At 45.7% G+C, this 67,987-nt stretch overlaps 7 protein-coding genes across 11 annotated transcripts in view; 6 read left to right on the top strand and 1 right to left on the bottom strand.

Annotated features, from left to right (window-relative positions):
* PML (PML nuclear body scaffold) overlaps positions 1–10,975 on the bottom strand; it is a 13,834-nt gene extending 2,859 nt beyond the window's left edge. For 2 of the 4 annotated variants that reach the window (XM_087704027.1, XM_087704030.1), the window contains exons 1-7: positions 10,765–10,975; positions 9,501–9,978; positions 7,646–8,229; positions 7,190–7,245; positions 5,972–6,073; positions 3,651–3,903; positions 1,299–1,363 (exon numbers count right to left, since the gene is read on the bottom strand). In XM_087704027.1, coding sequence (XP_087560153.1) covers positions 1,308–1,363; positions 3,651–3,903; positions 5,972–6,073; positions 7,190–7,245; positions 7,646–8,229; positions 9,501–9,976 — 1,527 coding nt within the window. In that variant the 5' untranslated portion in view covers positions 9,977–9,978; positions 10,765–10,975 and the 3' untranslated portion in view covers positions 1,299–1,307. Of the gene's footprint in view, positions 1–1,273; positions 1,364–3,650; positions 3,904–5,971; positions 6,074–7,189; positions 7,246–7,645; positions 8,230–9,500; positions 9,979–10,748 lie in introns of all 4 variants that reach the window. The other 2 variants (XM_087704028.1, XM_087704029.1) reach the window with 2 other exon arrangements.
* Positions 10,976–12,672: 1,697 nt separating this feature from the next.
* On the top strand, positions 12,673–20,650 carry LOC148048435 (protein PML-like). The gene is made up of 8 exons (XM_087707590.1): positions 12,673–12,832; positions 13,789–14,249; positions 15,246–15,823; positions 16,938–16,981; positions 17,215–17,440; positions 18,117–18,184; positions 18,679–18,811; positions 19,496–20,650. Exons 1-8 carry the CDS (start codon positions 12,791–12,793, stop codon positions 20,209–20,211), a joined length of 2,268 nt encoding a protein of 755 aa, XP_087563716.1. The 5' UTR covers positions 12,673–12,790; the 3' UTR covers positions 20,212–20,650.
* A 2,763-nt stretch (positions 20,651–23,413) lies between these two features.
* On the top strand, positions 23,414–33,462 carry LOC148048434 (protein PML-like). Its single transcript, XM_087704026.1, has 8 exons — positions 23,414–23,488; positions 24,445–24,920; positions 26,413–27,014; positions 28,105–28,142; positions 28,483–28,708; positions 29,368–29,441; positions 30,136–30,268; positions 30,944–33,462. The coding sequence occupies exons 1-8, from the start codon at positions 23,447–23,449 to the stop codon at positions 31,642–31,644; spliced, it is 2,292 nt and encodes a 763-aa protein (XP_087560152.1). The 5' UTR covers positions 23,414–23,446; the 3' UTR covers positions 31,645–33,462.
* Positions 33,463–36,857: 3,395 nt separating this feature from the next.
* On the top strand, positions 36,858–45,513 carry LOC148048433 (protein PML-like). The gene is made up of 8 exons (XM_087707568.1): positions 36,858–37,387; positions 38,362–38,837; positions 40,005–40,651; positions 41,496–41,533; positions 41,651–41,876; positions 42,536–42,603; positions 43,301–43,433; positions 44,117–45,513. Exons 1-8 carry the CDS (start codon positions 37,337–37,339, stop codon positions 44,836–44,838), a joined length of 2,361 nt encoding a protein of 786 aa, XP_087563694.1. The 5' UTR covers positions 36,858–37,336; the 3' UTR covers positions 44,839–45,513.
* A 3,017-nt stretch (positions 45,514–48,530) lies between these two features.
* LOC148048432 (zona pellucida sperm-binding protein 3-like) lies at positions 48,531–55,528 on the top strand. Its single transcript, XM_087704033.1, has 9 exons — positions 48,531–48,962; positions 49,630–49,748; positions 50,512–50,615; positions 51,262–51,439; positions 52,500–52,617; positions 52,725–52,816; positions 53,102–53,238; positions 54,653–54,772; positions 55,326–55,528. The coding sequence occupies exons 1-9, from the start codon at positions 48,531–48,533 to the stop codon at positions 55,442–55,444; spliced, it is 1,419 nt and encodes a 472-aa protein (XP_087560159.1). The 3' UTR covers positions 55,445–55,528.
* Positions 55,529–58,178: 2,650 nt separating this feature from the next.
* On the top strand, positions 58,179–65,016 carry COMMD4 (COMM domain containing 4; the record flags this gene model as incomplete). The annotated part of the gene is made up of 8 exons (XM_087707522.1): positions 58,179–58,223; positions 58,991–59,062; positions 59,403–59,468; positions 60,050–60,089; positions 61,425–61,544; positions 62,499–62,579; positions 63,256–63,432; positions 64,748–65,016. Coding segments are annotated over 8 exons (642 nt in total), but the record flags the coding sequence as incomplete, so codon positions are not given.
* Positions 65,017–67,067: 2,051 nt separating this feature from the next.
* The window catches only part of NEIL1 (nei like DNA glycosylase 1), a 16,489-nt gene continuing 15,569 nt past the window's right edge, over positions 67,068–67,987 (top strand). For both annotated transcript variants that reach the window (XR_015695412.1, XM_087704034.1), the window contains exon 1: positions 67,068–67,207. The gene's annotated coding sequence lies outside the window, so the exon portion shown is untranslated. The remainder of the gene's footprint in view (positions 67,208–67,987) is intronic.

Genomic DNA, 67,987 nt, shown 5'->3' with positions numbered 1-67,987 from the left:
CCGACCTCCGCTCCTTCCGACGCGCCCTAAAAAGTCGGCTTTTTTCAGCAAGCCGGCCTGGCCTGAATCAAAACAAAACAAATGATTGATTACTGTTAATTTTAATTTGAATTCTTTTTTTAAAAAAATGTCATTGTCAATTTTAATTGGGTTTGGGATATCCTATTTAATTTCTTTTTAACTTTTGTATTATGTGTTTCTTTTAATGTTGTACGCCGCCCTGAGTCCTTGGGAGAAGGGCGGCATATAAATCGAATAAACCTAAACCTGACTTTCCCAATATTGTAACTACAACTCCCAAAATTCTAGGTGACTATCACTCCCAGAATCCCAGGTCTGTTGTGACTACAGCTCCCAGAATCCCAGATCTGGTTCCCCGACAACTGACAATTCAAATAGACTGCATTTGAAACATGGAGGCTCTATTTGCCCAAGGCTATCTGTTAACGGTTCTCCTGATTTAAGAATACAATCCTAAATCCTAAGTTTATGGATCTGCTCCTCATAGGAACCAACGGATTCAATGAAATACGTGAATTATTGCAGTAGGGGGCAGAGAGAGAGAGACCTCCCAGCGTTGGGTCAACGGAGATGATGGGAAATGGGAGTCCATCATTATCTAAAGTGGTATTTCTCAACTTGGAAGAGGTGTGGACTTCGACTCCCAGAATTCCCCCGTCTGCATGGAATTCTGGAAGTTGAAGTCCACACCGTGTTCTCCGGTGAAGAGGCGGTATGGAGTTGAACACTGGCTCTCTTTCTCCTGAAGTGTCCCTGGCCAGGGAAGCATGGACCACGAGGGAAGCGTCAGGATGAGAAGACAGTTTCGCCCGAAGTGAAAAATACGGTATAGGGCAGGGGTCTCCAACCTTGGCAACTTTAAGACTTGCGGACTTCAACTCCCAGAATTCCCCCGTTTGCATGGAATTCTGGAAGTTGAAGTCCACACCGTGTTCTCCGGTGAAGAGACGGTATGGAGTTGAACACTGGCTTGACTTCAACTTCCAGAGTTCCTCAGCCAGCTTTGTTGAAGTCAAGTGGAGTTGAGTTCAGCTTTGTTGAAGTCAAGTTGAGTTGAGTTCAGCTTTGTTGAAGTCAAGTTGAGTTGAGTTCAGCTTTGTTGAAGTCAAGTTGAGTTGAAGTCCGCAAGTCTTAAAGTTGCCAAGGTTGGAGACCCCTGGTACATGGGTCTTCAGCACGGGCAGTGGTTGGACTAGAAAATGCCCAAGCCCCCTCCCAACAATGCTGCTGATGATGATAAAGCACTATCCACCTCACAGGTCCTGTACGATACGAACCTTCTCTTCTCACACAGTGTCTTCTTCGCTTTCCTCCGAGCTGCTGATCACAATGCTGGCCGCCTCTGCAGAAAAACACAAGTGTGAATGCCACATGAGGGACCGAGACGCCCTTATTCAGCCCCTTGGGGGGCAGGGAGACGTGGGAGCTGGGTCAGAATAGGCTGCAAGTTGAGAGATTACCTACATCCGTGATAGTGAACCTAATGGCACTCGTACCACAGGTGACACGCAGAGCCATATCTGCCGGCATTTATTTTTTAAAAAGCTTCTTCTTTTTGTTAAGTTGTCTAGAACAATAATAAAGCAGTCTTTCAAAAAACTAAGTCTAATAATTCGAACATTCTATAAGGATTTATAGTTATTGACTTGCCTCCTTGCAGCCAACAGCAAACAGCCTATTTCAGTTTAGCCTGATTAGCACAAGGGGACACAAAAATCTGCTTCTGCCACCCAGCAATTTGCCTCCTTGCAGCAAACAGCAAGTATCGCTTTCAGTTTAAGCGCCTCCCGATCATCAGCTGTTTCAGGCTGCAGAGCCGAGGTGGCGCAGTGGTTAAATGCAGCACTGCAGGCTACTTCAGCTGACTGCAGTTCTGCAGTTTGGCTGTTCAAATCTCACTGGCTCAGGGTTGACTCAGCCTTCCATCCATCCGAGGTGGGTAAAATTAGAACCTGGATTGTTATTGGGGGCAATATGCTGACTCTGTAAACTGCTTAGAGAGGGCTGAAAGCCCTATGAAGCGGTATATAAGTCTAACTGCTATTGCTATTGATTGCTTTAGCCCCCATGATGGTGAACCTATTCTCTGGGCACATGAGGCATTGCCCTGTCAGCTGGCCAGTGTGCATGCGCACGCTGGCCAGCTGACTTCAGCCTTCTTTTGAGGCCGTTTTTCGGCCTCCGTAGGCTTTTTTGAAGCCTCCAGAGCGCAAAAAAACGGCCCTATGGACAAACTGGAAGTTCGGGGACAGATGTCCGGTTTGGCCAGAGAGCCATTTTTCACCCTCCGGAGCCTTCAGGGAAGCCTCTTGAAGGTCCCTGAAGGCTCCGGAGGGCGAAAAACAGACCTACAGGGAGCCGGTGACTTTCAGGTTGCACATAAGTCCGTTTTTCACCTTCCGGAGGCTTCAGGGAAGCTCCTGAGGCATCTGGAGAGCATCCAGGGGGAGCGCTGTTTTCGCCCCCCCCCCCAGGCTCCTAGAAAGCCTCTGGAGCCTGGGGAGGGTGAAAAAAACCATGGCAAAAGCGGGGGCGATCACGCGCACAGCATTATGGGTGTGGCACACCGGCGCATGACACCCCCCCCCCAGTGCTCCCCCCGCTTTTGGCACGGGAGCCAAATAAGGTTCGCCATCACTGCTATAGCCTATTACAGCCTCCACAAGCCCCATTTTCCTCGTTTGCTGCAAGGAGGTAAACTTCTAGGGGCCAGTGGGCAGGTGAGGCTACATTCAGTGTATGGGGGGAGCGCCTTATACTCTGAAAAATATGGTATGTGTAAAAAAAAAACCTTGATTAAAAATGTATGCCGCCATCGCCCTATATAATAAAATGTTGGTCCTCGTCGTTTTGGATTCCCATCTGGGCTACCTCCCAAGGGACACCCGTTTGTCTGCCTTGAGTTGTTTCCGTGACCCGACAAAAGGGCGAACAACAAAACCGCGCCCGACTAAACTGTGTCGCTAAAACCGCGACGTCATCAACGCGCCGACAACAGCGCATCAACAGAAGGGCGATTTACAACAGCGCGTCGGCAGAAGGGCGATTTAAGTTAAGGTAAGGGTTAGGTTTAGGGTTAGGTTTAGGGTTAGCGTTAGCGTTACGTTTAGGGTTAGATTTAGGGTTAGGGTTAGGGTTGGGTTAGCGTTACATTTAGGGTTAGATTTAGGGTTAGGGTTAGGTTTAGGGTTAGCGTTACATTTAGGGTTAGATTTAGGGTTAGGTTTAGGGTTAGCGTTACATTTAGGGTTAGGTTTAGGGTTAGCGTTAGCGTTATGTTTAGGTTAGGTTTAGGGTTAGGGTTAGGTTTAGTTATACAGCGTGCTTCTGTCGTCACACTGTTGTCAGCGCGATTCAGCGCTCATTCATCGGAGCGCTTTAGAACACACGGTTTTGTCACCGCGGTTTAGTCGGGTGCGGTTTTGTGGTTCGCCCTTTTGTCGGTGAACCATTGTTTCAGATGTCAAAGCAACTGAGCTGAGATGCCCCCATGAGAAGGTCTTCTACAGAAAGCCCCCCCCCCTCCACTTTGAAGGGTGCCCTTTCATTCTCTCCCCCTGGAGAAAGTCTTCTTGTCATGCAACTTGTGTTTGTTTACCAAAAAAAAACCTACCTGCTTCTCCTCCTACCTGATTCACAAATCTCAGGAGGGGAATCTTCTCCAATCACCAACAGCTTGGCAGGTCCTCTATGCTGATGTTCTGGGGTCGACTCGCGGAACGGAGGCCGCCGAGACTCGAGGACGTTCTCCTGCTCTTGCTGGTCGGAGACCTCAGAATCGTCGCACCCATGTTCTTCCAACTTCATCATCTTGGGAGAAGCCTGGGTGGACTTGTTCACCTGGATTATCGATCGCTTGGCGGGCGGGCTCATCGACGTGGCCTACAATCCAGAATTGGAGAGTTTGCTAAGAGTTTGATCGAGCCCGTTCTACGTTTTTGTCAGCAAGAGAAACATGCTCTAAACCAGGCTTCCGCCAAAAAGCACAACGCAGATTCCTGGTCCCGACAAAACCCCTTTTATTCAATGGATGTGAATTCCTCTCATTCAGACTCAGCCAAGGCCTGGCAAACAGTCTTTCAAAGGAGTATTTAAGACCACAGACCTTATCTAGCTTGGAAAGCTGCCATGTAAATATTTCCCAAACACAGTGCTGTGCAAGGAAAGGCCGCGCCCAGAGTCTCTGAGATTGGAGGCAATTGAAGATATTGTTTATGTAGTAAGAAAAAATAATTATAAAGATGAAAAAATAATGGAAGAGAATAATTTGGCAGAAAGTGGAAACAAGACTATGAGGTAAAATGGACTATGTAAATGAGAGGAGGAAGAAGAAAAGGCAACTCTTTTGTTTCTATAATAATTAGAATTTGTATTTTTAAAAAACCTTGAATTGGAAAAAAAGCACTGTAAACCAAGGGTAGTCAACCTTTTTATACCTACTGCCCACTTTTGTATCTCTATTAGTAGTAAAATTTTCTAACTGCCCACCAGTTAGCAATAGCAATTAGACTTATATACCGCTTCATAGGGCTTTCAGCCCTCTCTAAGCGGTTTACAGAATCAGCATATCGCCCCCACAGTCTGGGTCCTCATTTCACCCACCTCGGAAGGATGGAAGGCTGAGTCAACCTTGAGCCGGTAAGATTAGAACCGCTGAACTGCAGATAATAGTCAGCTGAAGTGGCCTGCAGTACTGCACCCTAACCACTGCGCCACCTCAGCTCTTGTTCCACAGTAATGTTCCACAGTTCCACAGTAATGGTGATTTATAAAGTAGGGAAGTAACTTTACTTTATAAAATTTATAAAGCAGAGCTGTAAACTATTGATAGGAAGGGTTAGTATCTAAGTGCTATTGCTAAGTGGGAAGGAAGGAAGGAAGGAAGGAAGGAAGGAAGGAAGGAAGGAAGGAAGGAAGGAAGGAAGGAAGGAAGGAAGGAAGGAAGGAAGGAAGGAAGGAAGGAAGGGCCTGGGTGGCACAGTGGTTAAAATACAGTATTGCAGGCAAACTCTGCCGACTGCCATCAGTTCGATCCTGACCAGCTCAAGGTTGACTCAGCCTTTCATCCTTCCAAGGTCAGTAAAATGAGGACCCAGATTGTTGGGGGGCAAGAGGCTGACTCTGTAAACCGCTTAGAGAGGGCTGGAAAAGCACTGTGAAGCGGGATATAAGTCAAAGTACTATTGATAGGATGGAAGGGAGGAAGGGAGGGAGGAAGGAAGGAGAGAAGGGCTGTGGTGGTGCAGTAGTTACACAAGGACGTAAATGAGGACCCAGATGTCTGGGAGCAAGAGGCTGACTCTGTAAACCATTTAAAGAGGGCTGTGAAGCAGCGTTTCATAAGTCTTAAGTACTATTGCACTTTTCCTTCCTTCCTTTCCTTTCCTTTCTCCCTCCCTCCCTCCCAATGGTTAGAACGCAGCACTGCAAGCTAACTCTGCCCTCAGTGAAGTTCGATCCTGATCGGCTCAAGGTTGACTCAGGCATCCTTCCAAGGTGGGTAAAACGAGGACCCAGATTGTTGGGGGCAGGAGGCTGACTCGTAACCTCTTAGAGAGGGTTGTAAAGCACTGGGAAGTGGTTTATAAATCTTAAGTTCTATTGCTACACTATGGGTGGGAAAGAAAGAAAACTGAATAAATTAACATTATTGCAGTCAAACCTACTGAGTGTTTTTTGGGGAGTGGGAAATGAGCAAGAAACTTTTTTCTAGGATCAAATACATGTTAGCTTAACTTAGAAGCAAAACCAAAAAGAAGTAATTTCAGAGTAGAACTGTTTCCACACCTGCTTCAAGGAAAATTCGGTGATTTTTACTGACTTTTTCCTCCGTTGTGATAATACTGGAATCCCGCTCCCCCACCCCCCAAAAAACCCTGAAATTGACCAGCAGAGAAATCTGAACAGGTAAAATAACAAAACAGTTATCTGCAGAAAACCAAAAACTTACAAAGCCCTGTAATGTTTTGGCAACGCTGACGGTGTACGTGGCTCTCTTTTGTTTCATCCCTGGAGATTTGGAGATTTCAGGTTTCTCATTGTGCTGGCTTTCCTGTAGCCAACGGTAACGAAAAACAAGAGATTAAAACAAGCCTTAACGCGGACAGAGATGGAGAGGAGGAACCTGATCTGCGTGATCTTCCCGATAAAAAGATATTTGAGAAATGCTACACGGGAAATCCTCAACTTATAACCTGAGCCTAGAATTACTGTCATTATCTGTGCCAGTCACTAAGGGGGGTCAGCATGGGACCAACCTGATTTTATGACCTTTTTTTTCAACAATTAGCAGGGGGTTGAGACTAGATGACCTCCAAGACCCCTTCCAGCTCTGCTCTGCTCTATTCTCTTATTCTGTTCTATTCTAATTTTCTTTTCTCTTATTCTCTTCTCTTCTATTCCATTCCATTCTATTTTCTGTTCCGTTTCCAGCAAAAAATCATTGTAAATCTTAAAAGGTCCCAAGATTGAGAAACACTGATCCAAAAAGAAAGATCTTTGGGATTGGCCTTCAAAAAGACAACATGTGGGCCAAAATCTCAGCATACTTGAAGGACCATTCAGATGAGAAATGCAAGTTGGAATGGAGAAGATGGATTGACTATATTCAAAACAAATATCGGACTAAGAAATTTCAGTTAGCTTATGAATGAATGAACAAGGAATGTTACAATTTACTTAAAGTTAGCTTTACAAAAGGGGAGTTAAAGTACAATCGAAGGCACGATGCTAAAGTTAGTTAGTTCATTTTAGTGTATGATTGTTAAATGTTTATACCCTGTATTTTGCTCTGGGAAGTTGGGGGGGAGGGAGGGTTGAAGGGGGGTAGGGGTGGGGTGGAGGGAAGGAAGGGGAAATATTTGTAAAATTTATTAAAACTCTTTAATTAAAAAAAAAGGCAATTCCAAATGGATGCCAAAAGATGGCACCTTCTTACTGGCCAAATTTGAGAATTGTTTCACCTTTGTTTAAAAAAACCATTTTTGATCAACTGCAAGTCCATCAGTGATTTTACCTGATCAACCTTCTTCCCATTTCCAGAAGGGACCCTTTACAGGACAAGGGAAGAAATAGCGCCCTGTGATCCAGGACCCAGGCCAGCACCCAATGGGCCTCACCATCTTTGATTCAAGGGTCCACTATCCACATCCATCCAAATCAAGCTTACCGAATTGACCATGGGACTGGGAGATCCAGGCGTGGGAACAGTGCACCCAAAAGCATCTGCAAGCAGAACAGAGAATTAAGGGTAGAATGAGGTGAGCAAAGCTTGGGTGGAAGCCATCTGCCTAAGGTTCCACCTCAATTCTTCATCTGAAAGAGAGAGCAGGTGTTCAGCACCAATTCCTAAACAACTTTAGATCAATCTGTAGCATCCAAAGCTTCTCCGCTCATCATCTTGTGGACTTCAATTCTGGGAATGGAAGTCCACAGATCTTAAAAGTTGCCAAGGTTGGACCCCCTCCCCCCTTGCTTTAAAGCTCTGGGCCCAGTTGGGTTCCGCATCAAAAACGGCATCGATACAGATACGGACTTTCACGTTCTTCCACCTCTTGCTTAAGACACCATTGCCCCATCTGAGAAGGAAGAACCACAAACACCTCCATTTTTGAAAGCTTCTCACCTTCTCCTTTGACTCTCTTAAGCAGAGTTTGGAGGTCCCTTCGGATCTCGTCGAAGTTCTCCACTTGGCTCGGAAAGCTGGAAACGGGCAGCTTCACTTTCTTGAGTCTCTCCAGGGACTCCTTGATGAAGGGGTGCATGTCCATCATTTCTTGGTCAGAGGCAAAGAGGCCCATCTTCTCCACCAGCTGCTCCCCGGCTTCTATTCGCTTGAGGATCTGTTCCGTGGACTCCAGCTTCTTCCTGGCTTCTTCTCGCTCCTGGCACAATTGGAGGTCCACTTTCTTCAAAAGCTCCTCCCCCTTCTGCTGGATCCACTGGATCATGTCCCCAACCTTCTTCTGGATAAGCCCGTGGGTCTCATTCCGCACCGTATCCAGCTTCTTCAGCCGCTCGTGGACATTGTTGTGGGTACTCTCGTAACTGACCTTCTTCTCCCCGATCTCCTCCTTCAGCCTGTTCAGTTCCTCCTTCCGGTTCTCAATTTCCGTGCGGATGTCACTGTAAAGCTTGGCGTTGTAATGTTCTCCGTCGAGCAGGGCACAAGAGCAACAGAGTGCTTTGCGGCAGCCACGGCAATAGATGCTGTCAAGCGCAAGCAGACCAGTTGTTAAAAGAAGATATCTGACTCCCTTCTGTCCTTTCCCGGATTAAAAGGGCTGCGTTGCCTATTTGTTTTCAACTTATAACGGTGTAGAAGTCGACCAGGTTGAGCCCAAGGGAGGGAGGGGTGAAGCAGGTCAGTAGTCTCATTGCACCCACAAGAGATCCAAGTCCAGCCCACCTTGAATTCCACTGACTTCTTATCTCCCGCTAATTTCCCCTCGACTGTTAGTAGTTCAAATTCTCCTAGAGAGCTTACGCTTGGGATAAACCTTGATATTCATTTGAACAGCCTGGACACCTGATTTCCTGTGCTGGACTGATGGGCCTCCCCAAAACTACCGTATTATTCGGAGTATAAGACGCACTTTTTTCTGCCCTAAAAGAGGGTGAATTTTTGGAAATACACTGAATGTAGCCCCACTCACCTACCGGCCCCAACCCTTTGGCCTCTGCCTCCCAGCAATTTACCTCTTTGCAGCAAACGGAGGCTTCAATAAGCTATAGCAATCCCTGCAACCCGTAACAGCTGATGGTCGGGAGAAACTGAAAGTGAAACTTGCCCTTTGCTCCAGGAGGCAAATTGCTGAGAGGCAGATTTTTTTTTCTTGTGCTAATCAGGCTGTTTGCTGCAAGGAGGTAAGTCAACAACTACAAATGCCTATAGAATGTTCAAATTATTAGACTTATTTTTAAGGGGCTGATTTATTATTATTCTAGACAACTTAACAAAATGAAGAAGCTTTATATAATAAATGCTTGATCTGAAGAGGCCCCGTGCTATTGTTTTAAAAGGTGCTTTTCTTTTAGACATCAGAGAATAACTTTACTTCCAGAAAGGACATCAATTTTAACAGCATCGGTACAAGTATACTCTGAAATATAACACTACAGTGTGTATTGTTCATACTGTTTGCTGTTTGTTGCAAGGAGGCAAATTGCTGGGAGGCAGAGGCAGATATTTTCCCCTTGTTTTCCTCCCCAGAAGCTAGGTGCGTCTTATACCTCATTGCATCTTATACTCCGAAAAATAGGGTATGTTTTCTTGCAGACATTTCATTACCCAGCTAAGTAACATTGAATTGAATTGAATTTATTGCATTTATATGCCGCCCTTTTCCCCGAAGGGGACTCAAGGCGGCTCACAATCCAAGTCAGGGAAGGGGGTACAGATAAGGGATAAAAAAAGACGAACAAAACAATACACAAAGCACACAACAACATCACCAGTGCCAGTCCCTGCAGACCCTTACCTTATGACTTGATTGTTGTGGTTGGGCTCGGGACAAAAGAGGGTACAAGACTTCTTCACCCCTTCCAGAAAGCCGTGGGCCGTCTCTTTCTTCAGGTCGTTGAGCCGTTGGGTCTCGTGGCTTTTCTGCTTCATGAACCACTGGTGGGATTCGTAACACTTCGGGCACAGGAATTCCTCGCACTCCTCGCACCAAAACTCCGCCGCTTCTTTGCAGAGATTGCAAAGCAGCTCTTGATTGCTGACGATCTTCTGGTAGGTGTTCAGCTTGGCCTGAAGTTTGGAGAAAAGCAAGTTATCCTGAAGGGGAAATCTGTCCGAGGCCTGGGCGGAGCTGCCACATACCGGGCACTGCCCAATGGGCTTATTTTCCTCAAGGCATTCGAGGCAGAGGGTGTGCAGGCAGTCTAGGAGTTTGGGGTTCTTAGCTTCTCTCTTGCATCTCTCGCACAACAGGAACTGGAAGTCTCTCTCCATCGCTGGAGAAAAAGAACAGAAGACAAGTGTCATCCCTGCAAGCCATCTTTCCTTGTTGGACTTCAGGCCTGCCACACTTTCTACTGTGGGGAAATGGGAGGTAGGGGATTATATGGAGTTGGGTGACATGTAGCCATAACAACATTCTTCTTAGAAAGCCAAGGTCATCTTTGTCTCTGTACCTGGCCGGATGTGGATGGGAGGAATCTGTCTTCGTGGCAGTGGGAGATTGGACCATGTGATGGACTTGTGGGTGTTGGGGGGGGGCAGGATCTTGAACTTTCAACTGGGTGGGGAGACCTGGAAGCTTTCAGATTCGGGTTTTCCCAGAGGTGCCAACATGACACATCTCTAATAAATTGGAACTTTGAGGAAACACAACTCTTCGGGCATCCCAGGGGAACGCTGGGAGTTTTAATTTAATATATCTGGAAGGCATATTATTAAAGGCAATCATCACCTTTATTGGGAAGTATCAACCCAACCTTTTTAGTCCCCGCCATAGCCTAGTCCCACCACTGGGGGGAATCTAATAAACCCGAGACTCAATACGAATCCCCGCCCTTTCTGGAGTCGCCCCAAACCCAACTTGGGTCTCTTCGGCACGTCGGAACGAGGTCGACGCGGGGAAGAAACCCTGGCTCGATAGCCTGGAGCCGCTTCCCAGTTCCAGAAGGCTGGGCAAACTGGTCCCCTCCCCCCAATGCGGAGAACAAGACCCCCCGCCTTCCGTCCCTCCCTCCCTCCGAGACCCCCGGAGGAGAAAACGCACCCCAGGCTCAACGCACCCAATGCGTCCCTGGATACCGGCGGCAGGAGGGAACAAAGCGGGCTCGGCTGGGTAGGTGGCGGCGTCTGCCTTCCCCTCCTTGGAAGCGCGGAGAGGCCGCAGCTGCAGCCGCTGGACAAAAGAGGGTGGGAAATCTCGCTGCTCCGGTTCTTCTCCGGGCGGCAGGCAGAGAACTGAAAGTTTCGTTTTCTCCCCGCCAGCAGGAGAGTCGAAAGCCAACAGGAAGTGGCAGCCTTGGTTTGCAAGTGGGAGGAGAGTCAGCTAGCATATCCAGGGCGGGGGGGGGGGGGTGGAGAGAAAGGGGCAGAGAGAGAGAGAGAGGAGAGGGGGAGAGAAATAAGAAAGAGAGAGGGAGGGAGAGAGAAAGGCAGAGAGAAAGATTAGAGGGGGAGAGAGAAAAGGGCAGAGAAATAAGAGAGAGAGAGAAAAGGGCAGATAGATAAATAAGACAGCGAGAAAGGGGCAGAGAGAAATAAGAGAGAGAAATGAGAGAGGGAGAGAGAAATAAGAAAGAGAGAAAGGGGCAGAGAGAAATAAGAGAGAAATAAGAGAAATGAGAGAGAGAAAGAGAGAGAGAGATAAGAAAGAGAGAGAAAAGGTCAGAGAGAGAAATGAGAGAGAGAGAGGAGCAGAGAGAAATAAGAGAGAGAAATAAAAGAGAGAGGGGACAGAGATAGAAATAAGAAAGAAATAAGAGAGAGAGGGACAGAGAGAAAGATGAGAGAGAGGGGGGGGCAGATAGAGAGATAAGAGGGAGAGGGAGAGAGAGAAAGGGGAGAGAGAGACCTGGCTGCACAGAGATCTACTTTATCTGAATCCTCCCCACCCCCATCACGGAACAGGACAGAATCACAAGAGTTGGAAGGGATCTTGGAGGTCTTCTAGTCCAACCCTCTCGCCAAAGATGGAGACCCTGGTCTTTCCCAGCCCATCTACCCCCTGGATTGCCCCATTCAGCCGCCTTTTGAAAAGAGACAGTGGGGGCCAAAGGTCTGTCACTACTGAGCATCTTCAAAAGGGGGGAGGGGTTCCACCATGACCCCCACTTTATACCAAAGGGGAAGGAAAAGTCTTACACAAGTTACATCACTTCTTATTTCCAAAATGTGTGCGCCAGGGCTTCTTAAGTTTACAGGGGGGGAAACCATTTAAAATGTGTCTTCTTTTTTCAGTTATGAATTTGATTTGGAGAAAGTGGGAATTCATTTCATCTCCAGGACTTTGAGCTCTGAATTTGGACTGGAATTGCAGATCCTAGAAATACATGGAAAGAGGGCAGTGGAAGGATCTGGACCTTCCTTCCTTCTTTCCCTCCTTCCTTCTTTCCCTCTGCCATCTTTCCTTTTTTCCTCCTTTCCTTCCTTCCTTCCTTCCCTTCTTTCCTTCCCCTCCTTCCTTCCCTCTTTCCTTTCTTCCTCCTTCCCTTCCCTTCCTCCCTTCCTTCTCCCTCCTTTCCTTCTCTTCCTCCCTTCCTTCTCCCTCCTTTCCTTCCTTCCCTCCTTCCCTCCCTTCTCTCCCACCATCCTTTCCTTCCTTTTCCATCCTTCCTTCCCCTTCCTCTCTCTCTTTCCTTCCCTCCCTTTCTCCCTTTTTTCCTCCCACCTCCTTTTTGTTCCAGAATCCATTTGACTTCCAAAGCTGCAACAAAATTCCCATTTCACAAACAAACTATCGGAGATCAAAGGTTGGCTCGTTCCCTTCCACCTCCCCCCTCCCTTTGAGTTTTGAGAAACTTATCTACTATCCTTGGAGCATCCCTCTCCCCTCCCTCCCTCCCTCCCTCCCTCCCCCCCCCAGCAGGAAGATTTCCCTGTTCCAAGGGAGTCCTCCCCCAGGGGGAAAGTCTGAATCCTCCTGCAGCGGTGCGTGCAAAAGAAGAGCGCCCGCGGGCGCAAGAGAGAACCACCCGCCTCCTCCTTTCGCAAGACGAGAAGCGGGTTGCCAGGAAAACGAAAGTTAAAAGCTTCGCAGACCGCGCCTTCCTCCGGGGTTAGAAGGCTGCCCGGGTTTGCAAAAGAACTGCGATGGCCGGAAAAGCCGCCTCGGAACCCGCTTTCCAGTTGACGGTAAGCTTCGGGGGTCGGTTTGTTGCAAAGTAAGCAGGGTAGGGGATGGGCGGGCGGTGGGCTGTCAACCCCGGAGCAGAAAGACAGCAGGGGCTTAGCCCTCTCCAGTGCTGAACACTTCCTGCAGTTTGGGGGTGGGGGAGTGGGGGAGAAGCCCCCCACTTTTCCATCAGTTTGGTCCCATCTAAGAGTTTTACAGGGGGGGCGGAGGGAGAGGGGAGATGCTTGCCCTTAGAACACCTGGGGGGGGGCTGCCCCCTTCAGAAGGGCTTGCAAAGATTAAGACATTAGAATAGCAATCATAAAACCACTTAATTGATAAGGGGGAGAGAATGTAAGATGTGTTATATATAGAATAGCACAGAATAATAGTTATAATATATGTACATAGATAGATGTAAGATGTATTTACCCTCCCCAGGCTTCAGGAAATACTCCTGAGGCTGGGGAGGGCAAAAAATGGCCCCCAAAGGGCCAAACAGAAGTTATGGAACAATCCATTTCTGGCTTCCGGAAGGGGAAGGCCTTCGTGCCTGCTAGGGGAGGCCGTTTTCCTCCCTCCCCAGTCTTCAGGAAAGATTCGGGAGCCTGGGGAGGGTCTCGTGTGCATGCACATGGGGTGGGGTGGAGGGAGGGGAAATAGAGTGGGCAGCGTGGAGGCGCAATTTTGGCACACAGTAAGGAAAAGGTTTGCCATCCCTGGTTTAGATTTTTCTACCCAACGGAGAATCAACAGCGTAGGAAGGAAACCAAACAAGGAAACTAACTCACTGTGGCATTGTTAGGTCCCCTTGTTTGCTTTTCGTTTGTGGCTGACTTCCTCCTCCTTCTAAGTCCTCCGCCACACCCAACATTCCACATGTCCCGGCTAGCAGTATCCGACGTCCTGCTCATATTTCATTAGTTCCCAGTTGTGTTCATAGAACCGGATTAACTGAGATCTCCCCCTTTCACAGGCGATGAACCAGGAGTTCCAGTTCCTCCTATGTGACAGATGCCACGCAGAGGTGGCCAGCCCCAAACTCCTGCCCTGCCTTCACAATCTCTGCTCGCAGTGCCTGAAAGAAAATGAAAAGGCCGATCTGTGCGCCATCTGTGGGATGGCAGAGATTTCCGAGAAACTGGACAACGTTTTCTTCGCCAACCTCCAAGGCAAGCTCGGCCTCTACCAGAAGTTCACTGGGGGCAAAACTTTGGTTTGCCACAACTGTAAGAAAGGGGCCAAGTTTTGGTGTTCTATCTGCCAAGACCTCCTTTGCCTCTCGTGCTTCCAAAGCCACCAGAAATACCTGAAGCACCATAGTCCCCAAACGAGACCGCTGAAGGAATTCCAGGCAGAATCTTGCAAAGGCTTCCTCTCAACCATCAGCAAACCCATGTTTTGTTCCAAGACGGGGCACAACACCCAAATGCTAAGGTAGGTTCTCCATTTCTGCTTCATGCTCTTCATGATGGGAAGAAGAGAAGTGCCATTCTTGCAGATGAGTCGCCAATTTCTCATGATGGAAGCACCTTAGCTTGGACAACCACGAATCTGGATAGTTCTTTAGGGACAATTGTTCTAGCTGTGTGTTGGGTATCTCTAGCTATTTTTACTAGGGCAATCTTTGTTTGGAGAACAGGCAGAGAAGTCCCTGAATCCCACTTCATATTCAATTCTCTGTGGAATCCTTGCTCCTCTCTGACTTTGGGTTCCTTGGTGTCCTGAGCTCCAAGCTCAAGGGAGTATCAAGGATCCCACAGTTCCACCCTGAACTTCAATTATTCTATCGTTATTCCATCTATCTGTTCTCCTGTGAAGAGGCTTCTCTTAATATTGATGGTTTATTTCCTCCATAGTTTTAATCCAGGGTAGGTCCCGTACTCAAAGCAACAGATAGCTTGGGCAATCATGAATCTGGATATTTTGGGACAATTGTTTGACTCTTGTTTGATTTATTTTTTAAGTTTTTTATTTTCTCTTTCAAATTCATTCTTAAATATACCTTCTTATAATTGTTATTTAACATATGTCAATTCATATCTTTTTTCTGCCTGTATATTTACATTTTGATATTTTCTTATGTAAGTCTTGTTGGATTTGACTAGGTCAATCTTTGCTTGGGGGCCTCAATCAAAGAGAGCCCTAAATCCCTTCTGTTCTCCATCTGTTTCTCCTAAAAAGACACTTCTTCCAAACTTCATGGTAAATAGTGTACTTCCTCCATAGTTTTAATCTAGTAGTTTCAGATGTTACTCAACAGGTAATGTTTTTCTCCTTCTGAATATGATTGTGACATGCTTGAAGATGCTCAGGTGTCTTAACATGACCTGACGGGGTGCTAAAGACCCAGTTTTGAGGTCCATGAAGTGATCAGGGATGGACAGCAGTTCCAACCACATATCATACGTTTTGCCTTTCTTGTTTCCCCAGCCTCTACTGCAGGCAGTGCAGTCAATCCATGTGTAATACTTGCGCCCAACAGGACCGCAAGCACATGGGTCAACATTGCAACATCAGCCAGGAAATCCAATCCAGGCAGAGCGAATTGCAGAACATGATCGCAGAGCTGATGGAGAAGAAGAACGTCTACGACAAGACCTCCAGCAAACTTGAGGATATCGTTAAAAACATGGAGAAGATGAAGAATGAGACGCAAGAGCTCATCCAGCAGAAGATAGAGGAGATGATCCAGATGTTGCGAGCCAAGGGCAAAGGATTCTTAGCAGAGGTAGAGGCCCATCATAACCACCAGGTCCAAGACGTGAAGAAGAAGCTGAAGGAGATGGACGGCGTGGTCCAGAGAATCACATCCAGCAAGAGGTTGGTGGAGAAGTTGCATCTCTATGCTTCTGGCCAGGAGGTGTTGGAGATGCATCCTTTCCTGAAAAAATCCATGATGGAGGTCAAAAAGAAGCAGCCCTCTACGGTAAAAGGAATCAAAGTGAGCACCTTCCTAGATATCAAGAGCCAACTCCAAAATCTGCTTGAAAGAATGACAAAAGACAACGGTAAGGTTTTGCAAAGATGTGCAGGTAGTCCTCCATTTATAACACATGGAATTTCCGTCACTAAGCGCCGTTATTAAGCCAGTCGTCAGGGAAATGGACCCAATTTAGGATCATTTCTACCACAGTCATTAAGTGGCTCCTGCAGTCATTAAAATGAATCCAGCTTCCCCCATTCGCTTGTCGGAAGCCAGCTGTATTGTAAGACACCCAGAGTTGTTGGGCATGAGATGGGCGGCAAATACATTTCATAATAAATTAATAAACTAGGAAAGACACAAATTGCATTCGTGGCTGTGGACCGCAGGATGTGGCTGAAAACTGCCATAAATGCAGGTTGGTTTCCAAGCACCCAAATTACAGCCACGTGAGTGTGGGAATGGTGCAAATGGTCGTAACTTCAAGGACGGGTCATAAGTCATTTTTTCTATGACTTCCAACCTTCGTTAACTGAATGGTGGCAAGTCGAAGGTTCCTTCATGTGGTTTCTACAATTTTAAAACTTTTGAGAGAGTTAGAGGGGCGGTTTAAAAATACGAAATATAAATCGGTAAATAAATCAATAAAACCACAGAGGCTGAGGCTCATCTGAGTAGTAGACCGATCTTAGGCAACCAGTTGTTTCCCAGAGGATCTGGAGCTACGAAGCCAACACCAGAGGCCAGCATTAACAGTGCCTTTTAAGAAGCTAAATCAGGGCTCTCCATAGTTGGCAACCTTAAGACTTCAATTCCCAGAATTCCTCCGGCAGCCATGCATGGAATTCTGGGAGTTGAAGTCCACAAATTATTAAAGTTGTTCCATGACAGTCCTCTAGTCCAGGAGTATCCCAAGTGTGGTAACTTTAAGACTGGTGGACTTCAACTCCCAGAATTCCATGCATGGCTGCCAGAGGAATTCCACCAGTCTTAAAGTCACCCCGGTTGGAGTGGCATGGAACTACTTTAATAATTGTGGCTGTATTTAATCTATTATTGCTCTTTCCAAGGTCCCAAACACATAGCTTTCTGAAAGAGACAGAATTGCCAGCAAAACAACTGTAGGATTATATTTTTTATGACTGCATCTTTACCCTCTTGCCCTGTTTTCTAATCCTTTTGTTTTCTACCTTCTATAGAAGCTGTTCCCGCTAAACCCCAAACTAAGCCACAGGAGGTGAGATGATTTGCACAGATATCCCATATATACAGACTATATATTATGGTATAAGGTTTCTTGCGTGAGCTGTGGGTTGGACTAGAAGACCTCCAAGGCCCCTTCCATTATTCTGAATCTGTTTGTTAAAAGGCATGGGTTTTGTGAGTTACAGCAGACGAAGGATACAAGGACTACCTGTATCCAAGACATGCCGCTCACTACTGAAATATCATCATTTTGTTTTGTTTTCCTTCTAGAACATTTCTAGAAGATTATTGGTAAAAAGGGAATGCATTGAGCAGGAAAAGAACACTGAGCACCATCCCAAAATGGTCAAAATTGAGCCGTTAAATGATGAGGAACCAGGGACCATTTATGGAGCCACTGGAAGTTCTTACGTCCCAGCAACTCAAGAAGGCCTCAAACAATCCCTTGATGACACTCTACAGATTGCTCATAACTATTTACATTCATCTGATCAAGGTAGTGTTACATTCAGGACACCTCATCTTGAAATTTCAAGAGACCCTTAAAATTCTCTGCATAAAAGAGATCCTATTTTTGGAGATATGAAGGGCAGTTTTTCTGTGTGAGGTTCATCCCAAGGAAGGCCCAGAGAATAATGCTGCCACAAGGATGATGATTGATGAAAAGGCCTTTTGATTATTTAAAGGAAGAGTTGAACTTATCAAAACCCTTATCAAAATTGCAAGTAGGAGATTATTTGTGTGACTCATCCCCCCATTGTTCAATTTTGATTTAAAGGAAGAGTTAACCTTACCAAAAGCCTTATCAAAATTGCAAGTAGGAGATTATTTGTGTGACTCATCCCCCCATTCTTCAATTTTGATTATTTAAAGGAAGAGTTAACCTTATCAAAAGCCTTATCAAACTTGCAAGTAGCAGATTGTTTGTGTGTGTCCCCCCCCCCAAGTTGTTAAATTATTTGAATCCCACCACTGAATAAACCCAATTACAGGACCAATGGGGCCCCTGTTAGAAGGCCTGAAAGTTAGGAACCTCCTGGAGAAGGTTTATCTACGTGGTAACTACACATAGATGTCGTGATTGATGCTGTTAATGGAACATTATCCAAGAAGTAGCTTTTCATTGTGATTTCATTATGGCTATTCGTTAACACATGTCCTTTCTTTAACAGAAGATAACTGTTCGATGAACGTTTCTTCAGAAGAAGAATCCACTGATGATGATGATGATGAAGCTGAGGTGAGTCCATATTCACCTAGTTCCAGAATGCCATCTCCTTGGCATTCTCTTCATGAGTTTCTGCCGCCAAGAGGTACAATGATTTGTAGACCAATAAATTTGAGGACATCTATCTATGCCACCTCAAGAAACGATTCACGGATCCTCCTTTCACTGCATTGTCTGGGACAGCAATATCTCTGTTGACCAGGTCTAAGACGGAGAAAACAGAGTACTCAGCTCGTTTCACGTGATTTCTTGTCATCAAGAAATCCAACCCACCAAGCCACACTCACAGAACCGGTAGTAAAAACAATCTGAATCCCACCACTGATCTCAACTACAATTTATTTACTGCAATACATCTGTTAGTTAACAAGATTCTTGCCTTAACAGTTGAGTTTCATGATTCAGTTCTACCACATTTTACCAAAAAAAAATATCATGATTGAGGAGACAAGTCAAATAGTTCTGTATCTCCAGAGCATAACGTTGATTGTTCATCTTCTTTGTAGATGTCGATCCTTCCCCTGGACATCAACCTTACATCATCCGGTGACCAGAAAAGTCCTATGAAGTATCCATTATGCCAAACGGAAGATGTCAGCACACAGTCCAAGATCATATTCTTTGACCTCAAGTCTCTGTGTAAGTGGCCTTGATCTCCAAGATATTGGTGAGCATATCTATCCTGGGAGCCAAGTGTGGTCACCTTGCCTGAAGTAGGCCAACTCAGCCTTCTGTTTCATAGAATGACCTGAAACCACAAAGCATGAGGGACACCATCACCCCTGACAAGAGTGGCACTAAGGCCCATAGCCTTGCAGGCAGTGGTGAAATTCAAATATTTTTACTCCCGCTTCTGTGGGTGTGGCTTGGTGGGCATGGCAGGAGAAGGTTACTGCAAAATCGCCATTCCTTTTCCGATCAGCTGGGACTCAGGAGGCAGAGAATAGATGTGGGCAGGGCCAGCCAGAGGTGTTATTTACAGGTTCTCCGAACAACTCAAAATTTCCACTACCGGTTCTCCAGAACTGGTCAGAACCTGCTGAATCCCACCTCTGATTCCCAGGCTGAATCCCACTGTGCCACTGCAGCTCACTTGGTGCCGGGGACACTGCAGATTGTCCTAAATATAAACTGGTTGTCATGCGTCCAATTGTATCTCACGTGACCATGGGAGTCACATGGCCATTGTAACTTCAAACCGTCACTAAATGAACTGTTGTAAGTCGAGGGCTACCTGTATTCTTGTTAAGTATGAGAAACGTGTTAAGGTCCATCGCTTTCATCCCTCAACCTAGACCAATGATGTCTCTCTTTTCAATGCAGCAGGAAATATGCTTCACCTGGTCGCCCTCGGAGAGGACACCACCATTTTCAGTGTCACGATTTCCTGCCTGGAGACCACAAGGGACCTTGTGTTGGGCATGGATGAGTTCCTAAAGTATCTCAGCAGCCTCCAGAGGCCCATTTTGGTGGGATTCAAGCTTTGGTCCATGGACGTCCCTGGCCTGCTTGATGCCCTTCAGAAGATGAACAAAGAAGAGCAGTTCGAGGCGTCCATCTTTGGTTTCTTGGATGCTTTGCCCCTCATCAGAGAGAAGTCCCCAGAAATCTCTAATTATACACTGAAGAATTTGGACAAGAAACATCTGGGGGGACAGTTGGACAGCACCAAGGCGGGTGAGTGCGCCAAGACTCTCAAGGACCTCTGTACCATGTTTGAAATTAAGAACCTGTTCCAGAGAACGCCTCTAATCGCCTGCTCCAGCTTCAGATGTTACGCCTCACTTCAGCCTCTCCTGCGGGAGAAAGTCCTCTCCATGCCCTCGGTGCAGACTTTGGCCCTGCACAATATCTCCCTTCTCACCCTTCAGACTGTCTATCAAAGCGATCCCGAGAAAGGGCTGAAGAAACTGTGCAGGCACTTGAACAGCAGGCTGAGGATCGGGGAGAAAAAAATTCAACGGTTGAGCAAGATCCGCAAGTATTTCGAAAATATCCCATCGTCCTCTCAAAGTTCTTTCCTTCCAGAGATTCATTAAGGAACACTCTTCGTTACTGTGGGGTTAAAATGTCCTGACCGAGGCCTCCTGAGATCATGAAGCCGACTGTCAGCCTCTGTTTTGCTGCTTGCTTTTCGGCTGCCATTGAAACGGGGAGGGAGGGCATGGTATTTGGGTGGGGGAAATAATCTGTACAGGAGGACTGTTAATTGGGAGTTCTTATCACGGTTTGCGCATGTGGAAGGAGGGGAGTTTCCCGCCAAGGCCAACTGTCCAGCATTCCAACCTGATGATGATGTTTGAAGATGTTTCCCACCTGACGGTTGTGGTGATATATGATTGGACTGTGGACTGGGGTACCAAGGGGAGGGGAATGAATCATGTATTGATATCTCTTGCTTTTGCATTCTTCTGCTCAGATCCAGCTTTGCTTCGCTTCTCATCGTTTATAATCAGTAAAAGTACACTTAATTCTAAAGTTGAGTTGAGTAGTTTCTTTCTTGGTTATTAAGTGAAGGAGCCGTGACACCGACTCCTTGTCCCGATAAAACCTCTTCTATTTAGGTTAAAGGGAATTCCTCTCCAGCAAAGTCCCGGCCAACAGTCTTTCATGAGATTTCACTACTACAGGCCTTTTATCAGGCTTGAAGAGCTGCCAGGCCGATATCTTCCAAACTCCAAGCAGTAGCAGCAATTCCTTGGCAAGAAATCAGGAACAGATCTTCACCCTCATGAATTGGACTAATTGTCTCCTGCAAACTCCCCTTTCACTCCTCTTTATTTCTTCTGGGAGGGGCCATTCACCATCCACCTGTGCCTTTACTCCCAAGTCGGCCCTTGTTCCTTAGCTGTTCTCCTGGCAGCTCTGCTCATGCACACATCGGGAACAGGCTCCAACTGTTCTTCTGCCCCACTGATATCTGACTCTGAAGGCAGCTGATAACTGTCAGACGGCCCTGGCCCCCTCCCCGCCTCTGACACAGAGCCCTTGTCAGAGCCTTCTCCGGACTCCAGGACTGGCCCAGGTTCCTCCCCAACCGCCTTACTGTCTGAGTATTCAGAACTGAAAGTTTCATTTTCTCCCCACCAGCAGGAGAGTCGAAAGCCAACAGGAAGTGGCAGCCTTGGTTTGCAAGGGGGAAGAGAGTCAGCTAGCATATCCAGGGGGGGGGGGTAAGAAAGAGAGAGGGAGGGAGGGAGAGGGGCAGAGAGAAATAAAAGAGAGAGAGAAACGGGGGGGAGAGAAATAAGAGAGGGAAAGGGAGGGAGAGAGAAAGAAAGAGAAAGGCAGAGAGAAAGATTAGAGTGGGAGAGAGAAAAAGGCAGAGAACTAAGAGAGGGAGAGAAAAGGGCAGACAGATAAATAAGACAGCGAGAAAGGGGCAGAGAAATAAGAGAAAAAGGAGAGAGAGAGAGAAGAGCAGAGAGAGAAATAAGAGAGAGAGAAACAGAAAGGGGCAGAGATAGAAATAAGAGAGAAATAAGAGAGGGGGCAGAGAGAGAAATAAGAGAGAGAGAGAGAAAGGGGAGAGAGATCTGGCTACACAGAGATCTACTTTATCTGAATCCTCCCCACCCCCAATCACAGAACAGGACAGAATAACAAGACTTGGAAGGGATCTTGGAGGTCTTCTAGTCCAACCCTCTCACCCAAGCAGGAGACCCTATAAAGGGAGTCCTCAACTTACGACCCCAATGGAGCCCAACATTTCTGTTGTTAAGCGAGACCCTTTTGACCCATTTCACGACCTTTCTTGCCACGGCTGTTAAGCGAGTTAGTAACCCAGCCTGGCTTCCCCCGTTGACCTTCGGTCACAAAATGAACTGTTGTAAGTCAAGCACTACCAATATGTCATTTCAGACAAGTGGTGGCGTCCAGCCTCTTCTTAAAAACCTCTAATGATGGAGCACCCACAGTTCCTTCTGGAGGCAAGGAGTTCCACTGGTTCACTGAAATTCCTCCTTGGTTCTAGGTTGCTTCTCTCCTTGATTAATTTCTTCTTGTCCCTAAGAAACATCACCTCACTGAATGATGGTTCTTAGTTTTTTTTTAATTCCATCTTCCTGCATCCATTTCCCTGACAACCAGCTGGAGAAAGGGGGGGTGGAGAGAGAGGGGAGGGGGTATGGAATTAGCCCAGCAAACTTCTGAAGACTTTATGCCCCAGTCTTTCCCAGCCCATCTACTCCCTGGATTGCCCCATTCAGCCGCCTTTTGAAAAGAGACAGTGGGGGCCAAAGGTCTGTCACTACTGAGCATCTTCAAAAGGGGGGAGGGGTTCCACCCCCCCCCCACTTTATACCAAAGGGGAAGGAAAAGTCTTACACAAGTTACATCACTTCTTATTTCCAAAATGTGTGCGCCAGGGCTTCTTAAGTTTACAGGGGGGGAAACCATTTAAAATGTGTCTTCTTTTTTCAGTTATGAATTTGATTTGGAGAAAGTGGGAATTCATTTCATCTCCAGGACTTTGAGCTCTGAATTTGGACTGGAATTGCAGATCCTAGAAATACATGGAAAGAGGGCAGTGGAAGGATCTGGACCTTCCTTCCTTCTTTCCCTCCTTCCTTCTTTCCCTCTGCCATCTTTCCTTTTTTCCTCCTTTCCTTCCTTCCTTCCTTCCCTTCTTTCCTTCCCCTCCTTCCTTCCCTCTTTCCTTTCTTCCTCCTTCCCTTCCCTTCCTCCCTTCCTTCTCCCTCCTTTCCTTCTCTTCCTCCCTTCCTTCTCCCTCCTTTCCTTCCTTCCCTCCTTCCCTCCCTTCTCTCCCACCATCCTTTCCTTCCTTTTCCATCCTTCCTTCCCCTTCCTCTCTCTCTTTCCTTCCCTCCCTTTCTCCCTTTTTTCCTCCCACCTCCTTTTTGTTCCAGAATCCATTTGACTTCCAAAGCTGCAACAAAATTCCCATTTCACAAACAAACTATCGGAGATCAAAGGTTGGCTCGTTCCCTTCCACCTCCCCCCTCCCTTTGAGTTTTGAGAAACTTATCTACTATCCTTGGAGCATCCCTCTCCCCTCCCTCCCTCCCTCCCTCCCTCCCCCCCCCAGCAGGAAGATTTCCCTGTTCCAAGGGAGTCCTCCCCCAGGGGGAAAGTCTGAATCCTCCTGCAGCGGTGCGTGCAAAAGAAGAGCGCCCGCGGGCGCAAGAGAGAACCACCCGCCTCCTCCTTTCGCAAGACGAGAAGCGGGTTGCCAGGAAAACGAAAGTTAAAAGCTTCGCAGACCGCGCCTTCCTCCGGGGTTAGAAGGCTGCCCGGGTTTGCAAAAGAACTGCGATGGCCGGAAAAGCCGCCTCGGAACCCGCTTTCCAGTTGACGGTAAGCTTCGGGGGTCGGTTTGTTGCAAAGTAAGCAGGGTAGGGGATGGGCGGGCGGTGGGCTGTCAACCCCGGAGCAGAAAGACAGCAGGGGCTTAGCCCTCTCCAGTGCTGAACACTTCCTGCAGTTTGGGGGTGGGGGAGTGGGGGAGAAGCCCCCCACTTTTCCATCAGTTTGGTCCCATCTAAGAGTTTTACAGGGGGGGCGGAGGGAGAGGGGAGATGCTTGCCCTTAGAACACCTGGGGGGGGGCTGCCCCCTTCAGAAGGGCTTGCAAAGATTAAGACATTAGAATAGCAATCATAAAACCACTTAATTGATAAGGGGGAGAGAATGTAAGATGTGTTATATATAGAATAGCACAGAATAATAGTTATAATATATGTACATAGATAGATGTAAGATGTATTTACCCTCCCCAGGCTTCAGGAAATACTCCTGAGGCTGGGGAGGGCAAAAAATGGCCCCCAAAGGGCCAAACAGAAGTTATGGAACAATCCATTTCTGGCTTCCGGAAGGGGAAGGCCTTCGTGCCTGCTAGGGGAGGCCGTTTTCCTCCCTCCCCAGTCTTCAGGAAAGATTCGGGAGCCTGGGGAGGGTCTCGTGTGCATGCACATGGGGTGGGGTGGAGGGAGGGGAGATAGAGTGGGCAGGGTGGAGGCGCAATTTTGGCACACAGTAAGGAAAAGGTTCACCATCCCTGGTTTAGATTTTTCTACCCAACGGAGAATCAACAGCGTTGGAAGGAAACCAAACAAGGAAACTAACTCCCTGTGGCATTGTTAGGTCCCCTTGTTTGCTTTTCGTTTGCGGCTGACTTCCTCCTCCTTCTAAGTCCTCCGCCACACCCAACTTTCCACATGTCCCAGGTAGCAGCATCCGACGTCCTGCTCATATTTCATTACTTTCCAGTTGCGTTCATAGAACCGGATTAACTGAGATCTCCCCCTTTGACAGGCGATGAACCAGGAGTTTCAGTTCCTTCTATGTGACAGATGCCACGCAGAGGTGGCCAGCCCCAAACTCCTGCCCTGCCTTCACAATCTCTGCTCCCAGTGCCTTGAAGAAAACGAAGCGGCCGATGTCTGCGTCATCTGCAGGACGCCATACTTCCACCTGGCAGAGAGCCCCGAGAAACTGGACAACGTTTTCTTCGCCAACCTCCAAAACAAGCTCGGCCTCTACCGGAAGGTCACTGGGAGCAAAGATTTGGTTTGTGACAGCTGTAGGGAAGGGGCCAAGTTTTGGTGTTCTGTCTGCCAGGACTTCCTCTGCCTCTCGTGCTTCAAAAGCCACCAGAAATACCTGAACCACCATAGTCCCGAAACGAGACCGCTGAACGAATTCAAGACAGAATCTTGCAAAGACTTCCTCTCAACCATCAGAAAACCCATGTTTTGTTCCAAGGCGGGGCACAATACCCAAATGCTAAGGTAGGTTCTCCGTCTCTGCTTCATGCTCAAGCAGAGTAGCTCTTTTAAGCCACCACCATGTTAACCACTGCCTGGCTTTCTAGTCCGCCCAGAAATGGATGGTTTTCGAATCTGGGGCAAGAAGCAGTGAAGTTTGTTGCTCCAATAGACATCTGGAGCAGTGGTGGGATTCAGCCGGTTTGCACCTATCCGGGAGAACCGGTCGGTAACTTTCCAGGCAGTGCTAACCCTGTAACGAAGGCAGGAAGGAAACATTCTAGTGTTGTTTCTAGCCTCATCTTTATTGCCCTGCTTACAGAAACTGCCTCTCCGGTTAACCCTTATTACATTGTAACAGCTAAGGCGAAGCGCCCATCGATGTGAGTGATGTTGAGTTGGCCACGCCCACCCAGTCACATGACCACTCAGCCCCACCTACCCAGATGGTCATTAGGGCAGAGAACCGGTTGTTAAATTATTGAATCCCACCACTGATCTGGAGCAAGGTGTAGAGACGTTTTGAACTAACTAGCTAAGATAGAACAATATGATGGGAAGAAGAGAAGTGCCATTCTTGCAGATGAGTCTCCAATTTCTCATGATGGAAGCACCTTAGCTTGGACAACCACGAATCTGGATAGTTCTTTAGGGACAATTGTTCTAGCTGTGTGTTGGGTATCTCTAGCTAGTTTTAACTAGGGCAATCTTTGTTTGGAGAACAGGGAGAGAAGTCCCTGAATCCCACTTCAAATTCAATTCTCTGTGGAATCCTTGGTCCTTCTCTGACCTTGGGTTCCTTGGTGTCCTGAGCTCCAAGCTCAAGGGAGTATCAAGGATCCCACAGTTCCACCCTGAACTTCAATTATTCTATCGTTATTCTATCTATCTGTTCTCCTGTGAAGAGGCTTCTCTTAATATTGATGGTTTATTTCCTCCGTAGTTTTAATCCAGTGTAGGTCCCGTACTCAAAGCAACAGATAGCTTGGGCAATCGTGAATCTGGATATTTTGGGACAATTGTTTGACTCTTGTTTGATTTTTTTTAAAGTTTTTTATTTTCTCTTTCAAATTCATTCTTAAATATACCTTCTTATAATTGTTATTTAACATATGTCAATTCATATCTTTTTTCTGCCTGTATATTTACATTTTGATATTTTCTTATGTAAGTCTTGTTGGATTTGACTAGGTCAATCTTTGCTTGGGGGCCTCAGTCAAAGAGAGCCCTAAATCCCTTCTGTTCTCCATCTGTTTCTCCTAAAAAGACACTTCTTCCAAACTTCATGGTAAATAGTGTACTTCCTCCATAGTTTTAATCTAGTAGTTTCAGATGTTACTCAACAGGTAATGTTTTTCTCCTTCTGAATATGATTGTGACATGCTTGAAGATGCTCAGGTGTCTTAACATGACCTGACGGGGTGCTAAAGACCCAGTTTTGAGGTCCATGAAGTGATCAGGGATGGACAGCAGTTCCAACCACATATCATAGGTTTTGCCTTTCTTGTTTCCCCAGCCTCTACTGCAGGCAGTGCAGTCAATCCATGTGTAATACTTGTGCCCAACTGGACCGCAAGCACATGGGTCAACATTGCAACATCAGCCAGGAAATCCAGTCCAGGCAGAGCGAATTGCAGAACATGAGCGCAGAGCTGAAGGAGAAGAAGAACGTCTATGACAAGACCTCCAGCGACCTTGAGGATCTGGTGAAAAACATGGAGCAGATGAGGAATGAGACACAAGAGCTGATCCAGCAGAAGATAGAGGAGATGATCCAGATGTTGCGAGCCAAGGGCGAAGGATTCTTAGCAGAGGTAGAGTCCCATCATAACTACCAGGTCCAAGACGTGAAGAAGAAGCTGAAGGAGATGGACGGCGTGGTCCAGAGAATCACATCCAGCCAGAGGTTGGTGGAGAAGTTGCATCTCTATGCTTCTGGCCAGGAGGTGTTGGAGATACATCCTTTCCTGAAAAAGTCCATGATGGAGCTCAGAAAGAAGCAGCCCTCTACGGTGGAAGGAATCGAAGTGAGGAACTTCGTAGATATCAAGAGCCAACTCCAAAATTTGCTTCAAAGAATGACAAAAGACAACGATAAGGTTTTGCAAAGATGTGCAGGTAGTCCTCCATTTATAACACATGGAATTTCCGTCACTAAGCGCAGTTATTAAGCCAGTCGTCAGGGAAATGGACCCAATTTAGGATCATTTCTACCACGGTCATTAAGTGGCTCCTGCGGTCGTTAAAATGAATCCGGCTTCCCCCATTCACTTGTCGGAAGCCAGCTGTATCGTAAGACACCCAGAGTTGTTGGGCATGAGATGGGCGGCAAATACATTTCATAATAAATGAATAAACTAGGAAAGACACAAATTGCATTCGTGGCTGTGGACCGCAGGATGTGGCTGAAAACTGCCATAAATGCAGATTGGTTTGTAAGCATCCAGATTACAGCCACGTGAGTGTGGGAATGGTGCAAATGGTCGTAACTTCAAGGACGGGTCATAAGTCATTTTTTATATGACTTCCAACCTTCGTTAACTGAATGGTGGCAAGTCGAAGGTTCCTTCATGTGGTTTCTACAATTTTAAAACTTTTGAGAGAGTTAGAGGGGCGGTTTAAAAATATGAAATATAAATCGGTAAATAAATCAATAAAACCACAGAGGCTGAGGCTCATCTGAGTAGTAGACCGATCTTAGGCAACCAGTTGTTTCCCAGAGGATCTGGAGCTACGAAGCCAACACCAGAGGCCAGCGTTAACAGTGCCTTTTAAGAAGCTAAATCAGGGCTCTCCATAGTTGGCAACCTTAAGACTTCAATTCCCAGAATTCCTCCAGTAGCCATGCATGGAATTCTGGGAGTTGAAGTCCACAAATTATTAAAGTTGTTCCATGACAGTCCTCTAGCCCAGGAGTATCCCAAGTGTGGTAACTTTAAGACTGGTGGACTTCAACTCCCAGAATTCCATGCATGGTTGCCGGAGGAATTCCACCAGTCTTAAAGTCACCCCGGTTGGAGTGGCATGGAACTACTTTAATAATTGTGGCTGTATTTAATCTATTATTGCTCTTTCCAAGGTCCCAAACACATAGCTTTCTGAAAGAGACAGAATTACCAGCAAAACAACTGTAGGATTATATTTTTTATGACTGCGTCTTTACCCTCTTGCCCTGTTTTCTAATCCTTTTGTTTTCTACCTTCTATAGAAGCTGTTCCCGCTAAACCCCAAACTAAGCCACAGGAGGTGAGATGATTTGCACAGATATCCCATATATACAGACTATATATTATGGTATAAGGTTTCTTGCGTGAGCTGTGGGTTGGACTAGAAGACCTCCAAGGCCCCTTCCATTATTCTGAATCTGTTTGTTAAAAGGCATGGGTTTTATGAGTTACAGCAGATGAAACATTGCAAATCAAAATACTAAAAGAGGTTCAACGTTGGTCCTTAAAATGAAGATTCAGATTTTGTACTAGACTGAGTATATTCCTGTGTAAATTTGGCTGTAAGTGAAGGACTATCTGTATCCAAGATACACCGCTCACTACTGAAATATCATCATTTTGTTTTGTTTTCCTTCTAGAACATTTTTGGAAGATTATTGGTAAAAAGGGACCGCACTGACCGGGAAACGAACACTGAGCACCATCCCAAAATGGTCAAAATTGAGCTGTTAAATGATGAGGAACCAGGGACCAGTTATGGAGCCACTGGAGGTTCTTACGTCCCAGCAACTCAAGAAGGCCTCAAACAATCCCTTGATGACACTCTACAGATTGCTCATAACGATTTACATTCATCTGATCAAGGTAGTGTTACATTCAGGACACCTCATCTTGAAATTTCAAGAGACCCTTAAAATATTCTGCATAAAAGAGATCCTATTTTTGGAGGTATGAAGGGCAGTTTTTCTGTGTGAGGTTCATCCCAAGGAAGGCCCGGAGAATAATGCTGCCACAAGGATGATGATTGATGAAAAGGCCTTTTGATTATTTAAAGGAAGAGTTGACCTTATCAGAAGCCTTATCAAAATTGCAAGTAGCAGATGATTTGTGTGACTCATCCCCCCATTGTTCAATTTAACCTTATCAAAAGCCTTATCAAAATTGCAAGTAGCAGATTATTTGTGTAACTCATCACCCCATTGTTCAATTTTGATTATTTAAAGGAAGAGTTAACTTTATCAAAAGCCTTATCAAACTTGCAAGTAGCAGATTGTTTGTGTGTGTGTCCCCCCCCCCAGTTGTTAAATTATTTGAATCCCACCACTGGATAGACCCAATTACAGGACCAATGGGGCCCCTGTTAGAAGGCCTGAAAGTTAGGAACCTCCTGGAGAAGGTCTATCTACATGGTAACTACACATAGATGTCGTGATTGATGCTGTTAATGGAACATTATCCAAGAAGTAGCTTTTCATTGTGATTTCATTATGGCTATTCCTTAACACATGTCCTTTCTTTGACAGAAGATAACTGTTTGATTAACATTTCTTCAGAAGAAGAATCCACTGATGATGATGATGATGATGATGAAACCGAGGTGAGTCCATATTCACCTAGTTCCAGAATGCCATCTCCTTGGCATTCTCTTCATAACATGAGTTTCTGCCCCAAGACGTACAATGATTTGTAGACCAATATAATTTGAGGACATATATCTATGCCACCTCAAGGAATGATTCACAGATCCTCCTTTCACTGCATTGTGTGGGACACCAATATCTCTGTTGACCAGGTCTAAGATGGAGAAAAAAGATTACTTTCATGTGGTTTCTCGTCATCAAAGGAGGATCTCAACCAGAGGTGGTATTAAGCAAGTTCTGACCAGTTCTGGAGAACCGGTAGCAAAAATTTTGAGTAGTTTGGAAAATCGGTAAATACCACCTCTGATTGGCCCCGACCCCATCTATTCTCTGCCTCCCGAGTCCCAGCTGATCCGGAGGGAATGGGGGTTTTGCAGTATCCTTCCCCTGCCATGCCCACCAAGCCATGCGATGCCCACCAAGCCACACTCACAGAACTGGTAGTAAAAACAATCTGAATCCCACCACTGATCTCAACTACAATTTATTTACTGCAATATGTCTGTTAGTTAACAAGATTCTTGCCTTAACAGTTGAGCTTCATGATTCAGTTCTACCACATTTTACCCCCCAAAAAATAATGATTGGGGAGACAAGTCAAATAGTTCTGGATCTCCAGAGCATAACGTTGATTGTTCATCTTCTTTGTAGATGTTGATCCTTCCCCTGGACATCAACCTTACATCACCCGGTGACCAGAAAAGTCCTGTGAATTATCCATTATGCCAAACGGAAGATGTCAGCTCACAGTCCAAGATCATATTCTTTGACCTCAAGTCTCTGTGTAAGTGGCCTTGATCTCCAAGATATTGGTGAGCATATCTATCCTGGGAGCCAAGTGTGGTCACCTTGCCTGAAGTAGGCCAACTCAGCCTTCTGTTTCATAGAATGACCTGAAACCACAAAGCATGAGGGACACCATCACCCCTGACAAGAGTGGCATAAGGCCCATAGCCTTGCAGGCAGTGGTGAAATTCAAATATTTTTACTACCGGTTCTGTGGGTGTGGCTTGGTGGGCGTGGCATGCCTTGGTGGGCATGGAAGGGGAAGGATACTGCAAAATCCCCATTCCCTCTGGATCAGCTGGGACTTGGGAGGCAGAGAATAGATGGGGGCATGGCCAGCCAGAGGTGGTATTTACAGGTTCTCCGAACAACTCAAAATTCCCATTATCGGTTCTCCAGAACTGGTCAGAACCTGCTGAATACCACTGTGCCACTGCAGCTCACTTGGTGCCGGGAACACTGCAGATGTCCTAAATATAAACTGGTTGTCAAGTGTCCAAATGTATCTCACATGATCATGGGAATCGTATGACCATTGTCAGTTCAAACCATCACTAAATGAACTGTTGTAAGTTGAGGGCTACCTGTATTCTTGTTAAGTATGAGAAACGTGTTAAGGTCCATCGCTTTCATCCCTCAACCTAGACCAATGATGTCTCTCTTTTCAATGCAGCAGGAAATATCTTTCACCTGGTCGCCCTCGGAGAGGACGCCACCATTTTCAGAGTCACGATTTCCTGCCTGGAGACCACAAGGGACCTTGTGTTCGGCATGGATGAGTTCCTGAAGTATCTCAGCAGCCTCCAGAGGCCCATTTTGGTGGGATACAACCTGTGGTCCATGAACCTCCCTGCCCTGCTTGATGCCCTTCAGAAGATCAACAAAGAAGAGCAGTTCAAGGCGTCCATCTTTGGTTTCTTGGATGCTTTGCCCCTCATCAGAGAGAAGTTCCCAGAAATCTCTAATTATTCACTGAAGAATCTGGACAAGATATATCTGTGGGGACAGTTGGACAGCACCAAGGCGGATGACTGCGCCAAGACTCTCAAGGACCTCTGTACCATCTTTGAAATTAACAACCTGTTCCAGAGAAGGCCTCTCATCGCCTGCTCCAGCTTCAGATGTTACGCCTCACTTCAGCCTCTCCTGCGGGAGAAAGTCCTCTCCATGCCCTCGGTGCAGACTTTGGCCCTGCACAATATCTCCCTTTTCATCCTTCAGTCCGTCTATCAAAGCGATCCCGAGAAAGGGCTGAAGAAACTGTGCAGGTGCTTGAACTCCAGGCTGCGGATCGGGGAGAAAAAAATTCAACGCTTGAGCAAGATCCGCAAGTATTTCGAAAACCTCCTATCGTCCCTTCCAGAGATTCGTTAAGGAACACTCTTCCTTATAGTGGAGTTAAAATGTCCTCACCGAGGCCTCCCGAGATTATGAAGCTGACTCCTCCTCGTCCTGATAAAACCTCTTCTATTTAGGTTAAAGGGAATTCCTCTCCAACAACGTCCCGGCCAACAGACTTTCATGAGATTTCACAACTACAGGCCTTTTATCAGGCTTGAAGAGCTGCCAGGCCGATATCTTCCAAACTCCAAGCAGTAGCAGCAATTCCTTGGCAAAAAATCAGGAACAGATCTTCACCCTCATGAATTGGACTAATTGTCTCCTGCAAACTCCCCTTTCACTCCTCTTTATTTCTTCTGGGAGGGGCCATTCACCATCTACCTGTTCCTTTACTCCCAAGTCGGCCATTGTTCCTTAGCTGTTCTCCTGGCAGCTCTGCTCATGCACACATCGGGACCAGGCTCCAGCTGTTCTTCTGCCCCACTGATATCTGACTCTGAAGGCAGCTGATAACTGTCAGATGGCCCTGGCCACCTCCCCGTCTCTGACACAGAGCCCTTGTCAGAGCCTTCTCCGGACTCCAGGACTGGCCCAGGTTCCTCCCCAACCGCCTTACTGTCTGAGTCTTCTACCAGCTCTTCTGGCGGGCCACAACATAAAATGACCCTTCTGGGAACACAAGGGACTTCTTCTGAAGTGAAACCACACAGGCTTGGGTGGTATACCTGGCCAAGGTCTTCTGACATTTCATGGGAGCATGACTGAGTTCTCATAGACTACATCAAAGTGCTTTATGGAATCAACCACAGATGGTGAGGCTTGTGCATTATGTGAAGCCATGAGCCTTGATTTATGTACCACAACTTTGTGCTGACCGCATTATCGCTTGAGGCAATGGTTCAAAATCCAACCCCAAAGGTTTTCTCAGTCCATTTTGGTATCTCTCAAGGAACTCTTTGCTCATACACATGAAATGATTACAATAAGAGTAGGGTTGGAAGGGACCTTGGAGGTCTTCTAGCCCAACCCCCTGCTTAGGCAGGAAACCCTACACCAGACAAATGGTTATCCAACATCTTCTTAAAAACTTCCAGTGTTGGAGCATTCACAACTTCTGGAGACAAGTTGTTCCACTGATTGTTCTAACTGTCATGAAATTTCTCCTTAGCTCTAAGTTGCTTCTCTCCTTGATTAGTTTCCACCCATTGCTTCTTGTCCTGCCCTCAGGTGCTTTGGAGAATAGTTTCCCTCTTCCCTCTTCTCTGTGGCAGCCCCCAAATATTGCAAGACTGCTTTCGTGTCTCCCCTAATTCTTTTTTTAATTGATGATATGAAATCTGAATGTCCACCATGAAAGCTCAGCTAGTGTTTTAGAACGTCTTCAGTTGTAGTTGGGTGAACTTCAACTACTAGCAGCTGCAAAAAAAACTCTAGTCCGTGAGAAGTAAGACAAGAAGTCATAGTTAGCAGTACCTGTTATGTCACACGTGTTGTTTCTTTCCAGTTTGTATGTCTTTCAACCCAGGAAATCATATATCCTACATATAGGTTAAAGGCAACAACAATATTAGAAGTTGCAATAAAGTTATTGTATTAACAATTTCCTACATGAAATCCGAGATTAGTTTTGCTTCTGATGAACCTTTTTCACCTCCCAACGCCCAGTTGGTCACTTGGAAACCTTAAGTATCTGTTTGTTGTTTTTTGAGGTCAGATAATCTTAAGGATTTGAAGTCCTGCTTCTATCCACAAAATTACATATTGAAAAATGTGAGATTTAGAACCGATGCTTCAACAGATGCTCCTTTTTCCACCATAAACGCAAAACAATAAAGCTATTTTATCTTTTGAGTTTCTCTTCTCCATTCTCACTGAAACTTGGTTCGAGCCTCGCCAGGCTGAAGGTTGACCCAGCCTTCCATCCTTCTGAGTTGAGTAAAGTTAGGACCCAGATTATTGAGGTCTATCCGCTGACTCTGTAAACCACTTAGAGAGGGCTGTAAAGCAGTACAAAGCAGTATATAAGTCTAAGTAATATTGCTAATGCTGCCACAACCCTTACAGCCGCCCCGTGATCACGTGCTCTAAATTCAGATGTTTCATCACTGGTTCATACTTAAGACTGTTGCTGTGTCCACGGGGTCCCCTTTTGCAACCTCCTGGTGAAACCTGATTCACTTCACAATGGGGGTGACTAACTTATCCATTGCAGTGATTCTTAACAACCCTGGCAAGAAAGGTGGTAAAACCGGGCCAAACAAAACTCGGGCCAAACAAAACTCGCTTGGACAAAAGGCATTGTTGGAGGATTAAGAATAAGGGAGGGGCTTGGGGGGTGGGTAGAAAGCTTGCAGGCAGAGTTTTTAAAAAGGTAAAATCATCAGTTATTAAACAGATAAACTGGTAACATTATGGGGATATCACAGATGAGAAATGGGGTCTGGATTCACATACTTCAGGAAGGAAGTAAACAGGTAAAATCATTTAAACACACAATAAATGCAAGGATGAAACTTTTCCTGTAAATGAACTTAAAACATTTCCTGGATTGTTACTTTAAGGTATAGGGAGGGAAGGAAGGAAGGAAGGAAGGAAGGAAGGAAGGAAGGAAGGAAGGAAGGAAGGAAGGAAGAAAAAACTTCTCTGTACTCTGTTTTTTTTGGGAGGGGGGGAACAAACTGAGCGAAGGCAATTTCTGCCAGTTTACTCTTTTCTTTCTTTGAACACTTTAAAATCTTTGTCTTTTGGATTGGAGACATCTTAGTTACAATTACATTGAGGGTGCACAAAGACTTAGGCGCACATTTAGACAAGGACAAGGAGAAAATAAGAGGGGGGAAAAAGAACTCTCAGGTTTTCACATCCTAGTCATTCCCAGCACAAATCTGTTAAATTAGGGAAGGCACAAATCTTAACAAACGAACCACGTGGTTGCATAGAAGACAGAGAAAGAGACAAACAGACAAGAGAAAAAAAAGAAACCCCAACGTTTTTCCCTTTTCTTTTAAGTACCTTTATGTAGCCAAATTAGTTTCCCTGTATTATCTTTCAGCAAAGCCCATTTCTCACACAATTTCCTTGCTTTCTTTTTTTCTCATGCCAGCTAAGATAGGCATGTGCCTGGCGTCCCAGGCTTCTAGGAAATCTCCAAGGGAAGTTCCTGTCACCCTCAAGCTAACACTTCCCATGACCCTTTAAGATGTAAAGCTCACTTTGGCTTAGCTGGGCGACCCGCCACAAGTTTTCGGGGGAAAAAAGATTCTGGGAAAGGACTTTGATTCCCTCAACAAAGTATTCGGCCCTTTTCCTTCCAGGAAATTCCGCTGTTTTGCAGATCCAAAAAGGTGATCTGCTGAGGACCTCTGCCCTTTCAGTAGTACCAGCCCCTCCTCTCTTTACCCACAATGAGTCTTTGCTTTTTTTGCTTTCACAGGACAACAGCAACAACAACAACATTTTCATTCATTTTTCCATCCATTTTCACACACACTCTCCATTCCCTAACAGAAGGTCCTGTGCTCTGGCCTGACCCTAATACTTTCCAGGCTCTCTTGGTAAAACACACAGAGGAACCAAGATCCAGCTGTGATCAGGAGAAGGATCCCACACATGCAGACATACACACATTTCCCATGCTTTGCCATGCTTTAAAATTAAATTTTAGAGAATTAAAATTTAGAGGACCTTCTTTCTAGGCAGCCTTTGAGCTCAAACTCAAAACCCCTTTAAAACCTAGATCCAATGGTTAAGGCCAAGATAAAGTCCACCGACAGACTCAATGGGGTCTGTGCCAGCATGGGAGGCTTACTTTGGCCATATCTATTAGTTAGGCTAGCTTGGAGTCCCATCTGGGTCGCCAATTGATGAAAGAAACGTCCTTCTGGGTTCGGCTCCAAGTGGGGAAAAAGACACTGGATACATGGAGGCTGCTTGGAAAGATGGGTTTATTGTTGGACAGGGCCACATGGCTTGAGCCCTGAACAGAAAAGGGCAGAGAGAAATAAGAGAGAGAGAGAAACGGGGCGGGAGAGAAATAAGAGAGGGAAAGGGAGGGAGAGAGAAAGAAAGAGGAAGGCAGAGAGAAAGATTAGAGGGGGAGAGAGAAAAGGGCAGAGAAATAAGAGAGAGAGAGAGAAGGGCAGATAGATAGATAAGACAGCGAGAAAGGGGCAGACAAATAAGAGAGAAATGAGAGAGAGAGAAAGGGGCAGAGAGAAAAATAAGAGAGAAATAAGAGAGAGAGAGAGAGAGAGAAAAGAGAGAGAAATAAGAGAGAGAGAGAGAAAGGGGCAGAGATAGAAATAACAGAGAAATAAGAGAGGGGGCAGAGAGAGAAATAAGAGAGAGAAAGGCAGAGAGAAAGATGAGAGAGAGAGAAAAAGAGAGGGGGCAGAGAGAGAGAGAGAGAGATAAGAGGGAGAGGGAGAGAGAGAAAGGGGAGAGAGAGACCTGGCTGCACAGAGATCTACTTTATGACGGTTCTTAGTTTTTTTTAATTCCATCTTCCTGCATCCATTTCCCTGACAACCAGCTGGAGAAAGGGGGGGGGAGTGGAGAGAGAGGGGAGGGGGTATGGAATTAGCCCAGCAAACTTCTGAAGACTTTATGCCCCAGTCTTTCCCAGCCCATCTACTCCCTGGATTGCCCCATTCAGCCGCCTTTTGAAATGAGACAGTGGGGGCCAAAGGTCTGTCACTACTGAGCATCTTCAAAAGGGGGGAGGGGTTCCACACACCCCCCACTTTATACCAAAGGGGAAGGAAAAGTCTTACACAAGTTACATCACTTCTTATTTCCAAAATTTGTGCGCCAGGGCTTCTTAAGTTTACAGGGGGGGAAACCATTTAAAATGTGTCTTCTTTTTTCAGTTATGAATTTGATTTGGAGAAAGTGGGAATTCATTTCATCTCCAGGACTTTGAGCTCTGAATTTGGACTGGAATTGCAGATCCTAGAAATACATGGAAAGAGGGCAGTGGAAGGATCTGGACCTTCCTTCCTTCTTTCCCTCCTTCCTTCTTTCCCTCTGCCATCTTTCCTTTTTTCCTCCTTTCCTTCCTTCCTTCCTTCCCTTCTTTCCTTCCCCTCCTTCCTTCCCTCTTTCCTTTCTTCCTCCTTCCCTTCCCTTCCTCCCTTCCTTCTCCCTCCTTTCCTTCTCTTCCTCCCTTCCTTCTCCCTCCTTTCCTTCCTTCCCTCCTTCCCTCCCTTCTCTCCCACCATCCCTTCCTTCCTTTTCCCTCCTTCCCCTTCCTCTCTCTCTTTCCTTCCCTCCCTTTCTCCCTTTTTTCCTCCCACCTCCCTTTCTTCCAGAATCCATTTGACTTCCAAAGCTGCAACAAAATTCCCATTTCAGAAACAAACTACCGGAGATCAAAGGTTGGCTCGTTCCCTTCCACCCCCGCCTTCCACCACCCCCTCCCTTTGAGTTTTGAGAAACTGCCTACTATCCCTGGAGCATCCCTCTCCCCTCCCTCCCTCCCTCCCTCCGTCCCCCCAGCAGGAAGATTTCCCTGTTCCAAGGGAGTCCTCCCCCAGGGGCAAAGTCTGAATCCTCCTGGCAGCGGTGCGTGCAAAAGAAGAGCGCCCGCGGGCGCAAGAGAGAACCACCCGCCTCCTCCTTTCGCAAGACGAGAGGCGAGTTGCCTGGAAAAACGAAAGTTAAAAGCTTCGCAGACCGCACCTTCCTCCGGCATTAGAAAGCTGCCCGGCGTTGCAAAGGAGCTGCGATGGCCGGAGAAGCTGCCTCGGAGCCAGAGGCGCCCGCTTTCCAGTTGACGGTAAGCTTCGGGGGTCGGTTTGTTGCAAAGTAAGCGGGGTAGGGGATGGGCGGGCGGTGGGCTGTCAACCCCGGAGCAGAAAGACAGCAGGGGCTTAGCCCTCTCCAATGCTGAACACTTCCTGCAGTTTGGGGGTGGGGGAGTGGGTGAGAAGCCCCCCACTTTTCCACCAGTTTGGTCCCATCTAAGAGTTTTACAGGGGGGCGGAGGGAGAGGGGAGATGCTTGCCCTTAGAACACCGGGCGGGGGGGGGGCTGCCCCCTTGAGAAGGGCTTGCAAAGATTAAGACATTAGAATAGCAATAGCAATAGCAGTTAGACTTATATACCGCTCCATAGGGCTTTCAGCCCTCTCTAAGCGGTTTACAGAGTCAGCATATCGCCCCCAACAACAATCTGGGTCCTCATTTTACCCACCTCGGAAGGATGGAAGGCTGAGTCAACCCTGAAAACAATCATGAAACCAGATAATTAATAAGGGGGAGGGAATGTAAGATGTGTTTTATATAAAGAATAGCACAGAATAATAGTTATAAGAGGAATATATGTACATAGATAGATGTAAGATGTATTCACCCTCCCCAGGCTTCAGGAAAGACTCCGGAGCCTGAGGAAGGGTCTCGCGTGCATGCACGGGGGTGGTGGTGAAGGGAGGGGAAATAGAGTGGGCAGCGTGGAGGCGCAATTTTGGCACACAGTAAGGAAAAGGTTCGCCATCCCTGGTTTAGATTTTTCTACCCAACGGAGAATCAACAGCGTTGGAAGGAAACCAAACAAGGAAACTAACTCCCTGTGGTGTTGTTAGGTCCCCTTGTTTGCTTTTCGTTTGCGGCTGACTTCCTCCTCCTTCTAAGTCCTCCGCCACACCCAACTTTCCACATGTCCCGGCTAGCAGTATCCGACGTCCTGCTCATATTTCATTACTTTCCAGTTGCGTTCTACTGTTGGATTAACTGAGATCTCCCCCTTTGACAGGCGATGAATCAGGAGTTCCAGTTCCTTCTATGTGACAGATGCCACGCAGAGGTGGCCAGCCCCAAACTCCTGCCCTGCCTTCACAATCTCTGCTCGCAGTGCCTTGAAGAAAATGAAACGTCCGATGTCTGCGCCATCTGCGCGACGCCATACTTCCACCTGGCAGAGAGCCCCGAGAAACTGGACAACGTTTTCTTCGCCAACCTCCAAGGAAAGCTCGGCCTCTACCAGAAGGTCACTGGGAGCAAAGATTTGGTTTGCGACAACTGTAAGAAAGAGGCCAAGTTTTGGTGTTCTACCTGCCAGGACTTCCTCTGCCTCTTGTGTTTCCAAAGCCACCAGAGATACCTGAAGCAATACAGTCACGAAGCCAGACCGCTGAAGGAATTCCAGACAGATTCTTGCAAAGGCTTCCTCTCAACCATCAGAAAACCCATGTTTTGTTCCAAGGCGGGGCACAATACCCAAATGCTAAGGTAGGTTCTCCGTCTCTGCTTCATGCTCAAGCAGAGTAGCTCTTTTAAGCCACCACCATCTTAGCCACTGCCTGGCTTTCCAGTCCGTCCAGAAACGGATGGTTTTCGAATCTGGGGCAAGAAGCAGTGAAGTTTGTTGCTCCAATAGACATCTGGAGCAAAGTGTAGAGACATTTTGAACTAACTAGCTAAGATAGAACAATATGATGGGAAGAAGAGAAGTGCCATTCTTGCAGATGAGTCTCCAATTTCTCATGATGGAAGCACCTTAGCTTGGACAATCACGAATCTGGATAGTTCTTTAGGGACAATTGTTCTAGCTGTGTGTTGGGTATCTCTAGCTAGTTTTAACTGGGGCAATCTTAGTTTGGAGAACAGGCAGAGAAGTCCCTGAATCCCACTTCACATTCAATTCTCTGTGGAATCCTTGGTCCTTCTCTGACCTTGGGTTCCTTGGTGTCCTGAGCTCCAAGCTCAAGGGAGTATCAAGGATCCCACAGTTCCACCCTGAACTTCAATTATTCTATCGTTATTCTATCTATCTGTTCTCCTGTGAAGAGGCTTCTCTTAATATTGATGGTTTATTTCCTCCATAGTTTTAATCCAGTGTAGGTCCCGTACTCAAAGCAACAGATAGCTTGGGCAATCGTGAATCTGGATATTTTGGGACAATTGTTTGACTCTTGTTTGATTTTTTTTTAAAGTTTTTTATTTTCTCTTTCAAATTCATTCTTAAATATACCTTCTTATAATTGTTATTTAACATATGTCAATTCAGATCATTCTTCCACCTGTATATTTACATTTTGATATTTTCTTATGTAAGTCTTGTTGGATTTGACTAGGTCAATCTTTGATGGGGGCCTCAATCAAAGAGAGCCCTAAATCCCTCCATCTGTTTCCTGTTTCCGAAAAAGACATTTTTTCCAAACTTCATGATAAATAGTGTACTTCCTCCATAGTTTTAATCTAGTAGTTTCAGATGTTACTCAACAGGTAATGTTCTTGTCCTCCTGAATGTGATTTGTGACATGCTTGAAGATGCTCAGGTGTCTTAACATGACCTGATGGGGTGCTAAAGACCCAGTTTTGAGGTCCATGAAGTGATCAGGTATGGACAGCAGTTCCAACCAAAAAACATAAGCTTTGCCTTTCTTGTTTCCCCAGCCTCTACTGCAGGCAGTGCAATCAATCCATGTGTGCTATTTGCGCCCTACTGGACAGCAAGCACATGGGTCAACATTGCGACATCAGCCAGGAAATCCAGTCCAGGCAGAGCGAATTGCAGAACATGAGCGCAGAGCTGAAGGAGAAGAAGAACGTCTACGACAAGACCTCCAGCGACCTTGAGGATCTGGTGAAAAACATGGAGCAGATGAGGAATGAGACACAAGAGCTGATCCAGCAGAAGATAGAGGAGATGATCCAGATGTTGCGAGCCAAGGGCGAAGGATTCTTAGCAGAGGTAGAGTCCCATCATAACCACCAGGTCCAAGACGTGAAGAAGAAGCTGCAGGAGATGGAGGGCGTGGTCCAGAGAATCACATCCAGCCAGAGGTTGGTGGAGAAGTTGCATCTCTATGCTTCTGGCCAGGAGGTGTTGGAGATACATCCTTTCCTGAAAAAGTCCATGATGGAGCTCAGAAAAAAGCAGCCCTCTACGGTAGAAGGAATCGAAGTGAGGAACTTCGTAGATATCCAGAGCCAACTCCAAAATTTGCTTGAAAGAATGACAAAAGACAACAGTAAGGTTTTGCAAAGATGTGCAGGTAGTCCTCCATTTATAACACATGGAATTTCCGTCACTAAGCGCCGTTATTAAGCCAGTCGTCAGGGAAATGGACCCAATTTAGGATCATTTCTACCACGGTCATTAAGTGGCTCCTGCGGTCGTTAAAATGAATCCGGCTTCCCCCATTCGCTTGTCGGAAGCCAGCTGTATTATAAGCCACCCAGAGTTGTTGGGCATGAGATGGGCGGCAAATACATTTCATAATAAATGAATAAACTAGGAAAGACACACATTGCATTCGTGGCTGTGGACCGCAGGATGTGGCTGAAAACTGCCATAAATGCAGGTTGGTTTCAAAGCATCCAAATTACAGCCACGTGAGTGTGGGAATGGTGCAAATGGTCGTAACGTCAAGGACGAGTCATAAGTCATTTTTTCTGTGACTTCCAATCTTCGTTAACTGAATGGTGGCAAGTCGAAGGTTCCTTCATGTGGTTTCTACAATTTTAAAACTTTTGAGAGAGTTAAGAGGGCAGTTTAAAAATATGAAATATAAATCTGTAAATAAATCAATAAAACCACAGAGGCTGAGGCTCATCTGAGTAGTAGACCGATCTTAGGCAACCAGTTGTTTCCCAGAGGATCTGGAGTTACGAATCCAACACCAGAGGCCAGCGTTAACAGTGCCTTTTAAGAAGCTAGATCAGGGCTCTCTATAGTTGGCAACCTTAAGACTTCAATTCCCAGAATACTTTAATAATTATGGCTGTATTTAATCTATTATTGCTCTTTCCAAGGTCCCAAACACATAGCTTTCTGAAAGAGACATAATTACCAGCAAAACAACTGTAGGATTATATTTTTTATGACTGCATCTTTACCCTCTTGCCCTGTTTTCTAATCCTTTTGTTTTCTACCTTCTATAGAAACTGTTCCCGCTAAACCCCAAACTAAGCCTAAGGAGGTAAGATGACGTCCACAGATATCCAATATATACAGACGAAGGATACAAGGACTACCTGTATCCAAGATACACCGCTCACTACTGAAATATCATCATTTTGTTTTGTTTTCCTTCTAGAACATTTTTGGAAGATTATTGGTAAAAAGGGAATGCACTGAGCAGGAAACGAACACCGAGCACCATCCCAAAATGGTCAAAATTGAGCTGTTAAATGATGAGGAACCAGGGACCAGTTATGGAGCCACTGGAGGTTCTTACGTCCCAGCAACTCAAGAAGGCCTCAGACAATCCCTTGATGACACTCTACAGATTGCTCATAACGATTTACATTCATCTGATCAAGGTAGTGTTACATTCAGGACACCTCATCTTGAAATTTCAAGAGACCCTTAAAATTCTCTGCATAAAAGAGATCCTATTTTTGGAGGTATGAAGGGCAGTTTTTCTGTGTGAGGTTCATCCCAAGGAAGGCCCAGAGAATAATGCTGCCACAAGGATGATGATTGATGAAAAGGCCTTTTGGTTATTTAAAGGAAGAGTTGACCTTATCAAAAGCCTTATCAAAATTGCAAGTAGCAGATTATTTGTGTGACTCATCCCCCCATTGTTCAATTTAACCTTATCAAAAGCCTTATCAAAATTGCAAGTAGCAGATTATTTGTGTAACTCATCACCCCATTGTTCAATTTTGATTATTTAAAGGAAGAGTTAACTTTATCAAAAGCCTTATCAAACTTGCAAGTAGCAGATTGTTTGTGTGTGTCCCCCCCCCCCCAGTTGTTAAATTATTTGAATCCCACCACTGAATAAACCCAATTACAGGACCAATGGGGCCCCGGTTAGAAGGCCTGAAAGTTAGGAACCTCCTGGAGAAGGTTTATCTACGTGGTAACCACACATAGATGTCGTGATTGATGCTGTTTATGGAACATTATCCAAGAAGTAGCTTTTCATTGTGATTTCATTATGGCTATTCCTTAACACATGTCCTTTCTTTGACAGAAGATAACTGTTTGATGAACATTTCTTCAGAAGAAGAATCCACTGATGATGATGATGATGAAGCTGAGGTGAGTCCATATTCACCTAGTTCCAGAATGCCATCTCCTTGGCATTCTCTTCATGAGTTTCTGCCCCAAGAGGTACAATGATTTGTAGACCAATAAATTTGAGGACATCTATCTATGCCACCTCAAGAAACGATTCACGGATCCTCCTTTCACTGCATTGTCTGGAACAGCAATATCTCTGTTGACCATGTCTAACACGGAGAAAACAGAGTATTTAGCCCGTTTCACGTGGTTTCTTGTCATCAAAGGAGGATCTCAACCAGAGGTGGTATTCAGCAAGTTCTGACCAGTTCTGGAGAACCGGTAGCGAAAGTTTTAAGTAGTTCGGAAAATCGGTAAATACCACCTCTGACTGGCCCCGACCCCATCTATTCTCTGCCTCCCAAGTCCCAGCTGATCCAAAGGGAATGGGGATTTTGCAGTATCCTTCCCCTGCCATGCCCACCAAGCCATGCCATGCCCACCAAGCCACACTCACAGAACTGGTAGTAAAAACAATCTGAATCCCACCACTGATCTCAACTACAATTTATTTACTGCAATATGTCTGTTAGTTAACAAGATTCTTGCCTTAACAGTTGAGTTTCATGATTCAGTTCTACCACATTTTACCCAAAAAAAATATCATGATTGAGGAGACAAGTCAAATAGTTCTGTATCTCCAGAGCATAACGTTGATTGTTCATCTTCTTTGTAGATGTCGATCCTTCCCCTGGACATCAACCTTACATCACCCGGTGACCAGAAAAGTCCTGTGAATTATCCATTATGCCAAACGGAAGATGTCAGCTCACAGTCCAAGATCATATTCTTTGACCTCAAGTCTCTGTGTAAGTGGCCTTGATCTCCAAGATATTGGTGAGCATATCTATCCTGGGAGCCAAGTGTGGTCCCCTTGCCTGAAGTAGGCCAACTCAGCCTTCTGTTTCATAGAATGACCTGAAACCACAAAGCATGAGGGACAACATCACCCCTGACAAGAGTGGCACTAAGGCCCATAGCCTTGCAGGCAGTGGTGAAATTCAAATATTTTTACTACCGGTTCTGTGGGTGTGGCTTGGTAGGCGTGGCAGGAGAAGGTTACTGCAAAATCCCCATTCCCTCCGGATCAGCTGGGACTTGGGAGGCAGAGAATAGATGGGGGCGGGGCCAGCCAGAGGTGTTATTTACAGGCTCTCCGAACAACTCAAAATTTCCACTACCGGTTCTCCAGAACTGGTCAGAACCTGCTGAATCCCACCTCTGATTCTCAGGCTGAATCCCACTGTGCCACTGCAGCTCACTTGGTGCCGGGGACACTGCAGATTGTCCTAAATATAAACTGGTTGTCATGCGTCCAATTGTATCTCACGTGATCATGGGAATCGTATGACCATTGTCAGTTCAAACCATCACTAAATGAACTGTTGTAAGTCGAGGGCTACCTGTATTCTTGTTAAGTATGAGAAACGTGTTAAGGTCCATCGCTTTCATCCCTCAACCTAGACCAATGATGTCTCTCTTTTCAATGCAGCAGGAAATATCTTTCACCTGGTTGCCCTCGGAGAGGACGCCACCATTTTCAGTGTTACGATTTCCTGCCTGGAGACCGCAAGGGACAGAGTCCTTGTGTTCGGCATGGATGAGTTCCTGAAGTATCTCAGCAGCCTCCAGAGGCCCATTTTGGTGGGATACAACCTGTGGTCCATGAACCTCCCTGCCCTGCTTGATGCCCTTCAGAAGATGAACAAAGAAGAGCAGTTCAAGGCGTCCATCTTTGGTTTCTTGGATGCTTTGCCCCTCATCAGAGAGAAGTTCCCAGAAATCTCTAATTATTCACTGAAGAATCTGGACAAGATATATCTGTGGGGACAGTTGGACAGCACCAAGGCGGATGACTGCGCCAAGACTCTCAAGGACCTCAGTACCATCTTTGAAATTAACAACCTGTTCCAGAGTAGGCCTCTCATCGCCTGCTCCAGCTTCAGATGTTACGCCTCACTTCAGCCTCTCCTGCGGGAGAAAGTCCTCTCCATGCCCTCGGTGCAGACTTTGGCCCTGCACAATATCTCCCTTTTCATCCTTCAGTCCGTCTATCAAAGCGATCCCGAGAAAGGGCTGAAGAAACTGTGCAGGTGCTTGAACTCCAGGCTGCGGATCGGGGAGAAAAAAATTCAACGCTTGAGCAAGATCCGCAAGTATTTCGAAAACCTCCTATCATCCTTTCAAAGTTCTTCCCTTCCAGAGATTCGTTAAGGAACACTCTTCCTTATAGTGGAGTTAAAATGTCCTCACCGAGGCCTCCCGAGATCATGAAGCCGACTCCTCCTCGTCCCGATAAAACCTCTTCTATTTAGGTTAAAGGGAATTCCTCTCCAACAACGTCCCGGCCAACAGTCTTTCATGAGATTTCACAACTACAGGCCTTTTATCAGGCTTGAAGAGCTGCCAGGCCGATATCTTCCAAACTCCAAGCAGTAGCAGCAATTCCTTGGCAAGAAATCAGGAACAGATCTTCACCCTCATGAATTGGACTAATTGTCTCCTGCAAACTCCCCTTTCACTCCTCTTTATTTCTTCTGGGAGGGGCCATTCACCATCCACCTGTGCCTTTACTCCCAAGTCGGTCCTTGTTCCTTAGCTGTTCTCCTGGCAGCTCTGCTCATGCACACATCGGGAACAGGCTCCAACTGTTCTTCTGCCCCACTGATATCTGACTCCGAAGGCAGCTGATAACTGTCAGACGGCCCTGGCCCCCTCCCCGCCTCTGACACAGAGCCCTTGTCAGAGCCTTCTCCGGACTCCAGGACTGGCCCAGGTTCCTCCCCAACCGCCTTACTGTCTGAGTCTTCCACCAGCTCTGCTGGCGGGCCACAACATAAAATGACCCTTCTGGGAACACAAGGGACTTCTTCCGAAGTGAAACCACACAGGCTTCAAACTGCTTTATGGAATCAACCACAGATGGTGAGGTTTGTGCATTATGTGAAGCCATGAGCCTTGATTTATGTACCACAACTTTGTGCTGACCGCATTATGGCTTGAGGCAATGGTTCAAAATCCAACCCCAAAGGTTTTCTCAGTCGATTTTGGTATCTCTCAAGGAACTCTTTGCTCAGACACATGAAATGATTACAATAGAGTAGGGTTGGAAGGGACCTTGGAGGTCTTCTAGCCCAACCCCCTGCTTAGGCAGGAAACCCTACACCAGACAAATGGTTATCCAACATCTTCTTAAAAACTTCCAGTGTTGGATCACTCGTAACTTCTGGAGGAAAGTTGTTCCACTGATTAATTGTTCTAACTGTCATGAAATTTCTCCTTAGCTCTAAGTTGCTTCTCTCCTTGATTAGTTTCCACCCACTGCTTCTTGTCCTGCCCTCAGGTGCCTTGGAGAATAGTTTGATTCCCTCTTCTCTGTAGCAGCCCCTCAAATATTGCAAGACTGCTTTCGTGTCTCCCCTAATCCTTCTTTTAATTGATGATATGAAATCTGAATGTCCACCATGAAAGCTCAGCTAGTGTTTTAGAACGTCTTCAGTTGTAGTTGGGTGAACTTCAACTACTAGCCGCTGCAAAAAAAACCTCTAGTCAATGAGAAGTAAGACTAGAAGTCATAGTTAGCAGTACCTGTTATGTCACACGTGTTGTTTCTTTCCAGTTTTTATGTCTTTTGACCCAGGAAATCATATATCCTACATATAGGTTAAAGGCAACAGCAATATTAGAAGTTGCAATAAAGTTATTGTATTAACAATTTCCTACATGAAATCCAAGATTAGTTTTGCTTCTGATGAACCTTTTTCACCTCCCAACGCCCAGTTGGTCACTTGGAAACCTTAAGTATCTGGTTGTTGTTTTTTTGAGGTCAGATAATCTTAAGGATTTGAGGTCCTGCTTCTATCCACAAAATTACATATTGAAAAATGTGAGATTTAGAACCGATGCTTCAACAGATGCTCCTTTTTCCACCATAAACGCAAAACAATAAAGCTATTTTATCTTTTGAGTTTCTCTTCTCATTCCCACTGAAACTTGGTATTGCACCTGATATTCCTTTTCTTTAGCTGCAAGCATTCTCCTCCTGCGTGGAGTCTGAAACCATAACCAGCTGTTTCTCTTTTTGGGTGACTGAGTGTCACACACATGTACAACACACACACACACACACAAACATCTTGATTAGAAAATGGCAAAGCCAGAATGCCATCCTTGCAGAATGCAACTATCTTTAAGGCAGCGCTTCCCAATTTTAGCAACTTGAAGAAGCCTGGACTTCATTTCCCAGAATTCCCCAGCCAGGGATGCTGGCTAGGGAATTCTGGGAGTTGAGGGCCAGAGATTTTCAAAGTCCCAGGTTTGGGAAACACTGCTTTAAGATGAGATCTGTTTGCCTTGCCTACAAATATCACCTTGTTTTACCGTGGTTTGGGGACAAGATCCACATAGGGATACCGCATCAAGCCATGATATTTTATTTGTAGCTTTGTATGTTGTGAACCCAGCCCAGGAGGTAGGGGATTTCTAATTCCAACAAGGATTAACCTTGCCAGACCCAGGAGTGGATGAGCTCACACATTCTGCAGCTTAAAACATAGTTAATGTTAAGATTCTTTTGAGATAGCCAGAATGTCTGCCTAGTAGTAAGCTAGGAGTATATATGAATGTTGGCTTCCAAGCATGACAAACTTATTTTTTTATACAGTTACTAAGCAAAGAAAAGATAAATTTAATTCTGCAAAATGTCCCTATCAGATAAACTGTATGCAATTTACTCAGAAACGCTGGAATATTTTACCCTCAATATCCGAAAGCGGCTGATTACTCACTATTGTATTGCATTCAGTCAGACATTGGCCTACAGCAAAGGTCACTCCAGACCTGGGTTCAAATTCTCTACCTGACCTCAGAACTTGGGAGAGAAGGCAGTCAGGTTCCCTTAACCTAATATTGAAAAAGGCGGAATATTATATTTCCCTGGAACAGAAATGGAGAAACATGTTTTTTAGGCAGGAAACAGATTCCCTCCTAATAGCCCCCACCTTTGTCAATGGGGTATTAAAGGGCCTGAGCCAGTCCATTCTACATAACAAAGATCTCCCCTACTTCAGCTCCAGGGCAATGGGATTAAGGCATGATAGTATTAGCCCTTTACCCATCTAACCACAGGGCACCTGGGAAGAAGCGATGCTCAACCAAACTTGGGACTCAAAACGCAACCTAGAAGTTGCCCCTGCATGGTCCCATGGGAGTCTGACAACCAATCAGAATACAAGATCAAGATCAAAGGCCAGAGAGGGCAGAAAACCAGGGACTTTCAGCATCTCTGTGTCTCTTTTTTTCTTCTTCACCCAACATCTGGAAGCATGGGATTTCCCCCATTTTCTGTTCAGCAGCTCAAGCCATGTGATCCTGTCCACCATTAAACCATCTTTCCAAGCAGCCTCCAGGTTTCCAGTGTCTTTTTTCCCCACTTGGAAACTGAACCCAGAAGGACATTTCTTTCAACACTTTGAAAACATTTCATTGCTCATCCATGAAGCTTCTTCTGGGGAAAAAAACTGGAGAAGCTCCTTGGATGAGAAGAGAAACATTAAAAGAGAAAAACACCCAAGAAAATCCCTTTCAATGTTGGAAACAGGACCTCTAAGATACTCCCCATGTAGTTTCAACCAGTTGATCACACACCCTCTTTGGCCCTATGTAAATCCAAGTACTTTCAGAAGAAGGGCTGAAGCTCTTAACCTACATGAAATTCACCTCTTCCCCCCCTCCCCTCTGGCCCAGCAGAGAGCTTGCAGCTGCGGGGAGCTCCAAACTCATGTTTTCTTGGTGCTTTGCAGGATTTGGGCTGGCTGAAGAGGAAGCTGATTAGCTGCCTGGTCATCTCAGCCAGGTGAGAGGAGGTGGGCCTTTCAGGAGTTAGGATAAAAAGGGATCCTGGGTAGATGTTGGTCTTTTCTGCCAGCTTCCTAGAACAGACAAGGATGGGACCCTTACGGAATGTGGCCATTGTTTTAGCTTGTTGGCTAATTGGGGAAGCGGCCTCTTCGGACCACTGGGATTACATGCAGAGGTTTTCCAACACGCCTGATCCTAGGAGGCAGCTCTACCTGCCTTCTGGGGTTGAGACCTATCCTTCGGCTTGGGTAGATGCTTCCCAGGCACGAGCTTTGTCCCTCCTGTCCCCTGTGCTGGCCCAGTGTGAAGAGTCCCAGGTGGTGGTGACCGTGAAGAGAGACCTGTTTGGCACGGGGAGGCTCGTCCAGGTGGAGGACCTGACCTTGGGGCCAACTGGCTGCCAGCCCACCTCCTACGATGCTGCTGAGAACACCGTAATCTTCAGCGTAGGCCTCCATCAGTGTGGGAGTGTTTTGCAGGTAAAGGTTGAAAGGCTTTTTTTCTGCAAACCCAATCCTTGTTTCCTTAGGCAGGTGCCTAAATGTAGCCCTGATACTAGCCAGGATAACTAGGATAATGAGAATCAGAACAGAGCTGGAAGAGACCTTGGAGATCTTCTAGTCCAGCCCCCTGCTCAAGCAGGAGACCCTCATTTTCAGGACAAGTAAAACAGCTGGATTGCCCACAAGAACCACCAATGCTTTTCTTTCCTAGGTACTGTTCCCCCTCCCCGCTTTCCTTCCTTCCCCTTCCAGTCCTCTTTCTGTTCTGAAGTACCCAGTTATCTCTGGGAGTTGATAGAGGAATGCAGTTAAACCAGCATTATTGTCACAAGTTACAACTGGGCGGAAGTCACTTTCTGAAAGTGGGAAGGTGTAGAAAAGGCTTTCATTATTTTACACTGTCTCACCTGGGGCTTGTTTTACATTTGTTTGGCTGCTAGCTGCCTTAAAACACAGGGGAAACCAAGAATGAAAGAACTCTGAACAGACTTGGTGTGAGGCTTTCTTGCTATTCCATGTTTCTGCTGTTCCAAGATTTTGAAGAACCTGTGTTTTTCCCATGCCAAGAAACTCCCCGTTGCAAGCACTAAATTCACTTCTGGGTTAATTGCTGCATCTCGCATCTCATTTTTCCTTTCTCTAGATGACTCCGGAGTTTCTAGTCTACAGCATCAGCCTTCATTACAAGCCAACCCCTTCTCCTCACAGTGTGATTGTAAGAACCAGTCCGGTTGACGTCCCCATTGAGTGCCATTACCCAAGGTGAGCTCTCAAGAGGATGAAACTAATAAAAACGTGAGGTGGGCTTGGACTCTGTTAGAGAGGGTTACCTTGGGTGGGAGATGGGGACATCCTGTGGAATAAAAGAACCCAGCCATCTCCCCTCTAGCAAGTGGGTCCAAGCTAGTTTATCATAACTTGTAGACTCAAAGGTGTATTTTTTTCAAGAGGCATCTGGACATTCTTGTTTTTCTTTGAAGGTGTTTAGCTTTCAATCCAATTAGCTTCTTGGATGAGAATGTTGTGGCCCAGCAGAGCTGGCAGCAGATTCGGACAGTGGGGAGGTTGGGGAGGAACCTGGGACAGTCCTGGAATCTGGGGAAGGCTCTGAGGAGGCAGAGAGGGGTCCAAGACCATATGCCAGTTATCAGCTGCATTCAGAGTCAGACATTAATGAGGCAGACGAACAGCTGGAGCCTGTTTCCAGTGTGCGCATGCGCAGAGCTGCCAGACGAAGGGAACAATAGCAGTAGACTTATATACCGCTTCATAGGCCTTTCAGGCCTCTCTAAGCGGTTTTACAGAGAGTCAGCATATTGCCCCCAACAATCTGGGTCCTCATTTTACCCACCTCGGAAGGATGGAAGGCTGAGTCAACCCTGAGCCGGTGAGATTTGAACCGCTGACCTGCTGATCTAGCAGTAGCCTGCAGTGCTGCTTTTAACCACTGCGCCACCTTGGCTCTTACAGCTAAGGAATGACTTGTTCTCTGGGAGACCTTACCTGTCTGTCTCTCTATTTTCAGGAAAAACAATGTAAGCCTTAAGGCAATCAAGCCAACATGGATTCCATTCACGTCAACGATTTCTGCAGAAGAAAAACTCCGCTTCTCTTTACATTTGATGAATGGTAACTTCTTTTTATGTGGTTGCTAGGGGTGGGGAATGATTTGTTGGCTCATAATCACTTCCAGAAGCCCGCTCTTTCTTCGCTAGTTTTGTGAACATGAGGGCCCAAAGAAAGAGTACACCTTAACTGCGCACAAATAACTTTTTCATCATATTTTCATCAGGGAAACCATTTTTTAAAAAACTCTTGGTTTAAAAATTGATTCTGCTTTTGCATTGTGTTGTGCACAGGGCCAGATCATGCTTGTCTAACACTCATAGGTGCATGTGCCTTGCAAATGACGTTACACAATTGTACGTGTGTGCTTCCTCAATACACAATTTTGCATAGTTTCTGACTTTTTGTGGCATTTCCAGAGTTCCTAATAGTCTTTCAAATTCTGGGAGGAAAATGCAGATATCAGTGAGTGTACATTCGGGCTTCTGGATATTTCAGAAGACTGCAGCTGATTCAGGGGCCGCACAAAATTTAAAAATGGTTTGACACGGCGATATAAGAATTAAGATTGGGGTGCATACTCCTTTGCAGACAGGATAGATGGGAGAAAAAAGGACTCTCTGCCCTGATCTGAATTGGGTTCCCTAGATTGAAAGTTGCATCCAAGAAGTCTTTCCATGTTGGGTATGAGAATGATTTTGGTTTTCAGAGGGTTGGAGCGCGGAGAGAGCATCCAACGGCTACCAGTTGGGAGAAGTCATGTACATTCAGGCTCAAGTAATCGCAGAAAACCACACTCCTCTCCGACTCTTTGTGGATAGCTGTGTAGCCACGTTGAGCCCGGAGGCGGATTCCATTCCCCGCTATCCCATCATCGACTACAAGGGGTAAGAGACATAATCTTGCTTCCATATATGAAAATTGCTAATAAAGGAGAATATTTGTAGCTCTGGGTTGAAAGGGGGGGGGGTCCTTGATGATGATGTAGAGCCGAGGTGGCGCAGTGGTTAAATGCAGCACTGCAGGCTACTTCAGCTGACTGCAGTTCTGCAGTTCGGCTGTTCAAATCTCACCGGCTCAGGGTTGACTCAGCCTTCCATCCTTCCGAGGTGGGTAAAATGAGGACCCGGATTGTTGTTGGGGGCGATATGCTGACTCTGTAAACCGCTTAGAGAGGGCCGAAAGTCCTATGAAGCGGTATATAAGTCTAACTGCTATTGCTATTGCTATGTTATCTACTTTGGGCAACGAAGTGTCTGCAAGAAAGCAGCCAAGCTCGGAGGGCACCAAGAACCCTCATGAAAATGGCTAAATTTGTATGAGGAATTGGGTTTTCTCTTGTTACCTTGGCCTTTCTGGTCCCTGCTTGCAACGAAGTTCTTATTCTATGCTTGTGTCCACAAGGAAAAAAAGCCATCAACACATCACTCCTATCAAGGTTTGGGTTGTTAAATCTCCTTCAGGCTTACTTTTTTCTCATTTTTATATAGAAATTCTATCTTAACTTGAAGCGATGGTGTCAATTGCTTCAGTTTCTACCTGTGCCCTTGAGTGCTTGTTTGAGTTTGATGGTTAATCCTGCATGTAGTGTGGTTTTTATTGGCCGTTTCTGAGCCAAACCTGGGAGCATTTTTTTTGGGGGGGGGGGGATAAAGAGCAGACTCATAACGACATTAAACACAACAGGGTTCAGCTAGGCCTGTTGTCTGGAGATTGCACAAGGAGAGGAAAATGCCCTAAGGCAGTGGTTCCCAAACTTGGCAACTTTAAGACTTGTGGACTTCAACTCCCAGAATTCTCCAGCCAGCAGAGTTGAAGTCCACAAGTTGAATTCTGGGAGTTGAAGTCCACAAGTCTTAAAGTTGCCAAGTTTGGGAACCACTGCCTTAAGGTAACCAAGTGTGTCAAAAGTTAGGAAGCATGGTTGACAGATGTTGTGTCCTCCAGCTGCCTGATAGACGGACGAGATGATTCCAGCTCAACCTTCTTATCACCAAGGATCAGGGATGATGTACTCCAGTTCACAGTGGATGTCTTCCGTTTTAGCAAGGACACCCGAGATCTGGTAAGAGTCCTCCTTCTAAAGCCCAGCTCCTAACAGCAATATTTTTGAAGTTTCACTCTTGGCCATGCCCTAACCTAGGTTGAGCCACCTTTTTACCTTGTTCCTAGATCTACATCACTTGTCACTTGAAGGTGACTGCAGCTACTCAAGTTCCTGATCTTGAGAACAAAGCTTGTTCCTTCCGTCCAGCTACGAACAGGTAAGCAACGGATCAATATTTGAACTTAAGACATCAACTATCAGTAATTCAGGATATAGTCAAGTATCTAACCTTTGGTCTATTAAGAGGGGAAGATATTTAATATTGGAGAAGAGATTGGACTGCCATCTGTCAGAAATGGTGTAGGCCCTGCACTGTAGGGTCTCCTGCCTAGGCAGGGGGTTGGACTAAATGGCCTTCAAGGTCCCTTCCAACTCTGACTCTAAGTAAATATTGGCGCACCCTTACAGGAAGTGTTTCCCTTTGGCTTGTTTTTCACCACAGTTGGGCTCCAGTTGAAGGCAACACAGATATTTGCTCCTGCTGTGAAACCCAGAAATGTGTTCAAACTTTCGGTCAAGGCAGCAGATCCTGGGACCAAGGGGGAAGAAGACTGGGCAGAGATGTGGCTGCTAAATTGGGTATGTAGTCAAGGTTTGGTAGAGGGAAAGAGCTATTCCCTTGGATGATATTCAGAAGTAGTTGCTCTGTTTCTGGAAATATTAGATGGGGGACAATCATGTCCAATTCTCAGAGATCGACTGGACAAGTCCCTGCAGTTTTCTCGGCAAGGTTTTCCATAAGTAGTTTGCCATTGCCTCTTTCCTAAGGCTGAGAGAAAGTGACTGGCCCTCCCAGGACTGCCATCCTGCTATGCCATGCTTCACTGGCTGCCAGCCTGCCATTCCAAGAGCCAAGGTGGCGCAGTGGTTAAATGCAGCACTGCAGGCTACTTCAGCTGACTGCAGTTCAGCAGTTCAGCTGTTCAAATCCCACCTGCTGCCGCCTGCTGCCAATTACCTCCACTAGACCAATCAGATCCCACAGACTAGGCCTCCTCCGAATTCCATCCGCCGGCCAGTGTCGACTGGCGACTACCCGGAGGAGAGCCTTCTCTGTGGCTGCTCCGACCCTCTGGAACGAACTCCCCGTGGAGATTCGAACCCTCACCACCCTCCAGGCCTTCCGCAAAGCCCTTAAAACCTGGCTGTTCCGACAGGCCTGGGGCTAAAGAGCTGTTGCCCCCGTCTCGAATGGTATGACTGTTGCATGTTTTAAATTATGCATTGTTGTGTCGCTTTAATTTTTGTTTGTATCCCCCTTCCCTGGTTTGAGTTGTGAGCCGCCCTGAGTCCCCTTCGGGGGGGAAAAGGGCGGCATATAAATAAAATAAACATTCAACATTCAAACATTAAATAAACTAGGCTCAAGGTTGACTCAGCCTTCCATCCTTCCGAGGTGGGTAAAATGAGGACCCAAATTGTTGTTGGGGGCAATATGCTGACTCTGTAAACCGCTTAGAGAGGGCTGAAAGCCCTATGAAGCGGTATATAAGTCTAAGTCTAACTATTGCATATCCAACAGCGGGGGGGGGGGGGGGAGCCTCAAGGTGGGATAAAGGAGAAGTTAGCAGGAACGGAAACGAAACTACTCAACAGAGCCACTGGCCATTCCAATGTCACACTATTCGGAATGCAGCACCATCCAGCCCACAAAACCAGGGGGACTGTTATCAGAACAGAGATTACCAGGGGGAAGGATGGGATCAAGGGAAAATTAACCATATGCTTTGGGCATGAAAAATTCAGATCCGGCTTTGCTCTCTGTAACCACTTGGTTTTAGTAAAGGCTACTTTCCTTAACAATGGATTTGGGAGAGTTTCTTTTCTAACTGACCAAGTTGGGATGGGCCCAAGGGTCGCACAACTAGCTTTGTACCTAAGCCGGGACTAGAACTCACAGTCTCCCAGTTTCTAGCCTGACGCCTTAACCACGACACCAAATTGGCACTCGCTATATTACCGTCAATGTCTTGTGAATCTTGTTCTCGTGCAGATAAATCGAAGGAGGCAGATGCTGACGTGATGCTGGGTCCCATCCTCATTCTTGACTCGTACATGACTTCTAGAACTCCTCCTGACAATCAAAATAAGTTGAGCTTATCAGCAGAACATGGTACAGTATCATGTTGATTATGGAGTCCAAACATTGCATTAATCCATGGTGTGTTAACTAACCATAACTGGGTATATTCACACTGCTTGCTAAATCAGAGGTGTACATTGTAACCTCGGGACCAGATTAGTCGCCAGAGCATTTCTATGTCATCACATTCCTTTAATATGCCGGTCAAACCGTTACTTCCACTTGGACTTAGTATTAACTGCATGAAATTTAGTGAAATTCTATATAATTGTTTTACTTGAAGCCAGAAAGATGGACTCAGTGGAAGTCAACAGTAATCTTGTCCAGTTGTAAATCTGCAGGAAACTTTTGTTTAGATCTTTTGACAGGAGCAGATTCTCAGAGCAGAAATTTGGGATAAAAAGTAACCTCAATGGCACTGGCTTGTCATTAAGTTCCACTCTTTAGATTTGTAGAGAAGTAAAACCAGAATGTTCAGCTCTTCATTTCCTGCGGTGTACGATTCTTTATTTTTAGTTTTCAGTGCAAAAAAAAAACCTGTTTTACGAGAATCCCATACTGTTTTTTCCCCCCTTCTTTTCAGGTTTCTTCCAAATTCCTTGGATGCTGGTGGGGATCATCTTGATAGCCCTTACTACATGCTTGGCCCTGACCACTCTAGGAATCTTTTGTACTAGGAAAAGACGTTATAATTCTTCTTAAGATGTTATGCAGTGTGGAAAGATGTTAAAATAAACTAATCAAAGCGTTAAAAAAGACTTGTTCCCCCCCCCTCTCCCTACACCTTGTTCAATAAACAAGTATATGTGCTTGCATAGAAAACATCTCTGAGCATCAAAACAAAGATTAGAGGATTTTTGTCCTCCTAAGATTGGGCTCACTTGAAAAAATAATTTGGAATTCCTTTGGATCTCACAAAGCCACTGAAGGATCAGATGATGGAATGTATGTCCAGGTGATGCCCTGGAGATCAGAGGAGATAGGACCCAGGTATGGATGGAATGGACATGAGAGTGAGGAATATGAATTCTGATAAAATGTTTCCTCTTCTCTTCATTTCTTTGCCGGGACAATTAAGAGCTTTGCTCCTTCCTGTCTCTCACATTGCAAAGGGGGGAGGGGGAGTGGGCTGCTGCCTCAAAGAAAAAAATTTAACTGCTTTTACTTTGCTCTGTGGAAGAAGGTGGGAGTCATGGGGGGGGGGGGGCTGCCTCAGATAAAACAGTTTGTTCTGCTCTGCAATAGGAGGGGGTGGGCTACACGTTAACAGCCAGACAGAAGTTAATACCTAACCACTAGCCAGGATATTAAGAACAAGAATAGCTCGCTTATAAGAAAACGCCCAAAACCCATATAGCTGGCACAGTTTGCAAGATACCTGTGACTTGGGGTGACATTCAGCTATTTAACATAACAAGAGTAAGGGTTTAAGAGGTGGCGCAGTGGTTAAATGCAGCACTGCAGGCTACCTCAGCTGACTGCAGTTCTGCAGTTCGGCTGTTCAAATCTCACCAGCTCAGGGTTGACTCGGCCTTCCATCCTTCCGAGGTGGGTAAAATAAGCCGGATTATTGGCGGCAATATGCTGACTCTGTAAACCGCTTAGAGAGGGCTGAAAGCCCTATGAAGCGGTATATAAGTCTAACTGCTATTGCTATTAAGGGGGCTGAAATCCAAATAACCAATATTATCTGTTAAGCATGCATTATTAGGGGAAAGGCAAAGGGTTGAATGCTACCATCTCTTGACTATAAAAACTGTTCCAAGATTCTAACCATAGCCCTTCCTTGGTTAGCTTTTCAAACCGGGGTCCTTATATCTTGGTACCAAAATAGAAGTATAATTCTGTGTCACGCCTTGTGTCTGGTAACTTATCGGCTTCGACACCAAGCAAGAGCCCAATATTGGGGACAACACCACCACTTATCTCTGCCATTAATTAAAGCAGTACTTGGTTCACCCACCCCCACCCCAAGGCTTCAATTGAATTTCAGTTGCATTCACTTTTAGGATCTGAACGAGACTTTCTTGTAACTCTCATTCAGTCCTGTATGGGTCTTCCTAAGGTTACAGTCTAATGTTAGGTTAGGACAGTGTTTCTCAACCTTGGCAACTTGAAGATGTCTGGACTTCAACTCCCAGAATTCCCCAGCCAGCATTCGCTGGCTGGGGAATTCTGGGAGTTGAAGTCCAGACATCTTCAAGTTGCCAAGGTTGAGAAACACTGGGTTAGGACATGACTTGTTTCAAAGTATTTTAATAAGGCATGTGCAAAATCAAGTTGTGGCTTAAATGAAGTTTGGGTTTCACGTTCTAGGTACACTCAGCTTAAATCTTTAATATCAATTCATAGAATTTCCTGAAAATAAAACATTAAAAAAAAATAGAAGATGGAAACTGGCTCCCCCCCTCCCCCCCAACAATGGATTGCCTCTCAGCCCCTGTTTAAAAGTTCACCCCTCAAAATATCAGCTCCTCTTATCATGAGGTGGCGCAGTGGTTAGGGTGCAGTACTGCAGGCTACTTCAGCTGACTGTTATCTGCAGTTTGGCAGTTCAAATCTTACCAGGCTCAGGGTGGACTCAGCCTTCCATCCTTCCGAGGTGGGTGAAATGAGGACCCGGATTGTTGTTGGGGGCAATATGCTGACTCTGTAAACCGCTTAAAGAGGGCTGAAAGCCCTATGAAGCGGTATATAAGTCTAACTGCTATTGCTATTGCTATGCCAGGATTTTATTTATTTTTTTAAAAATGTATTGGCCAAACAGCTGCAATGAACTCTGGGCAGCATGCAGAACTGAAAAATATAAAAACAGCTTGAAATATTAAATTGGATTCGTTTTGCAGATTGGGGAGGAGTAGAGTGAAAAGCAGAGTAGGGCTGGACTTGGAATTTTCATGTGACTTTACGAACGAGGCAGGGCTGTGTGGCAAAACGTTGCCCCTCATTTCAAACAAAAATCCAAGATACAAAAACAATAACTCTGTTTTGTACTATAATGGGCAGCCAGGCAAACCTCCCCAAAGTCCCTTTTATATATTGAATTGGTAACAGACAATGGAAAGGCTGAAATCTTGAAAAGAGGGCTAATACACGCGTTAGCCTGCAGTCCCCACGGTCAACGGGACACGTGTTGCCATAACAACCAGCAAGAGCCGCTGAGGGAAGGAAAACTCTTCAGGGATTGGCTAAAATGAAGCAGGCTGGGGGGGACGGGGGAACAAGCTCTTCAGGGATTGGCCAGAAAGAAGTAAAAAAATCGAGGAAGCGCTTCAGGGATTGGCTAGGAAGAAGTGAAAAAAAACAACCAAGGAAGCGCTTCAGGGATTGGCTAGAAAGAAGTGAAAACAAGGAAGCTCTTCAGGGATTGGGTAGAAAGCAGACAGCTGGAAAAACAGAAGTTTTTCCCGGATTGGCTAGAAGGAAAGTCAGGTGATGCAAGGGAAAGCTCTTCAGAGATTGGGTGGCAGAGAGAAGTCAGGTGACTCGCTTTGCATAGGAAGGGAGGGGGAGTTGCTCAGGGCAGGGGAAAATGGTGAGTGGGAGGGTGAAAAGCGCGCGGGAGGGGGAGGGTTATTGCTAGCAAGGGGAAAGGGGGGGGGGGCGGATGTTATTTTAAAGAATTAGAAGTTGAAAGCCCAGATCTTTATATGAAAAATTGGAGCAAGTTCAGAAGTGTATTTGGCAGTGCAAAATCTCAATAAAATGGGTGGACTTCAATTCCCAGAATTCCCCCAGCCAGTTTGCATTTTTAGGAGTTGAAGTCAACCTATGCTGGCTGGAGGAATTCTGGGAGTTAGAGTCCATGCATACTAGATAGAGGGATTCTGGGAGTTGAAGTCCATGCATGCTAGATAGAGGGATTCTGGGAGTTGAAGTCCATGCATGCTAGATAGAGGGATTCTGGGAGTTGGAGTCCATGCATGTTAGATAGGGGAGAATTCTGGGAGTTGAAGTCCGTGCATGCTAGATAGGGGAGAATTCTGGGAGTTGAAGTCCATGCATGCTAGATAGAGGGATTCTGGGAGTTAGAGTCCATGCATGCTAGATAGAAGGATTCTGGGAGTTAGAGTCCATGCATGCTAGATAGAGGGATTCTGAGAGTTGAAGTCCATGCATGCTAGATAGGGGAGAATTCTGGGAGTTGGAGTCCGTGCATGCTAGATGAAGGGATTCTGGGAGTTGAAGTCCACCCATCTTAAAGTTGCTGTGATTGAAAAGTACTCAATTTTTGTTTCTTCCTGCCAGAGGTTTAGATTCTGTGGAGATTTGGACTGTCCTGATTGGGTCTTGGCAGAAATTAGTACTTTGGCTAAAATAGTAAGTGATTTTTTTTTTGTCCCTTTGAGTTCCATGAATATTTTAATTACTCTAAGGCAGTGTTTCTCAACCTTGTCAACTTGAAGATGTCTGGACTTCAACTCCCAGAATTCCCCAGCCAGCGAATGCTGGCTGGGGAATTCTGGGAGTTGAAGTCCAGACATCTTCAAGTTGACAAGGTTGAGAAACACTGCTCTAAGGTATGGGGGTGCTAGCATTTTACTTGTAACTGGATTTGCCCCATTGCAAGATTTTGCCTGACAATTACCTTTCTCCAAGGGAGGAGTTTAAAAAAAATCAAGATGATGGTTATGATACACTTTTGTCTTTTTTTTTCCAGTCTTCGGTGAAACTCAAGCTGATCTGTGCACAGGTTCTGAAGGATGTGCTTGGAGAGGGCATTGATGTGAGTTCATTCTGAATCCCTTTTGTGGATGCTTTCCAAACTTGGTTTGCATAAATCCAGAATCAGAAAAAACAGAGGCACTTTCAGATTAAACAGTTCCAGTTAATTTTTAAATAATAGATTCATAAATCAGCTGCCCCATTCATATCTGGGTTTCGAGCTCCCCGTGGAGATTCGAACCCTCACCACCCTCCAGGCCTTCCGCAAAGCCCTTAAAACCTGGCTGTTCCGACAGGCCTGGGGCTAAAGAGCTTTTGCCCCCCTTCTCGAATGGTATGGTTGTTGTGTGTTTTTAAATTTTGTATTGTTATGTTTGTCTTTTTATCCCCCTGTCTGTACCCCCTTCCCTGACTGAATTGTGAGCCGCCCTGAGTCCCCTTCGGGGAAAAGGGCGGCATATAAATGTAATAAATCCAATCCAATCCATGGCAATTGAGGAGTGCTTAAATTGGAGGTTCCCAAAAGATATTCTGTAAATTGAAAATTCTGTGATGGATTACAAACGATGTTTTTTTATTGGGACTTCCCAGTATTACGTTTGAGCTGAGCCAAGCTAAAAATTGCTCTTTTGTCTCCTGCAGTATGACAAAATCCTGAAGTTAACATCAGATGCCAAGTTTGGTGAGTATCCTTCCCTTCTATGTCCAAGGACTAAGTTAGGATACAGCTAAGCCATTTCTTACCCTGCCAATATTTCTCAACTGAAATTTGAGAATAAGGATTGCATTTATTTCCTTAGTATTGGTGCTGAAAGCATATTTGTGCATGTGGTATGCATAAAGGGTGTGTGGTTCCTTACTTCAACTGGTATCTTTTTGCAAGAGACTTACAAAGTTGGTCATCTCCGAGCATCCAGCAAAATATTTCAGGTCCTATACAGCTATCTCTGCCTTACATGTTCATCTTTGAATTCCATATTAGAGACCGGCGGCGAATGTGGTCACCTCATGGCTGCTGCTGTGTTTCAGTATTTTCATTTTAGCACATGAGCTCAAAAGCCCGACTGGGCATTATCCGGGGAGGTCTTATTTTTGGAGAAACAAGAGTAGTTACTTACCAACAGTGGTGGGTTTCAAAAATTGTTCGAACCTACTCTGTGGGTGTGGTCTCCTTTGTGGGAGTGGCTTGCCGCCCATGTGACCGGATGGGAGTGGCTTGCCGCCCATGTGACCGGATATGAAGATGCTGACGACACTTGTCAGAACCATCTTAAATTCCCCAACACACAGCACTGGCATGCATAAGAATATGATGTAAACTTGTTTTTTAAAAGGCATCTTTGGTTTGCGTTAAAACAACTTCAACACACACAATGTTCTGATTGCACCACAAACGCAGTAGTCATCCTTACCTTTCACAGAGCCACTGAGTTTTATAAATAGGAGCATGATAGTGTAGAATAATCATATCCAGGGACCAGTGGTGGGTTTCAAAAAATTTTGGAACCTCTTCTGTAGGTGTGGCCTGCTTTCCGGGTCCACTGGTGGAACCTCTTCTAACCGGTTCAGTAGATTTGACGAACCGGTTCTACCGAATAGGTGCGAACTGGTAGGAACCCACCTCTGCTTACCAAGCACATCTAAATTATATTAAAGTAACCAAAATATTTTTACAATCCCCAAGTTTTGAGCAGCCCTAATGTTTGGAAATTGAAACTTGAAAAATTAGACATGCCCTTGGACTCCCGGAATTACCTAGCCAGCCATGTAATTGACATAGACTGTGGTTAAGTGCTTTTCCAAAACATTGATCCCAAATTGTGAAGGAAATGTTTCAGCAAACCTACATTCACGGTTCTGGAACAATTCATGGCCTTGGACTAATGATAGAGGGCTGTTTTTCTACCTTAGCAACTTTAAAGACGTGTGGACTTCAGCTCCCAGAATTCCCCAGCCAAGATAAGTCCCTGAAAACATGATTTAGACAGCTGCGTTTCCTTTCTTTTCCGCTGTGCAGAATCGGGCGATGTGAAAGCCACTGTCGCTGTTCTCGCCTTCATTCTCTCCAGTGCCGCCAAATACAATGTGGACTCTGAGTCTCTCTCCAGCGAACTTCAACAGCTGGGGCTGCCCAAAGGTGATTATCCAGTTGTTGCTTTTCAAAACATAAAAAATGTTAACAGTTCCTCAGAGCTACCTCTAACCCTAAATAAAAACTCAGAAGTTGACGAAGTAGAAATGCAGAGGGAGAATGAAATTAGGCATATGCTCTTATGAAGTAGAGGAAAAATTCTGAATAACTTGAAAATTTGCATGGTGAGTGGGAGGGTGAAAGGCCGAGGTGCGCAGTGGTTAGGGTGCAGTACTGCAGGCCACTTCACCTGACTGTTATCTGCAGTTCGGCGGTTCTAATCTCACCGGCTCAAGATTGACTCAGCCTTCCATCCTTCCGAGGTGGGTAAAATGAGGACCCAGATTGTTGGGGGCAAGAGGCTGACTCTGTAAACCGCTTAGAGAGGGCTGTAAAAGCACTATGAAGCGGTATATAAGTCTATGGGCTATTGTACACCTTCCTTCCTTCCCTTCCTTCCCTCCCTCCCTGTGGATAGAATGCAGCATTGCAGGCTGACTCTGCCCATAGTCTGGAGTTCGATCCTGACTGGCTCAAGGTTGACTCAGCCTTCCATCCTTCCGAGGTGGGTGAAATGAGGACCCAGACTGTGGGGGCGATATGCTGACTCTGTAAACCGCTTAGAGAGGGCTGAAAGCCCCATGAAGCAGTATATAAGTCTAACTGCTATTTCAGCTGACTGTTATCTGCAGTTCAGCAGTTCTAATCTCACCGGCTCAAGGTTGACTCAGCCTTCCATCCTTCCGAGGTGGGTGAAATGAGGACCCAGACTGTGGGGGCGATATGCTGACTCTGTAAACCGCTTAGAGAGGGCTGAAAGCCCTATGAAGCGGTATATAAGTCTAACTGCTATTGCTATTTTCCGTTTCTAACTGGTTGAATTTTGAGAGGAGGGCAGGATTAAATAAGGTTTAAATGGTCGGACGATTTGGATTCACTAAGCTGACCTCTTGATTGCAGAGCACGCGGCTGGATTGTGTCGGTCCTACGAGGAGAAACAGAGCTCTCTCCAGGACAGCCTCAGGAAAGGCAGCCTGAGATGTAAGTTGAGCTCCTTTGCCGGTTCCAAAAGGGAAGGTAACTTTGGGGAAACTGTCCTCTGCAGCCTTTCCCCCCTCCCCCCGCCCCCCAGTCTGAGATGTTTCTGCTTACTAGTGGGAAGATTTTTCAGCACCACGAGGGGCTCACAGATGGATTGGAGAAACATTCTGTAAAATGCCAACAAGGCTGAACCACCTCGTCAAGGAACATACAAAGCTGCTCTTCATAGACTGGAATTTTCAGAGCACTTGGTAGTTACAGATAGTCCTTGACTTATGACCAGACACTTAGCGACTGTTTGAAGTTATGACAGACCCTGAAAAAAAAAAGGATTTACAACCCAGGTTCAAAATTCTGATGCCTGGATCCCACCCTCTGTGGTCACATGACTGCATTTTGGGCACTAAGCAACCAGCCCGCGTTTAGGACCATTGGGAAGGCAGATTTAATACGGTTTCTGGTGCAAATACCGTATTTGATTTGGATTTTTTAAAACATGTTCCTGTTTCTTCTCTTTTGCAAGTAGCAGGTAAAACAAGAATTTAAAATTGCAGTGGATTTTGGAAGCTGCTATAATCGGTGATTGGGTGAATTCCTTGGCAGTGCCCCTGACCCATTCAAGAGGACTAGTGCCTTGCACAATGTGCCTAAAAGTTTTGATTCTTTCTGCCTGCAGTGAATTGCCTGGATTCTGTTTCGTGGAGAGTGGATTACACGCTTAGTTCCAGCGAGCTCCAGCAGGTCAACGAGCCAGTCGTTCATCTCAAGCTGAACGTGAGAAATGTCGACCAAAAAGTGACAGAGCCTGTGGCAATGACGTTGTCGGCCGATAAATTTCGTGTCTTACTTGCTGGTGAGAAGCGAAACATTTCCACAGCTTGGAGAGGGTCAGGGGTTGCTGGTTTCTGCCAGAGCTTTATAACACGCAAGGCATCAGGAAATCACTTAGCTCTGTTTAAAGAGACAAAACATTCCGATTTATCTTTTAAAATCTCCAAAGGCAGCAGACCTGAATCCCTCACCTTTCCATCTGCTTCTTCCTAGCCACTGAAATGGGCATTTTGTAGAGGAAGCAGAAGTCAGAAGTCAAGGCTGCTTTATCTCACAGCAGATGGATGGATGGATGGATGGATGGATGGATGGATGGATGGATGGATGGATGGATGGATGGATAGATAGATAGATAGATAGATAGATAGATAGATAGATAGATAGATAGATAGATGATAGATATAATGAGAAAGAAGATAGGAGAGAGAGAAGATAGGAGAGAGGATAGATAGATAGATAGATAGATAGATAGATAGATAGATAGATAGATAGATAGATAGATAGATAGATAGATAGAAGATAGGAGAGAGAGAAGATAAAGAGAGAGTAGATAGATAGATAGATAGATAGATAGATAGATAGATAGATGATAGATAATGAGAGAGAAGATAGATTGATAGATAGATAGATAGATAGATAGATATAGATAATGAGAGAGAAGATAATGAGAGAGAAGATAGATAATGAGAGAAGATAGATGATAGATAGATAGATAGATAGATAGATAGATAGATAGATAGATAGATAGATAGAGATAGATAGGAGAGAGAGAAGATAGATAGATAGATAGATAGATAATGAGAGAGAAGATAATGAGAGAGAAGATAGATAATGAGAAGATAGATGATAGATAGATGATAGATAGATAGATAGATAGATAGATAGATAGATAGATAGATAGATAGATAGATAGATAGATATAGATAGATAATGAGAGAGAAGATAGATAGATGATAGATAGATAGATAGATGATAGGTAGATAGATAGATGGATAGATAGATAAAAAAGAAATAAACGGGGCAGTTCTTTAATAATCTGAAGTGGGATACAGCACAATTCTGGTGAAAATTGCTCAGGGTGCTCCATTTTAGTAGCATCCCAGAGTCAGAGGGCAATCTCTGTCCCCAGCCTCCATCTGCTCAACGTCATTCCTGACCGGACATAGATCAAAACCTTTCAAATTAGGAATTTCATGGGAGCAAAGGCAAAGTACTTATTTATCAGGTTTCTGTATTGTATTTGAGCGATTCTGGGTGACTTCTGGGGGCTCTTAGGCCACTTAACTTGCTGCTAGGATCCTTTCTTCTTTTTTTAACCTCCTATTTTCCCTCCTCAGAACTAAAACAGGCTCAGGCCATCATGAAAACACTGGAATAAGGAGCTCCGGATACTCTCAGGACTAGTCCGAAGAAGGAAGCTTCCTTTTGACCGCAAGCCAAAATGTCTCCATTGGATAGTGATCTCCCAGTCTATCAGATGCAAGCAAAACAACCAGATGGGGTTTAATGTCCATTTCCCACTAGGCTAGACCAGCAAAACCAGCGGGGAGGTCTGGTGATATAGGGACTTATCTCGGTCACAAACATCCAACTTCTGCCCTAAGAGAAGAATTTTTATGGGTTTTTTTTTTTTCATTTGAGCTTCAGTTGTCAAGGGAAACATAACATAGATTTTTGCTTTTACGGCCCTGCTCAAAAATATAAAAATGCTCCCTTCTTTGTTTTTATTTCCCTGTATTTTGTTGAACGGCAGAAAATTAAATCCCATCCATATGGCAATAGCTCTCTTTGTCCAGTCTTTGTATAGGGCAAGGCTGGTGGCCTCATTTGCTTTGGGATGGAAATGAATTTTTTTTAAAAATAAACGTTTTGATGTTCGTTTGTTTGAAGGTTTGAGTCCCGAGCGAAGCACATCCCCAAATTTGTTGAAATCTGTATTTTTCCAACCTCAGCAACTGTTAAAAGACGTGTGGACTTCAGCTCCCAGAATTCTCCAGCCAGCATTGAATCCACACATCCTGGCTAGGAAGTTGTGGGAGTTGAAGTCCACGCATCTTAAAAGATGATGGTTGAGAAACAATGCTGGTTTAAACGAAATGCCATCCCCCTGTTGTTCAAGCCAATCGCATTCTGGCTTAATAGTGTAAAAATGTTTGAACAAAGACCAGAGAAATTCAGGTTGACTTGCTTCCATACCCCACAGAAACTTAAGTACATGGGTAAATTCTAGATCAGTGTTTCTCAACCTTGGCAACTTGAAGATGTCTGGACCTCAACTCCCAGAATTCCCCAGCCAGCGTTCGCTGGCTGGGGAATTCTGGGAGTTGAAGTCCAGACATCTTCAAGTTGCCAAGGTTGAGAAACACTGTTCTAGATAGTTGCTTCTCAGCCCAGCCTACCTTACTGGGTTGTTGTTAGGGGTGGGTGAGGAGGCTGAAGGAAGCTTCTTTGATCTCCCTGAAAAATTATTATATATCAAATAAATGAATAAGCTAAGTGGGCATTTGATTTGGCCAGTCCTAATGGCAGTACATGTCTCTCACCTATCACACACAGTTTTGACACCAATATCATCCCTGGGGATCCCAGGACAAGCCTACAAAATGGTTTTATAAGTTTAAATGACGTCTGTTCTTTTATTGGTTTCTTTCATATAAGTATATATGTATGCAATTACTGATGCTTGTTTAATAGCAATAGCAATAGCAGTTAGACTTATATACCGCTTCATAGGGCTTTCAGCCCTCTCTAAGTGGTTTTCAGAGTCAGCATATCGCCCCCACAGTCTGGGTCCTCATTTTACCCACCTCGGAAAGATGGAAGTCTGAGTCAACCTTGTTTAAGATTTATTTCTCCCAACATCTTGAAGTTCTTGATAGATTTTTTTTTTAATTTGGTTTGTTTAGTATGGTTTGTTTAGCATTGTGATCATGGTTTCAATTGTTGTTATGCTTGCCAGCCACCCAGATTCTAATAAAGGAGAATATTTGCAACCCCAGGGTTGAATGTGGGCTCCCTGGTTCTCCCCGAGCATGGTGGTTTTCTTGCAGACATTTCACGAGCCAGCTAGGTAACATCATCAGGGCTACAAGAGAGACGGGCTTGTTGAGAGGAGGAGGACTGCAGAACCCCTGGTACTCTCTGAGCTTTGCAGACATTTCATGACCCAGCTAGGTAACATCATCAGTGCTCCCCCTGGTTAGAAGAGCCACTACTATACAATAATTTCAATACTATACATTGATCTGCGGGAAAGAAAAACGATTACTTTCATTAAACCGTCTTTGCCAAATCCACGCCACGCTGCCCGATGCCTCCCCTCCCCTCGTTGCAAGAATTCAAGACCCCCCTCCCCTTTCAACGAATGTCCCACGCCTGCGCATCGCTGCGCTAAACCCTTAATCCGAGAAGCGTGGGTGCCTTCCTCGGAAAACTACAGCTCCCAAGATGCTCCGGGGGGGAAAAGGTCCTCTCAGCCAATGGGAGCAGTGGGGGCGGTCTCCTGCGTTGCGCTAAACCCTTAATCCGAGAAGCGTGGGTGCCTTCCTCGGAAAACTACAGCTCCCAAGATGCTCCGGGGGGGAGGAAGAGCCTCAGCCAATGGGAGCAGAGGGGGGCGGTCCCCTGCGTTAACCCTTCACTGGCCGGAGCCGCGGACAGCGGCAGGCAGCGCGTGCCTTCTGAGCAGCTGCAAGAGCGGCCAGTTGAAGTAGTAGGCAGGCTGTGGCTGGGAGCGCTGCGTGGTAACCTTTCCCTGCCCTTTTGACTTTTGCCAGTCCCACGTTTTGGGGTTTCAGGTGAGTTACACCTGCAGAAGTGGATTTGGGAGCAAGGAAGAAGCTGTCTGGCCAATCAGCCAACAGTTGTATTGTAGTTTTATTTTAGGCTAGAAATTAAGTTTTCAATTTTTACTTTTTTTACTATTACTCCTCCTCCTCTAGTACAGTGTTTCTCAACTTTGGCAACTTGAAGATGTCTGGACTTCAACTCCCAGAATTCCCCAGCCAGCGAATGCTGGCTGGGGAATTCTGGGAGTTGAAGTCCAGACATCTTCAAGTTGCCAAGGTTGAGAAACACTGCTCTAGTAGAGTAGAGTAGAGTAGAGTAGAGTAGAGTAGAGTAGAGTAAGGGAGGGAGGGAGGGAGGGAGGGAGGGAGGGAGGGAGAAAAGAAAGGGAAAATAAAGTGGTATTAAAACAGGCAGAAGAAAAACAGGGTGGGGGGAGGGAGGGATATATATTAGGTTAGACACGATGTGTTTAGATCTCAATGCAATGTGACTTCACATGTATACTGTTTTTCTTTAATTTTTCTTTAAAAATAGGATAAGCCAAGTACAGTAACATATGGTGGAAATACACCAAGGGGAGGAGGAGTAGGAAAGAAGAAAGATGGGTAGAGAGGGATGGGAGAGAGGGTGGGGGGCGAAGGCGAGAAGGAAGGGGGGGAGCTGATCTGGAGAGAGGAGTGGTAGAGGGCGAGGGGAAGTAGGGTAGAGGGGGATGATGGAGGGAAGATAGAAAGTTAGAGGGTGGTGGAAGAAAGAGGTGTATAGAGAATGGAAGAGGTATATTGGGC

The sequence above is a fragment of the Thamnophis sirtalis genome, unplaced genomic scaffold, assembly GCF_051295495.1.
Source record: "Thamnophis sirtalis isolate CommonGarterSnake01/CBP01778 unplaced genomic scaffold, rThaSir2_p1.2 scaffold_2, whole genome shotgun sequence".
In the NCBI taxonomy this organism is placed as follows: domain Eukaryota; kingdom Metazoa; phylum Chordata; class Lepidosauria; order Squamata; family Natricidae; genus Thamnophis; species Thamnophis sirtalis.
Note: the sequence above shows the minus strand (reverse complement) of the source record. Positions and strands in the feature narration are given on the sequence as shown.

Excerpts from the sequence above, each read along its gene's own strand:
- LOC148048435 (XM_087707590.1), top strand. The coding sequence starts at position 12,791 with ATGGCCGGAAAAGCCGCCTCGGAACCCGCTTTCCAGTTGACG. Across the intron at positions 14,250-15,245 it reads CACAACACCCAAATGCTAAG|CCTCTACTGCAGGCAGTGCA; the intron begins GTAGGTTCTCCA and ends TTGTTTCCCCAG. Across the intron at positions 18,185-18,678 it reads ATGATGATGATGAAGCTGAG|ATGTCGATCCTTCCCCTGGA; the intron begins GTGAGTCCATAT and ends TCTTCTTTGTAG.
- LOC148048432 (XM_087704033.1), top strand. The coding sequence starts at position 48,531 with ATGTTGGTCTTTTCTGCCAGCTTCCTAGAACAGACAAGGATGGGACCC. Across the intron at positions 50,616-51,261 it reads CTCTTTACATTTGATGAATG|AGGGTTGGAGCGCGGAGAGA; the intron begins GTAACTTCTTTT and ends TTTGGTTTTCAG. Across the intron at positions 52,618-52,724 it reads GCAAGGACACCCGAGATCTG|ATCTACATCACTTGTCACTT; the intron begins GTAAGAGTCCTC and ends CCTTGTTCCTAG.
- LOC148048433 (XM_087707568.1), top strand. The coding sequence starts at position 37,337 with ATGGCCGGAGAAGCTGCCTCGGAGCCAGAGGCGCCCGCTTTCCAGTTG. Across the intron at positions 37,388-38,361 it reads CGCCCGCTTTCCAGTTGACG|GCGATGAATCAGGAGTTCCA; the intron begins GTAAGCTTCGGG and ends CCCCTTTGACAG. Across the intron at positions 41,534-41,650 it reads CCCAAACTAAGCCTAAGGAG|AACATTTTTGGAAGATTATT; the intron begins GTAAGATGACGT and ends TTTTCCTTCTAG.
- LOC148048434 (XM_087704026.1), top strand. The coding sequence starts at position 23,447 with ATGGCCGGAAAAGCCGCCTCGGAACCCGCTTTCCAGTTGACG. Across the intron at positions 28,143-28,482 it reads CCCAAACTAAGCCACAGGAG|AACATTTTTGGAAGATTATT; the intron begins GTGAGATGATTT and ends TTTTCCTTCTAG. Across the intron at positions 28,709-29,367 it reads TTTACATTCATCTGATCAAG|AAGATAACTGTTTGATTAAC; the intron begins GTAGTGTTACAT and ends TTTCTTTGACAG.